Raw genomic sequence first — 62,131 nt, forward strand, 5'->3', positions numbered from 1 at the left:
AGAGATAAGACTGTTTTGTTCTTGCATATTGGAAAAGAAGGAAAGACTGGAAAAGCCATATAAAAGAATTTAAAACGTTAATCAGTCTGATTTTTGCAATTGAAAATTATTTGTTTGAATGCAACACCAGATTCTCTGCCCTGGATCTTAATTAGAAATACTACAGAGATTAACACTTTATTTCTATTGTAAGGGCAGCAACTCTGGATAAAAATCACACCTGGCACGAACATATTCCTAGTGATGTTTTTACCTGAGCAACATACAAAAGCTCCTGAATTCACTCCAGGGCAAATCTAAAAGTCAGGCCAATTTGCTGGTATTGCTTAAGCATTAAAATAGCCTTAGCATGCAACTGCAGGGTTGAAAGGAAAATAGTAATATCCAGCTGTTGCAGCTTCTTCATGCTAGCACTGCCCAAAAGCCAATTCAGCTGCTGAGTGTAGAGTTTCTTTAAGAAGTCTATAAATGGTGATGAGTTAATAACAGGGAACAGGTGGGAACTTCTGACAATTCCAATACCTGGAACTGTGAATTCGTCCAGGTAAAACTGCCTGAATACATGTTACCTCGATCAGAAGTGATCAGGCACACTTGGAACACAGTGGAAGAATATTCCTTTCTGTTTGTGAAGTTTGATAGATAAATCAGAGAACAGCAGAAACAAAGGAATATTGGATCCCTCCAGTCAGGAAATGCTGTGGGTGTAAATCTCCAAGAGAATTCCTGAGGACCAGCAATAATAATACAAACCAACACTGACTCTTTAGTGGTGGCGACCTCTGTTTTATATTTCCATGTATCACTTTTCCTATGCAGAAATCGTATGCAACTGTGCCCTGGTAAGTAAGTAGGGTTTTCCCTACTTTTGTGGTAGCTCTGTATCTCTGAGAACAGGCTGCATAAAGGTATGGTGGACACTGTCCGTTTACTTTCTGGAGTTCCTCAGTTACTGCTAACCTTGCAATGTTTACACTATCCAGTGTTTCTTCAGGACTCAGACAGACCCTATATGTAGTTAAGTTATTTGAAAGGAAATAACCTCTAGTGGGAGGTGTCCCTGCCTATGGCAGGGGATTGGAACTGGATCATCTTTAAGGTGCCTTCCAACCCAGACCATTCTGTGATTCTATGAAAGGCACTGAAAGAGAGTCTCATCATGGCATCTTTACCCTGAGCATACCAGAGGTTATTCCACTTGACCAATGAGTCATCTGCAAAGTCACTTTCCAAAGCCATCAGTGAGGTAAACATTCTGTCTCAACATGAGAAACCCCCACAACTTAGGTTGTGCAGGAAGATATCCCAATATATGCTTTTCTAGCTCCTGTTTAGAGTGAATGTTCCCAGAAGAACAGCACACCTAACAACTGGAGGAATTTTAGGCAGAGCTCAGGATTATGGCTAGAAGTGATGGACAAGAGGTCTGTCATAATGTGTTGAAACCAAGTAGAACAAACTATTCAATATTTTTGGTAAAAGTTAGAAAGATGGAGGAACTGTGTTTAAGTACTATTGTTAACTACCACCAGCTAATAGCAAATCTGACTTAGGCTGCAGCAGACTTTACAGGCTTACTTTCAGAAGTCTCTATCTCTCTTTCCTTGGAATGTTCTTCCATTTGCTTCCCAGAGATGAATAATAAAATGGGCCTGACACATGCAGACTTGCTCATCTCTTCTGCTCCTCAGAACATGACTGCCTTCAGTATGAACACTTCAGACCCTGCTGCAGAGTTCTGATCAGTACCTTCCATTCTGGCTTTCAGTCCCCTTCTGCTTTGGGGTTGTGTTGGAGATACCTTGAAGAACTGACAGATATAGTGTAGTTACTTACTTCAGGAAGTGTATTGCTGTCCTGGCAGGTAGGATTCCCATGTTTTGAGCAGGTGTTACTCCAGTGAACCTTCTCTGTGGTCTCTCAGCCTTCTTTCTGTTAACTCTTTAACTGCCAAACAGCCACATTAATCAATAACTTGGGTATTATCTGGGAGTCTGTGTCTATCCAATTGGTATTACTTTGGGTATGCTGTTCTAGGCTCTCTGTAGGGTGACAATTAGTGCAAATTAACAAGAGATTTTTTTACCTGCTCACCCCTGGGAACCAAATGATGAATCCTCTGTAACTTCTACAACATTATGTCAGATTTCTTTCTGCAAGTCTCTTCAATACCCTCACCCATTAGAAATATTTGGAGAAAGATACTGAGTGCTCTCAGAGCTGAATGTGGTGGCAGAAGTTTAGACCTTTTGCTCTGCCAATTCCAGTGAAAATATGTGAAGGCATCAACTTAGTGTGTGGTTTTATTGATCTTCAGAGACTATTGAAAGAGCAATTGAGATGTTTTGGCAACTCCTCAGGAAAATGTAGCTGTTTGGGCAAATCTGTTATAGTTTTCTTCTTTGTGGTTCCATGGAGTTAAGGTACAATAGGCCAAGCTGATTTTGATAATAGTCATTACCTTAATGCAGAGCTGTTAGAGTTCTGGGCAGACTGAGGGCAATGTGGTTTCCTCTTGGGGTTACAGAGAAGATAGATTTATGCAGGAGCATTCAGAAGTTAGAGATTCATAGGTTAGACTTTTGACAACAGCCACCCTACCTTGCTGCCCAAACATGGGATAGAATTTGCCCCCAGAGATAATTTAAAGTAGTCACTAGTAAGATCAGGTATTTTGTAAATTTTCTTGTATATATTCACACCCTTCTTGAAATGAAGAGAGTAGAACTGGAGTTAGCATTTTAATAGTGGTCCTACTATGCTGCCAGCCTTAGCATTCTCTACAGAATTTATCAGTAACAGTTTCATACCCTTGCTTCTACTATCTACTTTTTGTGCCTATGTCTGAAGTAATAGCACAGGCATAATGAGGCAAATAAAAGTTATCCTTGTGTTCTTCACTTGATATGTTGTTTGCTACTGCTACTATTGAACGCTGTAATTGCTGCAGCCAGAAATATGTGTTTGTATGAGGAGACAGATTCTTCAATATCTGTACAAAAAATCACCAAAATACTTCCATCTGTTGCTGTCTCCACTACTGAGCAGCATCTAGAGAAAATTTTTCCCCCTTTCCATAAGATAACAGTAAGTTTTAATAAAAACAGCAGCGGCAAAACTCTACTGCAGCAACTTTGGAGAATGACATTTCCTCCCTAAACATATGTAGTGCCCATCACTCATTTCTCACACTCTCTGACATCCCATTCAATATAACACTTGTGCTTATGCCCATTATTTCCACTCCACTTATCTTCAGCTGCCTTCTATAGATTGTTTTGTCTGCCAGCTCTGCAAAAGGCAAATTATCCAAAGGCTGCAAGAACATCAGATATGATGGGTAACTGTTAAGGTCTCCTACTTTGACCTGAGTAGGGGGCTCACCCCTTAGCAAACAGCCAACACTCCATATGTCAAACATCCAAAAAGCTCAGAGAGGACAGAGAAAGTTAAGTCAAGCATAGATAAAGTCAGTGTAAGTTGCACTTCCTCTGCAAAAGGCAAATTATCCAAAGGCTGCAAGAACATCAGATATGATGGGTAACTGTTAAGGTCTCCTACTTTGACCTGAGTAGGGGGCTCACCCCTTAGCAAACAGCCAACACTCCATATGTCAAACATCCAAAAAGCTCAGAGAGGACAGAGAAAGTTAAGTCAAGCATAGATAAAGTCAGTGTAAGTTGCACTTCCTTAAACACCTCCAGAGAGGACAGAGAAAGTTAAGTAAAGCATGGATAAAGTCAGTGTAAGTTGCACTTCCTTAAACACCTGGAAATCCACTGACAAGATACAAAAGCATAAGAAAACTAGGTTTTTTTCTAATTCTGCTGCTCATGAGTTGGTGTTTATTTGAGAGTACTGTAGCTAAAAGTATGTCTGTACTGTATGTTCTGATCAGTTTACAGCCTGCATGAAACATGCTTAAACTGATAAATGCTTAAAAGCACTTAAAATTATATTCTCCTTCAGCTGAATACTGTATCAAATTAAAGTAATTGTAAATAAAAAATTATCTCAATGTTATTGTTGTGTTATGTCATATTGTTCCATTTTGCACATGATGACATGCATAGATATACCTGGATGCCAAAAGAGAGCCTTGTTTGTTAAAATGATATTGCCCAACTCAGTTTCCTACATTTGCCCCATTATCATCCTGGGGTAAAATTGTATGGTCTTCCTGTATGACTGACCAATAAAACCCCACAAAGAGAGAAGGCTCAGAGGAGATGGGCAAGGGTGATGTGCCCAAGAGGCTCAGGGAGTAATGGAGGACATGGCTGGTCACAAGCTGTTGTAAAGAAAGTCATTGTATCTCAACACAAAGGGGATTGGAGGGCGGTCTTAGTTTTAGACAAGCGACTATCAACAAGTACGTGCATCCACAGACTACATCAATGGTTGGCCATGTAAATATTTCTCATTGAAAGGGAATGAATGGCTCCTTGAGTTAAGGAGAATAGCACTGAGGGCTATATACATGACACAGCCCAACAGAGTATGAAAACTGAACTAACCAAAGAATTTCAGTGAGGGTGATGGACTTGAGCTACTTCAACCCATGTACTTCTTCCCAGTGACTGAAGACATCCAGCATCATGATGGAGATCATATTATAGGAAGGGCAATGAAGCTCACACGAGTATTTGAACCCTATATTGCAATTGCTGTTTTTTGCTAAGTGTGACCCTATATTTGTATTGTGATATGTTGTCAATGAGTGTTTTAAGTTGCTCAAGAGTCCCCAGAAAAGTATTGGCAAAAGCAGGTTTAATACAAAACTGACAGCGTGACAAAGTGCTTTGGCAAAGTTCGTTCTACTACTTATAGACGGTTAAAGCATGCGGAGAAAAATCAGACTAAAATCTAAAATCAGTCTATAAATAAAATCAGTCTAAAATGATCTGTGTGGAGGTTAGGGATGGAGAAAGGGTAAGGCTGGGAAAGCATAAGGATAAAAAGAATAAGGGAGACATTCTCATTGAGTCACAGGTTTCAGAGTGGACCATCTTGCCAAACTTAGCCACAGACTTGGCCAAGAGTTTAGGCCTAAAGGTTTTAACAGCACCTTAAACAGCACTTAATTAATAGCCTGATTTAAACAATTTATCAAAAGATTCTATAGAATGTACTCTAAGCACAACAGTAACTCAGAGGCCTAACTTGCTTATGAATCTAACATACGTAAGAGTCTAAGGGATTAACTTGCTTATAAATCTAACATACGTAAGAGTCTAAGGGAGCAACTTTCATAGTACATTTGTTATAACATATTCACACACACACACGGAGACAAAGAATATATGCAAGGTATATGCAACATATTCACACTCACACACAGAGACAAAGAATATATGCAAGGTATATGCAATGTACCTGTGAAAAATTCCCCATGAGTGCAGGGAAGTACTCATGTCAGATGCCTTTGCATCTTCTCAACAGGCAAAGGGCTGAGCCTAGAGGAGTGGGAGTACCATAGGCTCCATCGTCCTATGAGTATAGCAAACCTGAGAGTTCATGAGCTGAGAGCTGTCCCACTCAGAGAGAGATGCTGGTTGCAGCCTACTGTGGTCCAGAAGAGCTCCAAGGGTCTCACTTGGAACCACTGTTTACATGGCCACAAGAGAGTTGGCTTTAGTCATAATAATTTTCTATCCTGGACACAATTTGTGTTGGTAACCTTCTTTGAAAGTTCAATAATAAAAATGCTGTTCCACTTGGGTTGTTATTCAGACAAGAAGAATAAGTTTCTAAGGCTGTTTCTTAAAAAACAGGAGCTCATTAGACAGCATAAGTTCCTGGGATCAGACAGTGTTTGTGATAGGCTCAATAGGAGCTTAGCCCAGGAGCTGTTCATCAAGGCTGAGGCCTAATGAACATTTCTGAGATCACAGTGCAGCCCGAGGGAGCAGCGCAGGGGCAGTTGTACCACCACAGATTTCAGCCAATTATGTATCATTCTGCTAAATCAAAAATCCCATGTAAAATCAAATCTATTCAAAGAAATAAATTTGATGTTAAACATCACATGCTCTGTGCATGGAGTATCTAAAAGAATCTGGTCAGATTATTGGACTCTGCAAACCAGGCATGGCTGCTCCTCTTTGTGAAATTGTCCAGGGTCAAGGATATAAATGAGGAAACATTTAGAGAAAGACTTTTCTATTTGATAAAGATGGGGCAATGGTAAAAGAACAAAATATTATTTTAGAACCTATTCACTCATCTTAATGATTATAGAGACAGTGACACCAGCCATCTTCATTTAAGGTTTTAAATTTTGCATGTTTATGTATACAGAAACAGGTATTTTAATTGCAGCACAATTAAATTAACTTCATAACGTTTCATAGCATGCCATGAATAATATATAAGGAGTAAAGTGAAGTCTATCTCCATATTTCCAGGTTTGATGATGCAGATTAGTGGATTTGAATACTACACTCAGCTGTAGTAAAGGGAAAACAATGGGCTTGGTTGGCAGAAGCTTTCATTTCCAAGTGCCACCTCCTTACCCTACTCATGCTACGGCAGTGCACACCGTCCAGTGAGCCATTTCTTACTGGAAAATGCACTGGTTCAAATCTAGTCTTGTGGCCACTGCTTACACAGTGCCCATCTTTCACAGATTTAAAGAGGATCACTGTAAATGTCTGTAGAGCCATTTTCTCATGAGAAACTTCCAGGCTTTCTGCAGGCAGATTGAGTAAATCTGCCTCTCTGCATAACCAAATGTCATTCCATCCTTCTTGCAAGGCTTTTGTCTCATTCCATCTTTCTATGGTGTGGAAGAACATGGCAGCATTAGTGGGTTTGTAATGCTGCTGGCTTTTTACTGGTGCCAGTTCTACTAAATTCAAAGTTGAATTCCCAAATACTTTACCACAGTAGAGAGAAAAGGCTTTGACTGGCCTCAGACTCCAGGAAGGTAAGCAAATCCCCAGAAATCTTTTAAAATCTGCCCTTACCACACACTTAAGAATTGCATGATATATGGAGATGTACCCCAAAAAATAAACAAAACCAGTCCTACAGTTGCCCAGTGCTGTAAGAGAAAAGGCTGAGCATGCTTGCATGTTCCCATAAATACCAGTAATTTTAAGACTTTGGGATGTAATCAAACCCAGCTTTTAACACTATTCCTTTAGCTTTTGCTTGAATTTTAAGCCAAAGAGTGTTTGTGGGTCAAACACCTCACAAATAAAAGTTTTTAGCTTACTGGCATTGCTATAAGGGTTCCCATAAAGCACTTCTGTGTGTGAGTGTGTGTGTGTGTGTGTGTGAGTGTGTGAGTGTGTGAGTGTGTGTGTGTGTGAGTGTGTGTGTGTGTATAAAAAATGTCAGACTTTGCTACCTTTCTCTACCTGATGCACCAGTTCCAGTTCCAGTAAAACTGGGTAAGCTCAGTAACTGAGTAGCATGTTTTATAAAACTTGTGGATAAATACAACCACTTCGTTCCCTTTCTATCTCACTTTTCTCCATCTTTTTTCCTTTTCAACTTTAATTTATATTTTATGTGTTGCAAGAAACTGTGTGCTAAAAACCTTATGGATATAATATTAAACCAGCCTCTAAAAATCTTTTGTTTTGTGTGTTTCATGTCTGGTACCTAGAAAATGTTTGTATCCTTGGAAGTATATAAGAATGAAAATGCTTATAACATAAAAGTGTAGCCCAACTACATGACTTTTGATTTACTTGGGAAAAAAAAACCACCAAATTTTTGCATTTCTATTTGTAAATATGGTTGTGTCTTCATGGTATGTTACACCTGGTGCCAGCTACAGGAGGCAGATTGGTTGAACTTTCTCTTTTGAAGGGTAATAAGCTCACGCGTTGCAAGAAATATTAGGATGACTAACACAGATGAGACACTGATGTTATTTCAGATGACTACTTCCTCTGGCTTTTATATTATTTTGACACAAGAAATACTTGTGGCTGACAAACTGCAGATGCTTAGAACATTACACATTTCGATAGCAGAAGAGGATCCCTTTGACCTTCCAATCATGTGTTCTTCTTGCCACAGATTCAAAGCTCTAGTTTTAACTTCAAAAGACAAAAGGGGAAGATGAGTGATAAAACAAATCCTAGGGTTTTTTCCGTCCTGTTTGTTGAATTAGATAGACTTTTAAGGCCTGGCTTCTGAGAGGCAATTTCAGACACTTCCCTTAGCATCGTCCAATTATGCATTGGCTGCAGCTCACTGTATCTATCAAAGTGTCACAGATGCTTTCATGTAGGCAATATATTGCTTTTTCAGACCCAAGGGGGGAAAATCAGGCACCCCAGTGTCTTCTTCTTAAGTAGGTGTTGAGCAAATTAGCCCCATTAAAATCCAGCATGCATTAGTCCATTAAAGAGCTGGAGGAAGATTCCTTTGTGTAAATGACCGAATGGTTTCGCTGTATATTTGTATTAGTCATTTCCTGATGTTGTTGAACGAAAGTTCTTGATAACTGATATTTAAAAGGTCTTAATATCCACATGAATATAAATTATAAAAAAAAAAAGAAAACATTCTCATATATTTAAAAAGGTAATTCATTCTTTTTTAGTATAATCAAATTAAAATGCTTTTTTGGCTCCAAGGACACAACGATTTCTCAATTTGCAAATACCCATACATTTATCCTATGATTAATGCAGCTTATGCACAAAGCTTTTCTTCCTTCCCCAAATCATTTATGCTGCTGTTCCCAGTTTTAAGGGTAGACCATGCAAAAGAGCAGGTATCTGTCCTCATTTAGAGGACTTAATGTCTCACCTGGAATGAACCTGCTCAATTCAAATCAGTAGGATTGGGACTATTCAGATGTCTTGAGATACTGGATTGGAAAGCCTTGTGGTAATGAACTGATGCCTTGGCCATGAAGTTGGCCTCTCTTCACACTCCTGTTGCACAAGAAGTTTAAAGAACAAATGAAAATGTACAAAAATTAGAAAAAAGTGCTATAATGAATTATTATTTGCTCTTCTAGTAGTGGCAGTACTCTTCTACCACAGACTACAGGAGCCAGTGAGGTCATCATCGGACAGGAAACCACAAAATTAGAGCTGGAGATGCTGAAGAAAGACCTCACAGAAATCTGCCAGAATTACCTTATCAAGATTGCAAAGGAAAAAGTGAAAATTCCTGCAGAAGATTGTGGAAGACAGCAGGCAGTGAGGAGCTCCTCTGTTCCAGATAAGGTGGAAAGAATAAAGGATGTAGTTCATCATCTGGCACACCAAGCTGTTGGGAATTGTTCAGTTTAGGTCTTCTTTTACAACTGTTTTGTGGCTGGAAAACAGGACCTGATTTTCTAAACAGTATCTGACACTCATTTTTTTATCAGTTATTCCAGTCTGATAAATAATACAGTCTCAAAATCACCACACTCTGCCAAAGAGATGCTTTAGTCAGTCATCTTATTATGTATTAAATAGCACATCCACTGTACTCTGCGCACTGGTCTTTAAAATCAGCTGCTCCTGAAGCCTGTGTTTTATTCTGACCCATCTGGACCTTCATTCCAGGGTGTGATATCTTCAACAAACTAAAGCTGCCTTTGACTTATATCAGATAATCAGATTTTTGTGTTTTGCTTCTTCATAAAAATAAAGATATAATGGATAAAAAATGTTTCTCAGAGTGTAAATATCCAGTGACTGAAACAGGGAGGGAAATATCTAGATATACTTAATGCTCTTTGATGAAATAATATCCGGAATATTAATTTTCTAACTTGATTTCCTTCACTACTTTAATTCTCTTAGTATCATTTTGATAGGCCACTAAGGAGAGAGAAAAGACCAATCCATATTTTTCCATTTGAGTGGATGATAAGCAAATTTTCCTGATTGAAATGTGCATTGGACCATTTAGAAAGCTGAAGATTACTGTATGTAACAGAATGATTTTAATGCATACTTACAAAGAAAGCAATTTCCTGTTATTCTGTAATACCAATTATCCATTCAAAACAGTCTGAATTTTACATCACCACGATTTTTTTAAAAAATATAATTTCATTCTCTGATAAAAGGAAATGAGATTCCTTTATACTAGGTCTTTATTTTGACAAAAATGCCAATTAACTACTTTATACCATTTAAGACTTCGCTATTATGTGGATCAGCAAATGGCTGCAGCTATTCTTTCAAAATAAAGCAGCAATGTAATATATTATAAAAGCTATTCTAATCTCTGTGCAGTAAAAGGCCTTCATAAATCACTGGAAACTCTCCTCAGCATCATTCCCTCAGTTTCAGACTGGCTACAAATCCCACATATGTTAATACTCATCCCATAATCAGCGATTTATGAGGGTTTCCCCTCTTGACCAGAAGGTCTCAGTTTCCTTTGTGCTATAAAAGTGTTATTTTAAAAAAAAAAAACAAAACCAAAAGGCTGAAAAGCTTCTAGTTTTGTAAGGTCATAGGAATATTGCACACATGAACATAACTCCTGACCTGACAAACAGCATTTGGGAGGTTATTTTCCATACCATAATTTCATTGACCAAATAAAATCAACAATACATCTCCAAAGAATGGAAATTTTATGATATAAATCTCATCTTGGTGATTTCTTTTGGGGAAAGAGGAAGCATAAGATGTGTGATATGGTCTTTAACTTATCTGTTCAAAAGTGTGTCAGCTAAGTAATACTAAATTCACTATAATTTTTATACTGAAATATTAAATGCACTAAAATTGCAAAATTAATTTGTGCTGGTTGGCATTAGAAATCACAAAACTCCCAGTTGAAAAGCCATCATTTATTATTTCAGTTATAGGTGTGCTGCTCAGAGTATGTAAGGTTTCTTTCGATTAATGATTGTATTATTCTGCATTGCATGTCTGAAATCTGTCATAGAATTTGAACATGAAATATGGTTGGCAACAGTGAAGAAAAGATATCACAACCCTGACATTTTTCCTTTCCCAGATGAAGAATTCAGATCTATTTTACACACAAGACATTAACACTTCTTATTTGGTTTTCATCTCCTTTCTCCCACATTGTGCAGCTGAAATGGTTCTGATTGATGCATCTTTATGAAATGAAAAATGAGGAACAGTTACCAAATGAAACCCCACACTGTGTCCTTGAAAGATGATCGGGAAATGAGAAAGGAATTTACAGTTAAGATTTCCAAATCGTATCTAACTTCTCAGAAAAAGACCAGAAATTATTCTTTGCTAAACCTGGTGATGTTGTGAGAGTCCAGAAATATATTAAAAAAAATATTGCACTCATGCAGCTCATCTCAGGATCAGAAATTGGTCTTTGCTAAACCTGGTGATGTTGTGAGAGTCCAGAAATATATTAAAAAAAATATTGCACTCATGCAGCTCATCTGCTTTCTCCCAATTAAAGCTGCCATTATACTAACTATTGTGTCCCTGTTACTATAGTGATGAAAAGTATGTAAAAACCAGGGAGAGATACTGATTGCTGCACCTGATATGCAGATCAGAAATTGGTCTTTGCTAAACCTGGTGATGTTGTGAGAGTCCAGAAATATATTAAAAAAAATATTGCACTCATGCAGCTCATCTGCTTTCTCCCAATTAAAGCTGCCATTATACTAACTATTGTGTCCCTGTTACTATAGTGATGAAAAGTATGTAAAAACCAGGGAGAGATACTGATTGCTGCACCTGATATGCAATTTTTCACCATCTACCTTCCATTCGTTATTTCCTAAATGGTTATAAAATAGCATCTTTTCTCACAACAGATAGGTATGTGCACACGTACCAATTCCAGCTTTGTCAGGAATCACACGGAAAAAAGTTGGTGGTTATTTTTAAAAGAACTAAGGATGGAAATTATTTTATACAGGTTTTAAGTCACCATTCTCTGTCTCAAAGTTATTGCTACACTGTGGAGGGTAAAAAACTGAAGGGCAATTTGAATCTCAGAATCTATTGTAGATTAAACTACTTTATATTTAATGAATATTCTACTTTTCTAATAGCAAACATGCATCACATGAATGTTTCACTTGACTTTAAGTATTAATTTTTCTTAAGTTCAAATATCCATTCATATCAAATATTTGCCTACTTCCATTAAGCCATTTCTGTATAATTTGTGAGTGCAGATATTGCTCAGCTTCTTAAATACCAGTCTACATTTTCCCTCTAAGCACCTTGATTTTGATAGACTATTGCCATATGTTTTCTTTACAAATGGGGAATGCCTTTTGGAATTTCTTCTTCATTTGGACAGGTTTAGATTTTGTGATGGCAGTATTTACATCTCTACTTTTTAAAGTTTCTTTCAGCTTGAGGTTTATGTCCCTCCAGCTGCTCTCATTGACTTGAATTTGCTGAGGTTGGAGCTTCTTTACTTTTCCTACTGATGGAGTAGAGAGAACTCAAACAGCCTTGTGAGTACAGTGGGCAAAGAAGGATTTAATTTTGGACAGGGAGTGAAAAGTCAGTGCCAAAAGTGCCTCACCCTTCCTTGTCCCCTGCAGGGAATCTCTATTTTCTCCCTATACATTTAAAAGGAGGTGGAACACGTCTAAATTCTTGTTTATACTCAGGGGAGATTTCAGCAGCACAGTCAGGGGAGCCTAGCAAGCTGCTTCTCTCACCTTCACTTAAGCTTTCATTTTTTTGGCACTTACAATTCAGTGTTTCTGCATTTTTCATGTATTTGCTGCACAGGGAGCTGTGACCCAAAGTCACTTTGCATCACAGATGATGTGAGGCACCTGCTTTCTCAAGCAGTCATTGGGGCAAAACAGGCTGACTGCTGGAATGGGTTTAGTTATCTCTTTGCCATGAGTAGTCAGTGGGCTTGGATATCTCAGTGCACACAGGGAGACACCTTGAAAGGAACCTGTAAAAGAAAGTGCCCTTTGGAAACACCCTGGGATGTTTTTAATTACAGAGAGCTGAGCTTATCTCTGATTCAGTCTGTGCCAGAGCTGACAAGTAACTTGCCCATCTCAAGGTTAGCACAAGGACCTGGGGAAGTCAGAGATAAACATGAGATTCCATTCAAAAAAAAATAATTCCTCCTTGCCTCTAGAAACTGCAAGTTAACTCTCCCCCAAAGCAGAGGAGTATAACTAACAGGGAGGATGCCATGACAAGCTGCTGTTTCAAATCTGCTTTTCATCTCTAACTCTGGATGAAGTTAAGTAACTTTGGGTGAAATCTCTAACTTCGGGTGCAATGTAATTTGAAATTAGCACTGGAGATGGATAGCAAAGCTGCCTGTGTAGCTGATGCTAGAGACACTTTATAGTGGCATTCTAAAAGTGTTTAGAATCTTAAGTCACATTGATTGCAATGTCATTCAAACACTGACAATCCTATTTGGCATCCATATATTTCTTTGGGGGACATAAATACATTTTAAAATCTTACCTTATTATCAGTCTGTTCCTTTCATATGAATGCAAGTTGCAGGTATTTGTACAAAGGAGGTGAACTTACCCATCTTCATGGATAACTAGGATTCAAACAGCTCAAACTTCATAAAATTAATGTCAGATGGTTTAAAAGCTACCAAACCTATGACAGATAGATAGCTTGAAGGGAGAGTGAGATAATATGAAATGAATTTATGTCCTCAAGCCTGAGATTAATGTGTCTGATCTGAACATGCTACTTTCTGTATGTGGTGCTACTTTAAATTGTGATAGTAGTGACAATTCTGAAGTCAGAAGGGTTAATAAATCTTTTATCTGTTTAACCTGCCATGAGATTTCCTAATTTCATTTGTGGATAATCCTCCTGATCATTACAGAAGTGCTTCTTCCAATGAAATCAAACTGTGCAGTGTCCTATACAAAGCATCCAAGTCATAGTTTAACTTCTACAGGAACAGTCATTAAGTTTACAGCCTAATGACCCAAAATTTTTGCTAAAAGTTTTCAGTGTTCCACCAACACATCAAAGGTGTGTTCCATCACCTGGTGTTCCATCATGACTTCTTTCCCCTGTTTCTCACAGTCCTACATGTTTTGAAGGAAGGTAGCTTTAAAGTTAGGAGGAGACTGGCAACCAACCCAGATTCTACAGAAAATAAAAGCATATTTATCAGAATATTGCAGGACTACTTTGCTTGAAAGCTTCTCTTCTACCTTGGCCTCTACCTCAAAGCTGCCAAGGACCACATGCAGATGGGTTAAAACATTGCTTTACTGATCTTGTTTGTATTTAGTATAGGGAAGGATCTGACACCCAGATCTTATGGATCAAAACAGTGCACACACTTTTAAGGAATTCTGTTCCTGGCTCATATGTCAGCATCTCATATTCCACACAGGAGTCAGTTAGCCATCCTTCCTTTGATTCATCCCATTTTAACTAGTGTAGTATTAGGTGTCCTGAAAGTGAAGTATTATCTGAAATTACTGTATCAGCCTTAACTTCTCTCTTTAGTGTCTGAAAATTCTTTATTTTCTTGTACAGCCAATGCTTAATGAAAAGAAAACATCTTCCTTCTGCCTTAAGAAGTTCAGTAGCCAGGGTAATTGTGAAATACTACACTCAGAGTCCTTTGGAATAGACTAATTATAGGCGAGATCACACTCTGCCCTTAAGCAAAGCCACACAGAGAAATGAGTACACGCAGGAAGAGAAATCCTAGTTCTCTTGCATGAGAAACAGGATCCTCTAAAATTGCAGAAGTCCCTCTTTTGAGAGGACAGCTCCTGTTTTATCCCTCTGTTTTTGAAGGATAAGAAAATTTAGTTTTAAAGACTGAAGTTTACTGTGCTATTTAGCTTTAGGGTCAGAAAATGAGCCCTGCCTCATTTTTCTAGAAGTGCAGACAAGGCTGCAAAGATAAAGTCTCTCTGCCATCCTACCCAACAGTGGCTTCAGTCAGGAAGGAGTTGCAGGACTCAGGAGTGAATTAACTATTCAAGGTTTCTCACCTGCTCCTTGCCTATATCATTCTCTATATAGAATAAATATGTACCACAGAATCCTAGAATGGTTCAGGTTACAAGGAACTTTCAAGATCATCTATTTCCAAGCTCCCTGTCATGGACAGGGACACCTTTCACTAGGACACATTGCTCCAAGGACCATCCAACCTGGCTTTGAACACTTCCAGGGATGGGGCATCCACAGCTTCTCTGGACAACCTGTTCCAGTGCCTCATTACCTCATAGGAAAGAATTTCTTCCTAATATCTAATCCAACCCTGCCCTCTTTCAGTTTAAATCCATTATCCCTCACACTATCATTTCATGCCCTTGTCCAAAGTTCTTTTCCAGCCTTCTTGTAGCCCCTTTAGGTACTGGAAGGCTGGAGCCTTCTCTTCTCCACACTAAACAACCCTGGAACAACCACATATATATCTTGAACAACCCATATATATGAATCACATATATACACTGGCATGCTATTTATATGTATGAGCAGATCATAGAATCATAGGATTCTAGGGGTTGGAATGGACCTCATAGATCATCTAGTCCCAACCCCCTGCCCTGGGCAGGGACACCTCCCCTCTAGACCAGGTTGCTCTAGGCCTCATCCAACTTGGCTTTGACACCACCAGGTTGGGGCATATACATGTACACACACACATATACTTATTTACACACACAGGTCCAGAGAGGTAACAGCCACCAGTTTTCCAGTCTTCTACCCAGCTTCAGTCATAGTCTTTCAGTTTAATGTATAGATTCATCCTCATACGTTTTCAGACTGTACTAAAGCAGAGAACTGAAAGTGAAATATTCAAATACAATATGAAGGCCAATGCCTTTTATAAACTCTCTGTTATAGTGCAGACAGCTTTCACTGTGAGTCTGACAAACATTTCCCTCTGTTTCCCATCTACTTTGTTCTGCTTCACTCCTGATTTTCTGTGAAAGACACTCAAAAATCCAGGGATGAAATAAGATCGTAAAGAAATGCTCAGCTTGGAGCTTCCCCAGCTTTGCTTACTGAGGTTTCTGCCTTTCCCAGGAGACCTTGGGTAATCACATCAGTTACTTCGATGCCTTAAATAGACACCTCCCTCAACACCTCCATGTTCAAATTGCACAGTTCCTGAAGGAAGAGTATCTCCAGAGTGGTGAGGGATTCCTGGAAGGGGAGATAGAAATGATGAAGGCAGTGAGGAGGTTTCTCCAACTATTCCTTAGGAGATAACTGGGCTGAGATATATTTCTCTTGCACAGAAAGAAGTGACTCCTTGAACCTTCACTTAGAGGGATGGAAAATAATGTAAGTCCTGTGGTTTCCTCAACTTTCTCTTCCTTGAAAAAATGTGGTTTGTGGTAGAGTCTTCTATAGGATTCAATGACCTTTTTTTTTTTTTGACTAATGAATATTAAAAAACCTGAGTAGTAATTTTTTTCCCCTAAGTGAGTGGTATGTAAAATATGGAAGTGGGGAGGAGTGATTATTTATTTCTTCCAGTGCAGTATGTTTGTACAGGAGCTTCCCCAATGGTTTTGACTTGTTATTTTGCTGAAATAAGTTAACTAGGGTCAAAAATAGAATCTTAGAAAAGTGAATAGGTATATAAAGAAGTTTTTCTTCTGTCCATAAAAACTGCATAGATATGTATTTTTATATACCAAGTTCATATTTTTTGGTTATAATATTTGTTTCAAAGGAAAGACAGAAAAATTTCAATAACCTTAAGTTTTATAATATTACTCCCTCTTACATAGGTTTATGCTTAGTAACTGGTTCTAATGCAGACTAACACTTGTTTTTTGAGACTTCTGAATGGGTCTTATTTGAAATAGATTTTTTTTTTAATAAGGCTTAATTCAATCTGGTTTATTTGTGGAATATGCTGGACTTTGGTGAATGCTTTTATCATGATAAACTGTGGGGCAGAGTGAACTGATAAATGAATATTGATGGGGAGTAAATTAACAAATGAGGAGAATATAAATTTGGCTGTGAGGTGGTGAACTGGCAATAGAAAAGACAACAGCCTCTGAAACTCACTCTGAAACTTTGATGAAGCTGAAGAGATTAAACATTTCAGGTTTGCATTTGATGCAGCTGCAATAGATTTTTGTCTGCTAGGAGTGACTTATGTGTGTTCAGCTCACCACAGAGACAACAGGTAAAGGAGAAATGATTTTAAGTGGAATAGAGCTGGTGTTTAAGCTGTTTTAAGTGAAATATGGAGGTGTCTTATTAGGCTGATAAACTGTGGAGGTACCCAGTACAGAGACCTAAGAGAACCTGGTGCTCTGCAGGTTCTTCCCATGATGCTGGTGCAGTTCCTTTTCCATGTCTCATAGGATTTAATTTTTTGTTGTACTACATTTTGGGTTTCTTTGTAATTATTTGGCTTGATCTGAGATTATTTTCCATACCCATGGAGAAAAGTTATTTGAAATTTGAATTTCTTTCTCTAGGATGAAAAGGGCAAATGGTGAAGTTAATCATGAAAAGTGAGGAATCTAATAATGACATTAGGTATGTCATTATTAAATGACACTATTAAATTATATACCTGATGCAAATGGTTTGGTTAGATACATTGTAATTTAGTTACAAAAATGTTTCTGTGTAGAAAACTGTGCCAGACAAAAGACCATGTAATTTGAAAATCTCATAATCTCAACTTCTAAATTTCTGGCAATCAAAGTTAAAATTTCGAAGGTACATTCAAGATAAGTTTGGGTTGGATTTTTTTTAATAGTTGCAGTTAAGATTTTTTTCACTGTGTTTTTTTAACAGGTGAGGACTTTTCTTTCAGATTTTATTTCATGGACCACTTGACTTTTGTTATGGTCTTGGGAAAAATGTTTCTCTTGTGTTTCATCCCAAATTTTGTCTTCCATATATTCAGCTGTTAAAAGACCTTTCTGTATCAAAATGAATGTGATGAAACTAATCTTCAGAATAACAAAATGGCAAGTCTGTGACACTTTTAGGGCATTTAGTATTTTCTGTTAATGGTAACAGTTCAAAATCCAAAACATGTATTTCACTGAGTTTCTATAGCTTTTGTTTGTTGTAATCAAGTCATGCTAATATGAGCTAAAAATTTATGGAACCATTAATCACATTAATTGCATTTGAAACACTGCTTACATGTGGTAAAACAAAAAAAAATCTGACATATTGTCAGATTAAAGCCCTTAATCTCAAATGCAAAAAAAACCCCAGGTTAACAACTGCAGCAACTCTTACATGGATGTTCTTAGCCTCTTGCATAGTGGTAGTGAGAGCATAGTTCTCATTCCTTAATGGTGAAGACAATTAAGATTCCCCCTTAAATTTCCCATAAAATCCACAGATGGCTCAGTACAGCACTACAAAAAATTATATGGTTACAAATCACAACTTGTTCCTCTCCTGGCAGCCAAGTGCAACCTGCAGCAGACGTTCCTTCTTTACACTGTTGTCCCTTTGGCAAGACCCAGCCTGCCAAGCTTGGTGAAATGAATGAATTAATTTCCCTTTCTCCTTCTCCTTTTCCTCCTCCTTGTCCTCACTTCATGGTGCTGAAAATGGAGCAATTCATACTGTCTGGCCACACTTCTTATATCTGCCCCCAGACCAGCTGATATTTCTTGCTATGGCACTTCTAAATCAAAATATATTCCATGTCATATTCAAATTAGGAGAGGGCTGAGTCCTGAGTTGTCTCTTGGTTTTGTAATACTCCATACTTAAGGTTTATTGTCCTGTCATCTGTCCAATATCTGGTCAGTCTTCCTGTTAACAGCATAGGAAAGGGTCTCAGGTTTCTGTGCAACTGTCACTGTATAAGACCATAGTGTGGAGGATCAGTGGACTTGGGTACCAACACACTTTAGACATAGATAAATGCCATTTTGTGTTACAGGACTTTCCTGTACTGCGCCTCCAGCCAAGAGATGCATAGTCCTAGGGTTCCTGGGGTCTTCTCCACTCTCTGCATTCCTCAGAGGTTGGAGAGATGGTCCTGAATCCTGGTGTTGGATCATGGAGTTTCCCATCCATCTTTCTTTGTCTTCTGGTTGTGCCCACTACCCTTAGGGACAGGGATGGGTAGGGAACACCTTGGTTGATGATTACTCAATTCAAACCATATTTCCTGTTGGCATCCACAATCTTGTTCTGGTTACTTTTGAAGACTTTTATGCTTCTTGATGACCAACAGGTTGTTACTACGCATTGGCTATTTCCTTGGGTACACCAAAGCTACCAGTGAAAGTTCAAGGGCTCATGTTAATGACTTGGTGATTATATCTAACTCATCCTAACTCCAGCACCAATGGACTAGTCCATGGACATTAAATGCTTATCAGCTCTATTCTCTCAGATTCATTCCGGTGCTGCCCCAGAGTTTCTCAACTTCCTCAGTGCTTACAACTGGCCACTTGACAATTTGTCAATTGACTGCTCAAGCACTTACAGAAAGTGATCTCTGTACAGATTTAAATTATTTATGATAGCAAAGTAGCTGAAAATTAGTGCTCCCTTACCAGGCAAAAGAAAATGTGACTTTACACTTCACTAATTGCTAAGAAGGCTTGTGCTGTAAGTAGTCATTAAGAAACAATGTAATATAAGGCAATCCTAAAATTTTTATGTGTTCACAGTCTACTGGTGACTAATGATGTTTGCCCAGTCCTGTCACTGACTGTGGAATTACCAATCTTTGGAACTTTAGCAGTTGTCCATTAGTTGAGGCAGTGATAATAGTAGGTGTAATAGATGCAAAGATCTCATCTCACTTGAGACATCTCAGGTCATTAATTGTAGTAAACTGGCATTCCATCCTGAAACAAATGTGAAAAGGGGTCTCAGCAGACAGCTGGAGAGCTTGTGGAGATGTAGCTGTCTAACTCCAAGATGTCTGCAGTGAGGTGAGATGAATTCCACCCAAAGGGCTTTCTGCATGAATGTTAACTGACTTAATCAGGCCTTTGTAACTTCTTTTGTGAATCTCCACACTGTTTGCTATCTTCATTCTCCAGTGCTGGGTACTATAAACTGTAAATCCCAGTCTGAAGAGTGGGATTTATCTCACTTTTATAGGCAATTAGGAGAATCAGTTGCATTTTTCAGCACTCTTCATGTCTCATAATCTCTGTGTTTACTCATCATTAGCTGCTCTGTGTCCACAGTTTTGTTGATTGCGAAGGAGGTGTAGGGTGTCTCTCCTACTGGCTGGTGTTAATCAGACCTGTGAGATGTTTCTTGCAGGCTGCTATAGATAGGTAGACTAAATGGGCTGAAGAAAGTATAATATGTGTTTTCCTTATATACAGGCAATGGGGCAGAGGGGGTTGCCTTTTACTTTTCAAATTAATGACAGGTTGAGAGAGCTGGGATTGTTTAGTCTGGAGAAGAGAAGGTCCCAGGGAAACCTTATAGCAGCTTCCAGTACCTAAGTTAGGGAGTCTACAGGAAGGCTGGAGAGGGACTTTTTGCAAGGGAATGGAGTGATAGGACAGGGGGAAATGACTTTAAACTGATAGAGGGTAGATTTAGTTTGGCTATTAGGAAGAAATTTTTTTCTGTGAGAATGGTGAGACAGTGGAACAGTTTGCCCAGAGAAGCTGTGGTTGTCCCATCCCTGGAAGTGCTCAAGGCCACGTTAAACGGGGCCTGGAGCAACCTGGTCTAGTGGCAGTGTCCCTGCCTGTGGCAGTGGGATTGAAATGAGATAATCATTAAGGTCCCTTCCAACACAAACCATTCTATGATTCTATGAATGCAATATTTTCCTTCTTTTATTTTCTAATTACAGTGGTGCATAGTGGGAAGACAAGAGGCAAGGGGCATAAATTAAAGCCACAAAGAAGCCAAATGGATTGGGAGAGTCAAGTGTTGAAACAGATTGTTCAAAGAGTTTGTGCAGTCTCTGTCCTTAGTGACTGGCTTGTATAAAGCCCTGACCTCTTGACTGACCCATTTTGAGGAGATGACTAAACTAGAGACCCCTGACTCCCCTTTTAACCCAAGTTATTCTAATATTAAAAAGTTCATGTATTAATATACAGAAGGTATTTTAATACATGTCTTCAAGGTCATTAAGACAAGGTCAGTTTTGTTTGGTTAAATCATCTGCCTCTAAATATAGAAATGTTTTTGAAGAAAGAACAGTTCTACAGATGTTTGAACTACTGTTAACTAAATCTTTGTGCATTCAGATCTAGAAAGATTTGTCTTGTGTTCTGGAAATTCAGATATAGAAAGATGCAATGGAGTCCAAGTGTACCATAGTAACTTTGAGTGGTGCAGTTGGTGGAGATTTCCAAGGTCCATGTTGATGTTCTTGGCTCTGGAAATAAGTACTAGAGATACAAACCACTGGATCAGTCTAGAGTCTCTAGCTTTGCTCCTCCAGGCATTATCACTGAATAAGATGAAAAAGTGTACAAAAATCACCTACACCAAAGACAATAACAATTCAGTTGGTTTTTTAGGATAAGGATTTTCACATTCTGTATTCAAACAGTTTTTATTCCAGTTGCTTAGGAGATAATTTCTCTATTATGAAAACCTTTTAAATCAAAAAGAGACAGTTTTAACAGACAAGACTTGCAATCTTCCAAGCTAAAGAAACAAAAGAAAAGAATAAGGTAATCCTGGCCATTCTGATCATACTAATTACATTGGTCATGCTGAACACAGTAACAGTCAACATTTTTCACTTCTTTTTATAACAGATCATGAAGCCAGAAAATCAGATAATTGAGAACAACTTTTATTCATTAACTGGGATTGAATTGCAATTATTGTAATAGCAAGAAAAGGAGTGAAAACATATTTGACAATTACCTTGTTTCCCAGATGGTTTGCAATGAGTATTTTTAAAGAGGAAAATGCATTCAGAAGAAAGCAGCCTTACTTTGGAAATTTATCTAGCTACACATATTGGTATTTGAGAAATAATACATAGAAAATACATTTACAGGTGAAAGAATAAATCATAAATGCTTTTTTGGGTTTTTATGTGGTTCCTTGTTTATGTTATTGCTCTTCAATCATGGTGATTTCATTCATCATTGTCTGGTCTTCAGGCAGGCAAGGGATAAGAAAATTTTTATTTTAAAGAGATACTTAGTATCACACTATTTTATAGGTATTTCAAGTCTTCAGAAAAGGCCAGAATGGTATTTTGTTGCTTCTGTGACATCAAGGGCAAAAATGGTTTTACATTAACATTTTCTATTTCTTTTGGTCAAATTGCTGAATCTAGACCTGGTCACTTAAAAATACACTAAATACATCACAACTGTACTTTGTATGCTATCCTCCCTGAGACTGTGAGTAACAGGAATGATTTTGGGGGTACTTCTAAAGATGACTGGATGTATCAGGAACAATTTTTTTCTGGATTGCTCCATTTTTAATAATGGTTAGACTTTTATTCAACATTAGGCTGAGTACCTCAGAATTGCCCATGAATAAAAAATGTAGTTTAGCCTTTTCCTCCAGGGCTTGCAGCTGCTCTCAATGAAAATTTTGCTGCTGACATGTGAGGCAGCAAGCTCAAGACTTGATTTCCTTTCCTTAATGTTTGTTCACCTGTGGAGCAAAAGATTTCCCTGCTTTCCCCACTGCAGCTCTGGTCAAGGACCTGCAGGCTGTATGTGCCCTCATGCTTCCTTCTACATCCTCATCTGTGGCTTTAGCCAGCAACCAGTTGTCTTCCTAGATTTTCCTCTGCCTTCTAATAGTCTTGAGGGAGAATGGTGTGACAATCCAAGTTTCTTTTCTATGATTTGAAAGATGGTTTCATGGAAGGAACGAGAGAAAACTGCAAAGAAATCTGCAACAAACACAGAATTTTAATGGTGAACTTTGGAGATCAGGTAAACTTTATGGAAGTGGAGGGATGGATATGTTCAGATGATCTGGCACAAAGCAGAATAAAGTAATTATTGTATTCCCTCCGTGCATTGCACAGAAATTGCATCATTTCGTGCATCATTGACAGCTCTCATTACTGATACCACAACATCTAAATTACTATGAGCATCAACAAAACAAACACCACTTTGTCTAGATGAAGACTTGAAAACTTGCAAGTGGATGTTACAGTTTTCATTTTTGCTCAAATACTGTGCACAGCTTCCAGACTGTTAACCTGATCTTTAGAAGTGTAAAATAATGACTATTCTTGCCTGAATGTCCTATTTCTCTTCCTGAAATGATGTTAATTTGTGCTGGAAGCAAGCATTACATTTCATATTCATAATTTTGTGTGCTGCTTTAATGGGAGAGGCAAGCAGACTGCAAAAATGAGGTGATTTCACTGCAGTTAGTTTGTCACTGGCCTCCAGCTGTTGTTCTCACAGCAATGGTTTCCTACAGCTCAGCAATGTGAGGTCAACTGAAATGTTGTATCTGGGGAGAAATGAAGAGGCATTGCATGGCAGGGGAAGATACAGGCAGTCAGCACACAGGCAGTCAAATTATTTTTAGTAAAACAAAACCTCTTGATTCAGATTACGTTTTCCTGAGCTGTTGCATGTAGTCTTTCTAGAAAGGAAAGGTGGAAGAACAGGTTATGTGGCAGGAGGACAGCTTAAGCTTTACAAGATTAAGATCTGACTGATAGTTATGGAGTCAGCTTTGAGGGACACTTGAAGTGGTGGTGGCAGATTCTGAATGGAAAAACCCAACTGTGTGCCTCTAATGTGATCTTCTGTGCAGACTCAGCAGTGATTCATCCCAGGCAGAGTCCTTGACCAGGTGGGATCATTGCACAGTCTGCAGATGGGACTGCACTGGCTCAGGAGCTCCATGACTCCGTACTGAATAAATAATGTCTTCCCAGAGGTCATGATCAAAGAAAGTATCTCAGAGGAATCTCCTTATGGAGATGTTGAGTGCATTTAGCACAAGGATGCAAGTTTGGATCACCTTACTCTGTATAGTGTTTTCAGTTTTTCCCACTGTTAATCCATGTGCACTTCATGAGCTTGTTTTGGAGCTTTTCACCGTGTTAAGGTAGAAGGTTGGAGTCACTCTACTGCCAAAGCATGGACCCAGGTAAGGTTTAGTGGATGGATTCTGTCCCAAAACTGATCAAATTTCCTTTATTAAAAATGCAAGTATTTTTCTAGTATAATTTCACTTTTTTTGTTCTGACAAGCAGACATAAAATACTAATTTTGCAAGATCAAGAATTTCTGTCCACCGTGTCAGTCAGTGCTGATTCTATGGGTCATGAGTTAAATCTTCTGATGCTTGGACACTGCTTGTTTCTGTGTTGACTCCACCAAGATGGATTTTCCATCTGAGTATTTCTGTCTGCACTAGTTAATTTAACACTTGGTCTTCCTGTTGATGTCAGCTTTCACATATTGATGCGTATACAGTTTGATGGTTTTTACTGTCCCATTTCCAAATACTGGGCTAAACCAATACCTCAGGGTTTTTCTGAACAACAGCTCAAGAGTGTTTACTATAATAGGTATCTTAAATGAGACACTCTAAATACACTTCTAAGTTTATAGAGGTCTACTCACATCCTGTCAGATACATATAATTACAGAAAATACACTGAACAAACATCTCACCTTAGAAACCTGATGACATCTCATCAATACCTTAGGAAAAGATATTGATAATATTTTTTTTTTCTTTTTTAGAAGTTGATGGCTCAGAAAGTTGATTTTATTAGCCATGCATGGGCAGCCAGTTGTTTAATTTTGATAACTTGAAAGTTTTGGAGTTATTTCCTTGCTACTTTTTTCTATTATTTGGACAGAATTAGTGACAGAAAGAGAAGAACGAAAAATGGCTGAATTCTTACTACCTGGTACCAACAACTTCCGTAAGTTCACTCAGGAATCCTTGGCTGCTATCAAAAAGAGCATTGCTGCTAAGAAGGATTGTCGAAGAAATACTATAGAGCAGAAACCTGAGGAAAAACCACGTCCTCAACTTGACCTAAAAGCTTTCCAGAAGTTACCAGCTCTCTATGGAAACCCTCCTCCAGAGCTCATTGGGGAACCACTGGAGGATCTCGATCCATACTACAAAGATCATAAGGTTAGAGCCAACAAAAATGCTTGGATTTTAATTTAATTGAATTTAACTTAATTTATTGCACTGCCAAGAGAAGTTTCTGTGAATGATCAAAGAGTTTTGTTTACATCCCTTTAGAAGAATGATCATGCCTTTCTAGATAAAATAATGTGTGCAGTTGACACAATTGAGTGACAGTCTGAATTTTTAATTATAGGAAGTCAATAATGTGAAATTGATTAACATATGAATTGGAATAGGAGCAGAAAAAATGAAATTTATCAAGGAAACAAAGGGGGGTTTGAATAAGATCTGCAAGAAATTATAGTAATTTTGTGTATTTTCTTAATTTCTGTACTTTTAAACGTGTTCCACTTTATCTCAATCCTCATGTTTTACTTACATATACAATAAAAGCTAGCTAAGTATGAAAATTATTTTAAACCACTTGCTGATGAATCCTTAAAAACTACTTATTCAAGCTCTATGTTCTAGTTGTGACATATTGAAGACTGATTTTCGTTAATGAATGGAGGAATGGGAACTAATCAATCGGAAATTATGCTTATTACCTGAGAAATGGTTAAAACTTTGAACCATTTGCTACAGTCTAAGAGCTATGTCAAATAATGAAAAAGGCTGCAGTTCTTTCCACCTCTGTATATCTTGACTCAATTAGAGATTAAGAGAATGGTCATAAACAAGATTAGTTCTGTGCACAGCTCTTTGCAAATACTAAGGTTTAAAAAAGAAGTTCATGCTAAGGAAGTTTTTGTGGCCTGAGAGTTAATGGGTATTACCTTTTTCATCAGTTTCTGGTGAAAGGATAGCAAAGTCATTCAGAGTCTTTCCAGTTAACCAAACAGATTAAAGTGAAATTCAACTTTTTGCCTATGACTGACACAACACGATATAGCACAAAAATATGTTCTCTGTTCAACGCCTGAAAAATTCTTGTTTGTTTATTTTTTAAAAGATTTTCATAGTGCTAAACAAGCAGAAAACAATCTTCAGATTTACTGCCACACGTGCCCTGTGGATCCTCAGTCCTTTCCATCTAATACGAAGAACAGCAATTAAAATTTTAATACATTCATATCCTTTTGTTGGCTTTATTTGCTCTTTTTGATTATAAACCCCTACATAATTCTGTGCTTTTGTATTTTAGAGCATATAATGAGTCTGGTCTTTTCCTCACTACAGATTGTCTCTAATTATGAATCACCTTAGATATTATTAGTGTTTTGGTGCTATTGTGCCACTTAGAAAAAAATAGTTTTGTGAGTATTTGGCTTATTTAACCTGATTCTCTACAGATTGATGCTTTGAGAATGAACTCTAATATTGATTCCTTGATGTCTCATAATCAAGTACCTCATGCTAGAGTCTTTCCCAGCAAGAAGATTAATAAGATCTGTATCTTCTTTCTCATCTTCTATTTACCCAAATGTAGGGCTTAAATTCAACTCACATGTCAAAGCTGATCAACCATTGCCCATTTTTAAGTGAAAAGGCTGAGATAGGCAGGCACACGTAGGAAAACTCATAGGAAGAAAAATTGTGCAAGCTTGGATTCTTTAGGAAATAAGATTCAAAAAAATACACCTATGGTACATAAATGCAAATATTTCCAGGGCTCCTCTTGCAGGGAACGCTTTTGGAATATAAAGTTAAATATAGATTCCACCTCATACTTCAAATTTAAGGGATGAAAATCACTAGTGTATTGCTCCAGTTTGGCACTGGGGAATGAGATCTGAGCAGCAATAATGCTGTTGCTCAGGGCTGAATCAGACCCAGAGTCTGTGGTGTCCCAGTGTGGATTTCAGATTACCAGCCATCTCCTGGCTCTTCGGTGGTGAGGTATCTCCAATGAGTCCAACATTGCCATTATAGTACCATACAGACTTCCCTGGAAGAGTGGTGCCTCTCATCTGAGGTTTTCCCTGGGCAGAAGTTGGCTACTCTTGACATTTTGAAGGTCCACATCCTTGTGACAGCTTGACCATGCCTAGAGCTAAAGCCTTTTTTTTTTGTGGGGATGGAGAGGATGGATAATGGAAAAGCTAGATGTCTTTTCCATGCACTCCTACCTTCTGGTTTGCCAAAACTTGTGGTATGACACAAGGCATGAGATTCAGTTCCAGAGCCAGGTGCTTGAGCTTAGATGCCTACACAAGAGGCAGCTGCCCAAGTTCCCATACATACCCGATAGCCAGCAGGTCTCAGAGAGCAGCTGGACAGCCCCAAGGATTGACTAAACATGGTCTTCTAGAGTCTTTTGAGAATCTAAAAGTATCCTGGCAGACTTCATGCTGTCCCTTCAGAAGAGAACAGCTTTGCCAGTTTAGAGTCAGGTTTGGGCTCCACCTGTGTGACCTTGGGCAAGTTTTTAACTTTCATGCTATACTATGAAATTAAAATTGCATCTCCCCTCTCCCACTCATATAGTGGTTGAAGGCCCTTTTATGAGGCTTACAATGCACAGAGCAGCAGATCTCTAGTCCATGCAGAAATCCATGAATAACAACAGTAGTGTGTTGTTGTCTAACATGACTCAAAATCGGTGAATATCTGTGCATGCTCTTCTTACATGTACTTTGAGCTCAAATCCAGATACTACTACTGTGACTGATAGGAAATCTACTTACATTTCTGAGTCAGTGTTGTAATATTTGCCTTCACTCCCATGATTTACATTATTCACTTGGTTTATCATGTGCACCATTATAACTAATTGTGTATTCATGGCTCGGACTGAGTCCTCGAAGCCTTCTTCATCTCCTTCATGGAACAAGTATGTTGAGTAAGTATCTGTGGGTATGTATATTTTTTAATTCTGTAGTTATATTGAATTACTGAGACTTTATTTGCCACCTTCACTCAAGATAGTTTGTGGGAGATTTAAAAGGAAAGTTGCTGCTTTTTTTTTTTTGTTTTGTTTTTTTTTTTTTTTTGTTTTTTGTTTTTTGTTTTTTTGTTTTACTTAATCATTTTTTTTATGTGAGGGTGTATTTTTGTTCACTAAAGCTAGGTCATGTTTGACCCACCTGATTGCTTTCCATGATGAAAACTCCCTGGATGGATGAAGGGAGAGCAGCAGGCATTGTCTACCTTAACTTCAGCAAGGCTTTTGACACTGTGTCCCACAGCATCCTCATTGGAAAACTTAAGAAGTGTGGGTTGGATGAGCAGACAGTAAAGTGCATTGGGACCTGGCTGAGTGGCAAATCCCAGACAGTTGTGATCAGTGGCAGAGTCTAGTTGGAGGCCTGTTAGTAGTGGTGTCCCCCAGGGTTCCATACTGGGCCCAGTTTTGTTGAACTTACTCATCAGTGACTTGGACGAGGGGACAGAGTTGCCTTCTCAGCAAGTTTGCTGATGATACAAAACTGGGAGGAGTGACTGATACCTCAGAGGGCTGTGCTGCCCTTCAGAGGGACCTTGACAGGTTGGAGATATGAACAAAGTCGAACCAACTGAAATTCAACAAAGGCAAGTGCAGGGTCCTACACCTGAGGAGGAATAACCCCAAGCAGCAGTACAGGATGGGCACTGACCTGCTGGAGAGCAGCTCTGTGAAGGACCTGGGTATCCTAGCAGACAACAGGCTGTCTATGAACCAACAGTGTGCCCTTGTGGCTAAGAAGGCCAATGGAATCCTGGGATGCATTAAGAAGAGCATTTCCAGCAGATAGAGGGAGGTCATCCTGCCTCTCTATTCAGCCCCTGTGAGGCCACACCTGGAGTATTGTGTCCAGTTCTGGACTCCTCAGTACAAGAGGGACATGGAGCCCCCAGAGAGACATGCCCTTCAGTAGAGGGCAACGAAGATGCTGAAGGGACTGGAGTACTTATGAGGAAAAGCTGAGGGAGCCACGCCTGTTCATTCTCAGGAAGAGATGACTGAGACGGGACCTCATTAATATATTCAAGTACATGAACAGGAAGTGCCAAGATGAAGGAGCCAGACTCTTCTCACTTGTGGAAACCAATAAAACAAGTGGTAATGGGCAAAAACTAATGCACAGGAAGTTCCACCTGAATATGAGGAAGAACTTCATTACTGTGAGTCACTGAGCACTGGAACAGGTTGCCCAGAGAGGTCATGGATTCTCCATCACTGGAGGTATTCAAGAACTGTCTGGACACAATTCTGAGCCATGTGCTCTAGGATGGCCCAGCTCAAGTAGGGAGGCTATGGTCCCTTCCAACCTAACTGATTCTGTGATTCTGTAATATCCATATCTCCCAGAAGATGCTGGGATACTTCTCTACCTGTGAGACCATTAAAGGTTAGATCAGAGTTGCATGTGCTGTTGGCATCAACTACTGTTCAAATGTATTTCAAGAATAATTTCAGAATACTTCTTTCCAAATGAAAAGGGAAGCACTACATCCGTAGAGTTTCTTAGTGCATTTGCTGACTACCAGATGAATGCCTTTTGAATTCTCTAGGGAGATTGCTGCCTTATTGAAATGATAAGTGCACTCAGTTAAGTCCAGAAGAGCTTTTACTGATAATTTTCCATTAATAAGAATAATTGCCATCTTAAATTGAAAATCCTCTACTCTTGTATTCCTCTAAGTGTTTTAAATATTCTGCGCAGAAATGGATGCTGTGTGCCCAAAGTAAATAATACAGAGAATATCATATGTTCACTCAGCCACTGGAAACCAGAGGAAGGTACAAATGTTGATCCTTCTTTTAGCTAGTAGCTAGGAATTTTGTGTTTCTGAGATTTTGGCTACTCACATAAAAAGACTTTGAAAACAAAATTGTTGAATGCCAATAAAGCATGTAACAGGTTGCACATTAATAACCATGTCTGGGTTGCAGTCAGCTACTGTCTCCAATTCCATATGAGACAGATACTGATGCAATACACTGAAATCAACAGCAGTCTGTGTTACTTCTGTCCAGCATTGGACCAGTTTGCTGGCCTAGACTTTAAATAGTCTGACCATATCTCTTCCGTTAAGTGCTAATATTGCTCTTTTCCTTTGGCACTTTTCTCCTTTCTTTAGATATACTTTCACTGGCATTTACACTTTTGAATCGTTGATAAAAATATTGGCAAGAGGATTCTGTCTAAACGAATTCACTTTCCTTCGTGATCCCTGGAACTGGTTGGATTTCACCGTTATCATTATGGCGTAAGTGGGAACATATAAAATATGGATTACCTGCCCTGGTGCTCTGTGTTGGAAGCTCTCACTGCTGTGGTGCAAAAGGCTGTCTGCAGCACAAAAACCAACCCATGGGGCACCAATTGCACCTGAAACTGTCAAGAACATTGACTTTTCCACTTGTTTATCAGTCACTATATTGCAACAACAGTTTAGTCTTTCAAGAAGGGAATAGAGGTGTGCACAGCAAGATAGACCCAATGGTGAGTGTATGTGAATGGATGGGTTCAGACCAGTGAAATGCAATGACTGGGTTGATAAATACAGACAGAATGATGCTATGAATGCAAGCATAACTTTGCAATTAGGGTGATGAGTATAGATGCTAGGACAGTGGATTAACTTTGGGCTCTGTCTCCAAAAATCCTAGATTGAATTTCATATTCAGGTAATTAACAAGCTTTTATACTGGTTAAATGCAGATATAGAAGGGAGATCAAACCAGCTCAGCCAGCATTTCTGCCTGAAATTAATAACTTTTAATGTTGTCTTTGGAGATATTTTAAATGAATGACATTTTAAGATGCTGACACAAAAGCAGCTGTGCACAAACCAAGAGCCGCCTCAGACGGAAACACTAATAATCAAGAAATGGCTTTCAATTTTATAAGTCTTCAGGTGAATCCTTGGTATATAATTATCTTAATACTTATAATACTCTTAGAGGGATTGGCATCCAACAATGACCGCTGTAAAATAATTGCCCTGTCTACTCTGTTCAACCACTTGACATAACATTCCTGACATTCTAGGTACGTGGGAGCATTTAGTGACTTGGGCAGCGTGTCAGTCCTTCGGACTTTCAGGGTTTTGAGAGCTTTAAAAACCATTTCAGTAGTCCCAGGTAAGAAATCCTATTTGCTGAGTATATTCTGCTACTTACAACTCGTCCTTTGCTTCATTCAAAATGTTGGCTTTTTCCTTTTTTAGAAAATTATTTTCTGTATCTTTCATGGCTTGCAGACACAGCTGAATTTGTGGACACAAAGAGTTTCTCAATTCACCCGTCCCAGACAGAATAAATCAAGTGTTAGGAACAATTTGCATGTAGTTTATTTTCATTGTGCTTTTTAAAGATACTGTTAACACTTTTTGTCAGTACAGCTGGTCTGTGTGTTCAACAGAAACAACTCCGGTGATTGAAGGGACTTACTACTAATCATCTTACATCATCAACTTGTGCCAGGGAAGGTCTAGATTGGATATCAGGAAAAGTTTCTTCACTGATAGGGTGGAACAGACTGTCCAGGGAAGTGGTGGAATCACCATCCCTGGAAGCATTCAAAAAACATGTGGATGTGGCATTTGGGGACATGGTTCAGTGGTGAACATGGCAGAGTGAGTTTAATGATTGGACTCAATGATCTTAAAGGTCTTTTCCAACCTTAATGATTCCGTGATTGTATCCCAGGGAAAACAATTTCCCTTGCACTTTCCCCTTAGTTATAAAGCTAGTGGATTCTTTCTCACCATTAAATACAAATTAAGAGCCAGTGAGTTGTCTCTATCTTTGCTTTCTAGGCTTTGTTGGAAGTTTCGTTTGAATTATGCATATTACTTTTTGTGGATATAGGAAACTTGACTAGCTCTGGTTCCTCATCCTTGCCCAAATACCTTGCAGGGATTAAAGGAACACAGAAAAATTGTAGTCAATGAAATGAGGAAAAAAAGATGTTTCCTGTATTAGTCACACTCATCTAAACTACACTTTTATTGCAAATATATTTGCCATATACTATCCAGTAGATTTTGTACTTTGTTTTTTATACACTGTTATAACTCTAATTAAGTATGACATCTGTATCTCAGGTTTTCATCTTGTTTTTCCATTTTATATTGTCTTTCTAGGACTCAAGATCATTGTAGGGGCACTTATCCAGTCTGTTAAGAAACTTGCTGATGTGATGATCCTGACTGTTTTCTGCCTGAGTGTCTTTGCCCTCATAGGCCTCCAGCTTTTTAAGGGCAATCTCAGACAAAAGTGTATGAGGAACAATACAGATTTGGGTAATAGAACATGGGAAACTTACGAAATGTTTCTTAATGATTCAGGTAATTTTTCTCCTTCATTCATTTTTAGATGACAATATAGACACCTATGCATGCATGTAGAACCACTGCTGTGAATTATGTTGATGTTTTGATTGCTATTTTGATGATAATGGCCTTCAGTTTGCCAGAGCAGCTCACAGGCGTCCAGGAATGCACTCCTTCCCTTCATTATAGGAAAAAGCACTCCCAGTTTTTCCAGTAACATCCAGCTCTGTTTCCCAGAATGATATGACAATAACTGAAATACGCATTAGCTCATTCTCTGTTGTAATTCCCTCAAGTTCACCTTTTACTACATGCTGAAGAGTTGGTGCCCAGTGAGAACTACCTTTCAGCTTGAAACAGAGAAATTTGTTTAAAAGTCAAATTAGTTTCTTCTTGTCAGCATATGTATGTCTTATATATGATATATACAATATACAGCTTTCATGTATACACCTTGACTGAGGCTGCTGATGGAACCATAAAGGAAAGATCTGAAAATACATCAAAGCATCCTCAGAGGAACAACTGCAAGATGCAATTCAGAAAGGAAAAACCTTGTGCTAAAGGAGAAGCCTCAATATACGTGAAAAAAATAGACTCAAAATAATCAATGTCTATGCCAGAAATACAAAGAAAGTTTCATCACTGAAGAAAATCTCCCCTGGCGAGTTCAGCCAGAGCAGCAGTTATACAGGGAGACAAGCATTCTCCCAGGGGGACAATTGAAATACATGAAAAGCCACCCAGGATTGCTGTTTGTACACCCTCTGTGGGATATTTGTTCAGACAGGATTTCTTCAATAACTTCATAGTCCAGGGGAAGAAAGTGTTTGTAGAAAAGATTTTTGAGGAAAACCTTTTTTATTCTTCCTACCAAAAGACCACACAGGAGAAGAAAGTAATTTACGTGTACAGAATGTTCTAAAAATCATAGCTGAAAGCAAATTTGCAAAGAAACCAGACCCCACATGAGACCATGGATGTGACAAAGTTTGGCTCAAGATGATCATTTTCTGTGCTGAAGAAACAGGAAACAAAAACACCTACACTTCATTATTTATTTAATGCAGAATATTGCAGCTGTATAAAGGGCAGTGGTTTGGAGAAAGTAGAGCTCAAGTAATCAAAATTCTGCATTGCTTCACAATCTTTGTCTGGTTCAAATCCTATACCAAAAGGAATAAGAGGGCCCAAACAAGTTTCATGCAGAGTAGATGGCTTTCCTACAGCATTCAGCACATACAGGACTGTATGCCCAGCTTTCTATCAGATTATTTTCATACGATTTTTATGGGTTGCTTTAGTCCTGATTTTGTGGTTAAGTTCCATCTCCAACACAGAGAACTGCATGTTGTTATGGTTCTCTGAAGTTTAATCACTGAAACATCTTAGAAAAATCTTTTTGTCGGTTGGCAGGAGTTGAGCTGAACAAAATTTCATTGTAAAGTAGTCCAGATAGGGACTCATTCCTTTATGGAGCATTTACATGGTATGGTACAGCTGATACCAAAGATTCCTATTGGCTCTGAATCCTGCTGACTTGCCTGATGAGCACAGCTGAGGTTTGAGAAGCACCAGGAAGACATGAGACCTCTCTTATATCTGGGATAATAAACCCACATCTTAATGGAGATAATTAGCTATTAGCACTAGAGCTTTTACCATGACTCTGCTGCTCGCTCAGGCATCGGAGTAACTAATGCTAAGAGAAATAGGGGAAGAGTTCAAAAAGGGCACAGCTCCAGCATGCTAACAGATAAATCTGCATTTCTCAGCTAAGCAGGGTTAAGACCTGCTGTTTGGCTCAGCTATGGTGGATAGCCACACAGCCAAATACTCTTTCTTTCACCTCGAAATAGGGGTTTTGTTTTTTTACTGCTCATGGGAAAAAGAACTGGCCTGTGCTTCTCCTAGTGGTGTTAGCACACTGTCCTGGAGAGGAATAATTTCTACAGGCCAGAACTGTGCCAGAGGTTGTGCTAATGCTTACCAAACCATGGATTGGTTTAACATTTAGATTAGATGTTAGGAAGAAATTATTTATTCAGAGAGTGTTAAGGCACTGGCACACATTGCCCAGTGAAGTTGTGGATGCCCCATCCCTGAAAATGTACAAGGCCAGGCTGGATGGGGCTTGGAGCAACCAGGTCTAGTGGAAGGTGTCCCTGCCCATGGCAGAGGGTTGGAACTAGATGGGCTTTTTCCAGTCTCTTTCAACCCAAACCACTCCATGATAGGCTTGAGCCTATGCCCTCCAATTCTTCATTTCCTTATGCAGATGTAGCCAAAGTGATAATATTTTTAAAAAGCCTTTATTAAGGACTGTCTTCAGTCTGGAATTTGTGCATACACATATGCATGTTTATAAATGAGGCCAGGACATCCTGCAATCTGGTGCAGTTACTGTAAGCATGGGAAACCTGTCTATGCATGTGCACACACACTTACAGGTCACTGATTAATCATCACTACTCACATTCAAGGACAGAGGATTCAGGCTAGAAAGTGCTTTGGGTTTAATTTTTTCCCCCCTCTTTTTTTTTACAGCTGACTTTGCTAGGAAAAATGGCACCTCAGATATTTTGCTCTGTGGTTCTGGTGCTGGGTAAGTGCACTTATGAGTATTTCTTCTTTGGAAGTTTTCTCTGCCTCAGTGCTTCTATATTTGCTCAGTCATGTGAGACAAAAACAAAAATTCCAAGCTTTCATTGAATGCAGAAACAGAAACACAGAAAACAAAATATAGTAAACAGATAATTTAATACTTGTAGGGAATGAAGTATGATCCTGCAGCTGGTTTACTCAAGTCTAAATTCCTCTGAGCCTTTCCAGAAGTGCTGTCTTTCTCTTCCCCATGGATGTATGAGAGAACATGAAAGATCTGGAGTATAGCACAGGACAGACTTGCTTCTCTCTGTGCAGGCTCATGAGTATTAAATTGGAAAAACAAAATGAGTTTTGGAGGGCAGGTTTGGGCAAGGAGGGAGATGTGGCTGCTGTGCAGTGAGGGGAGGGGATAAGAACTGGTGATGAGGGAGCTGTCCTGGAATGGTGGTCTGCTCCAGCCTGTCTTCCTCCTTTGTTGCTAGGGTGTGAGTGCTGCTTTTTCCATCCCATCTTTCCAGCCAATATTACCAGGAGTAGAAGATTGGTTTACAATGTAATGAAATGCAGAGCTAAATCACAATCAGAACACTTACATAAGTAGAAGTTTTTCTTGCAATCTGCATGACTATGAGTTCCATTTTTTATTATTACTTCTAGGACATGTCCTCCAGGCTATACATGCCGAAAGGTTGGGCCAAATCCTGATTATGGTTTCACTAGTTTTGATACATTTGGCTGGGCTTTTCTTTCCTTATTCCGCCTGATGACCCAGGACTACTGGGAGCGTCTGTACCAACAGGTACCAGCTTTGTGCATAATTCAGAACTGGTCTTCAATAGTTGAAGCAGAAAATGCATAGAGAGGACAACAAACCTCAATTAGAAGCTATAGCTGCAAGTTATCTGACCCACATCTTCCCTTCTCCCTTCCCAGAAGCTGTGACTCCTAGAAAAGTGATGCTGAAGTGCTTCTCAGCCCTATCACCCTGCTGGCTTAGGGACTTAAAAAAAAGCACTAAAATGATTCTGTACTGTCCTTCAAAAATATCAAAATGCCTCCTCAGTTGTTCTCATGGGGTGTATGGTCAGTGATTCACAGGTGAGGGCATAGGAAGAGGGGGAAGAAGGGCCAAGGAAGGTATATTTTCATTTAAGCTTCTTAAAGCATTGTGTCTAGGAAACTCAGTGCTTCTAAAGTATTTCAGAGACACATTGAAAGCCTGTTTGGTACTTTTTATGATAATGTTTATCTCTGGGGTGTGTTGCTTACAGACCCTCAGAGCTTCTGGGAAGGTATATGTAATCTTCTTCATGATGGTCATCTTTCTGGGCTCGTTTTATCTAGTCAACTTGATTCTGGCTGTAGTAACAATGGCATACGAAGACCAGAACAAGGCCACCATTGCTGAAACAGAGGCAAAGGAAAGGAAATTTCGGGAAGCCATGGAATTATTACAGAAGGAGCAAGAGGTACGTAAATTATTCTCTTGCAAGCATTAGTCTCAGTGTTCTGTTACCAGTCACATAGGATCACAGATTGGTTTGGGTTAGAAGGGACCTTAAAGATCATCTAGTTCCAGCCTCTTTGCCATGGGCAGGGACACCTTCCACTAGACCAGGTTGCTCAGAGCCCTATCCAAACATAAGAAAAAACATCACTCCCTGTGTATAGCTGTATACAGTAGTCACTCATGGAAAGAGGAGCAAGTGACAGCTTAGTTGAAGTAGTGATTTCTAGAATTGCAGAACAATTCCTTGTTCAGCCGGATATTTTTCCTGTGAAACAGTTACTTTTGTGATAGAGAAAAAGAATTAAAGCCTGAAGTTACTATAAGATAAACAGTATTTTAAAATCTGGAGAATGTAAAATTCCACCAACCAGCAGCTTTCAGAAGAAAATGCAATTGCTTTCCATTTTTTTTCTTCTATATTGTCATTGCGGGCTGCTGAGCAGAGAAATACATAGTAATTCTGCCAATCAATTGTGTTAACATCTGAGCCAAAATCTGTTGTAGTCGAATGAAAAGTCTCTTGGTGTTTTAAATGGCTTAGATGCTTCTGGAGCAAGATATTCCTGTGTTTCGAAAACATTGGCCTAAATTCAGTGAGGGAAGGAAAGTCAACCACAATGTGAATAAAGTCCAGAGGATACTCAATGAAAAGACAGAATTTTAATACTGTTTGAGCATTTATTTTAGGGAAAGTATATATTCTACAACATTGTTTTCAAGCTAAGTATTTTTTATTGTAAGCAAATCTGCCATATGGAGGAATAGAAGCTATAATGGGATTATTTCACCTCTGGCAGGCCCAATGCATGCAATCGTGTAACATACTGCAAACAGCACATTGTTCAGTGCTCCATATGTTCAGGGAATTCTCCTCTCTTTCTTTTATTATTATCACATATTGGAAGACTTTCAATGAGTTTTGTGGAACAGAAATTGTTAATGGAAAATAATAATATAGTGCAAAGAACTGGGGTTTTTTTTGACTTTTGTTCAAAGTATTCAGCAAAAATATCATCCCTGTTCTTGTTTTAATTTCAGTCATTAGCTATTCAAGGAATTGATATCCTGTCACTTAGCTCCTTCGAAGCCGCTTCTCTGTCTACCAAAGAAATCAAAGAAAGAAGCAATAGAAAAATGAGAAATAAGTCCTTGGGGATAGAAGATAATGAAGAAGAAGAAGAATTCCCCAAGCCACAGTTTACAGACAGTCAACGAAAGTTGGTAATCTATTGTCTGAATTTGAGTTTCTTACAGCTTTTCCAATTTTAATACTAAAATTAATTGCTTGAAAGCAATTAAAGAGGGTCAGTCTTTAAAGCAAACAACCTGTTGGGATAAAGAAGAATTAGATGTAAACATTGATTTGAAAAGGAAATATAAATGAAGGATGGAAGGAAAGTTATAATAGTTAAATTGCAATTTCTGTAACACTGAGAAATAAAAAAAAAGTTCATGACTATCAGAAGTTAGTTTTTATACCATCATTCTGTTAAAATTTATTGCTTAAAATAGAAATACATAGCTTATCACAAAAATAGCTACTAGAGCTTCTAGGATTCTTTTATCTGCCTTTTGAAATCTAAGCATCATCCTTTCTGTAAAATCTAAATCAGAGTTTTGGACATACAATGGTTAATAGGAAATGTTAAGACACTCTAAACATTTATTCCTTCCCCAAAAATTCTCTGTGATATTATGCTGTTCTCTCTCTATTGCTGTCCCTGGGCTTTTAGTCTCTCCTTAGCCTGGTGTATGGTCCCAAGGCAAATCAGACGAAACGCAGACCCAGCCATGGGAGTGTATTCAATTTCCAAATACCTTCTATAGAAGTTGATTCCAGAATGGATTTTGGTGATGAGGAAACCCACAATTCTGGGCAACACAAAATTCGGTGTCGATCCCTGTCGGGGATGCAGATGGGAAGACGCTCCAGCTTGCAAAGTCAAATGAGCCACAGCCCCCACCCTGCTACCCCGAACTGTGTGCAGAGCAGCAAGTGGGCTAACGTGGACACCTCCCATGGTGTGGTTTCAGGGGTGGGAGGAGGAAGCAGCAGGGTGCACAGTCAAGAGCCAGTGTCTTCGGAAGGAATAATGCTTCCACCAGTAATGGAAGACTTGGGAAAGGGGGATCTGGTAAGGAAAAAGTATTTAAAATATTTACTTCCTATTATGGTTTCTCTGTTTGTGGCAGGGTGATTGTTTTTCTTTTAAGAGTTTCATTGTAATGGCAAAGAGTGATGTGGACTGAAGTATATTGATGTGGGGAGTTTATAAGTTGTCAGTAGAAACTGGTTTTTAATACTGTGATGAGTTCCTGAAAACTAGACTTCAGCATTCATGTTACAAATCTGATGTTTCTGCTATTACTGAGTTCCTGAAAACTAGACTTCAGCGTTCCTGTTACAAATCTGATGTTTCTGCTATTCACTATTTGTACTAACATAGTTTTAAAGGTTCCTAGTGCTGATATTACAAGTCAACAAAGAGTCTTTTTATCCCAAACCCTGTCCCAGGGGGTCATTTTTTGCAGTACCTGTGATTTTTTTCTCATTCATAGCATCTTTAGCATCATGCAGAAGCTTTGCCTGTAAGTTCCCCAAGTGGACAGAGATGATTTTCTACCATTTATGCCTCATCTCTCTCCTATTCCATTAGTCCCTTGAATATTTCCTAGGCCTATTTCTCTTCATACACTTATTTTTAAGGTCTGTGCTTGCCCAGTTGCTATTACATGCTTGCAGGATCAATTTACCACAGCACTATTACTGAAGAGTAGGACCTTCATCCTCAACATCTATAACGTCTTCTAAAAAGGTGCATTTATTTGGCTGTGTGTCATTGTTCCTATTAACTTTCATAGTTACCCATCATCACATCCTGCTTAATTTCATTCCTGTGGTATCTCCCTAATCATGTTTACTTCTTTGAGCAGCCAGCTCTAAATGATGAGAGCAGCATGATGCATTTACCTCCTCATCGGTCAGTGGAGTACTTTAATGAGGCTCTTCAGAGACAAAGGGCAGCAAGTGTAGTCAGCATAATTACCAGTGTCTTGGAGGGTAAGTGGTTCTTCATTGTGTTTGTTTCAATAATAACATAATGCTGCCATGAAAGACCCAAATATATTTCTCAAAGTTTAACAGAGATTTGTAGGTGTGTAGTTAGGAGTTTCATTGTTAATTTGGCTCTTTTAAAGAAAAAAATGCTTTATCACATAGTCTTTATATACTGGAACACATCCTTTGCCTATTGTAAAAGCTCATTTTGTACTCCTTTTAGAAAAAAAATGCTTTATCACGTAGTCTTTATATACTGGAGCACATTCTTTGCCTATTGTAAAAGCTCATTTTGTAGGACAGACAGTGATGGAGGTTGGGGTGAGAATGGGTGGAAGAGGTTTCTTTAGCATCTGAGCTGCAGGACTGTTTCCTCCTCCTGATCCTGTGACTTCTGCTATGTCACTGTCATACAGAGTTATGCAAGTAAAATTAGTTGTGGAAATTCCCAGGTTTTGAATACTTAATGTCACAATTTTATTCCTTTACCTTACCTTTCCATATGAATTTTGGGTGGGGGTTAATCAATGACTTTTTTTTGATGTCTGATAGTTTTGTTGCAGATCTTTCTGAAAAATTTCAGCCCAAGTTGTTCAGGATGATGAAGTTTTGGGTTGTTTTGTCCCTGTTGAGGAGCTCTACCTCCAGTACTTGGACTACAAGTATGGGATTTAGCAGGGGGTACCATTGTGGCAGAGAGGTCCCTCTTCTTAATTTAATTAATTTTTTTCCTTGGGAGAGTCACAGTTGCAACACTTCCAGTGGAGCTTTGCTTTGCAGTGTAATTTGTCAGAGATCTGGGTTTTGTTGGCCAGTTTCAGCTGTGAACTGGGATGGAACAGGACTTGTACTTCTAAGTGGCTGTAGATTAACCTGAGAACAGGCATCAGAAAGGGGCTTTGCTGGGACCTGAACACCAGTTCTGCTGGATCCACGCTGTATTCATAAAGCCAATTGTTCTAGAAGTATGGAAGATGAGCTAGACCATCACACTGGAATGGATCTGGGACTTGAGCCTGGAGGAGAAGAAATGAAAACTAAACAGAGGGAAGAAATAAGGACAAGTCCAACTAAGAAAAGGATAGGAGTCAGATCCAGTTCATCTGACCTCTAAAAAGTCTTCAGGTCCCTGAAAACAAATTACTAATTGCTACTGTGTTTGTATTTAGCTTAAAGTTAGCTGCAGTTGGTCAATGAATTTGCACAGGACTTAAGCTGGGTCAAAAGCACTTTGAAGGACTGACTAATATTGATGGAGAAGAAAGAAAGGCTATGAGATTTATAGTTGATCAAAAGGATGCAAATGACAGAGAACAGCTTCTATCCCATGATTTACTTATGGAAAATGGAGAGGTGTGGAGCTTGCATGAGCTGTGAAATGATAGGTATGATCTTTCCTGTAGAAGTAAAACTTCAGGCACTGTAGTTTGGATTTGCCTCTTCTACAGTCAGAATTCATGTCTGCCATTGACTCTCTAGACTCCCTTGAGAATCAAAGGAGAAAAAATGTTTTTGGGTGTGATACAGCCAGTGCCCTAGACATCTACACATGCACAAGCTGGGAAGTGCTATAGCTGCTCTACTGACCTACAAGTGCATAAGAAGATGTGGTGTAGCCTCTGCATCACAAATATCTGCACTTAGTCAGATGATTGTAGCACTAGTGAGTTTAAAACAAATAAAACCCATTTCAAAGGTTTTTGAAGAAAGTGCTCATCAATGTATTTGGAATCCATTGTCTCTGAATTTTTATCTTCACATTTATTAGCTGATGCAGGGACTACACAAATGGTAGAAAGTGCAGGGAAGCTTTGGGCTCTCTGAGAGAAGTTTCATTTTTCTTCTCTGATCTTTTGAATGCTTGAAGTCGTTATTTCACCACCCTTGCACAGTGATAGCTATTTAATGATTGTGGCCTTTTCTTTTGCATTTAGAGCACGAAGAAGCTCAGCAGAGATGCCCACCATGCCTGAAAAATCTTGCTTTAAAGTATCTAATTTGGGACTGCTGTCCACTTTGGTTGAGAATCAAGACTAAAGTGGCTGCTTTCATAAAGGATCCTTTCATTGATCTCACCATCACCGTTTGCATTGTGATGAACACTTTGTTCATGGCACTGGAGCACAACAATATGTCACCTAATTTTAAATTCATGCTTAATGTAGGCAACTTGGTAAGCAAATTCTCAACTATTGACATTTTATACCAAGGATTAATTCATTGATTGGTGGATGTTTTCACTTGAGACATAAAGAGGAACAGTAAAAATTAAAGACTAGCAAGCTCTGCATTTATAAACTCTGAATGTCTATCAGAGAGAATTCCCAGATTATATTTTTATACACTTTGACATGCTCCTGAGAAGGCAGAAAAAAATCCTCCCATTTTAATTTTTGCATTTGGACTTCACAAAAATGGGTTTTATTTAACTTGTCCATGAATGTTATTTGTGGGAACATGATGTAAAGATACAACAAATTCATGGCTGTTTTTAGGCTGATGACACTGTTACTTTGTCACAGGTTTTTACAGGAATCTTCACTGCAGAAATGATCTTAAAAATCATTGCTCTGGATCCCTATTATTATTTTCAGCAGCCTTGGAATATTTTTGACAGTATAATTGTCACATTGAGTTTAATTGAACTGAGTTTCCCCAAACACAAAAACAAGAAAGAAAGGAGAAAAGGAGGAACCTTGTCAGTTTTACGATCCTTCAGACTGGTAATGCTTCATGCTTGCTTAGTTGTATGAAACTTCATGTTGTGAATTTAGTAGAAAATATTTCTGTTGTCCTCAGTTAGGAAGCACGAAATGCTCTTTTGTGTAAAATTGTTTTTCCTCCTTTTGACACTATGAGTAAGAAACACAATCTTGAACTCCTTGTGATGTTAGATTTAGAGTTTATTAACATATATTTTTTTTCTTTTGAATACACTAAGAAATATTCAAAGGAAAAAGTATTCCAGAGTGGACATGTTATAAAACCGGTGTAAAAAATTAGGAATTAGCACAGGAAATTAGGAAAAATGTGTCAGAGTACAACCAGAACAAAACAATACTTAAAGATAGAGGTGAAATGATGTTAAGGTATTCATATCATATAGTGTGGACTGATTTATGTTGCTTTGCTGGAGATATACTCTTTCATAGTGCTACAGCAACTGGTCCCCCAACTTCTGATCCTTTGTATTATGTGTAAGTTAGGTACCATAACCTACGTCAAGAGTATTGTATGCATGTCTGCCTGTGTGGGCCAAACACTTACCAAGGTCTCAAGTTAGCCTGGTCCCTTATGATGTAATTAATTTCTATTTTCAAAGTTGCCCAGACAAAAATATAAAAATCTATAAATACTTTAGAAAAAATATTTATGTCATAGTGCCACCAATATTACATTGCTGGAAAAATTCAGAATATCTGTAATTTGGTTATTGCAGGATTTGCATGGTGCAAGGATGGGTACCTCTACCAATGTCTAACACTATGTTTTATGTTGCTACACAGCTGAGGGTCTTCAAACTGGCAAAGTCCTGGCCAACTTTAAACACTCTAATTAAAATAATTGGTAACTCCCTGGGAGCACTGAGTAATCTGACCCTCGTCCTGGCAATCATCATTTTCATTTTTGCTATAGTAGGGATGCAACTTTTTGGGAGAAGTTATTTGCAAAACTGCACTAAAATAAGCAAAGATTGCAAGCCACGCTGGCACATGATGGACTTTTTCCATTCATTCCTCGTCGTTTTCCGAATTCTGTGTGGAGAATGGATTGAGACCATGTGGGATTGCATGGTGGTTGCTGAACCATCACTGTGTCTTCTTGTTTTTCTGCTGGTCATGGTGATAGGAAATTTAGTGGTAAGTTTTTCAGTATTTTATTCTCTTCATCCTGTCTATGGTAGAATCTACACATAATTGCTCTTTTGTCAACAAAAGGCAGCTTCTCTAAACACAGGTGGAAAAGTTACCTATGTGTTTATAGCTTGCAAAAGCCTCTTTTGCCTTTCACCTTTGAGCCGTTGTCTGTATTTTCCCATTTTGTGTGCTTTGCACCCAGCATCACTTGACCTTTTCATGTGGCAATGTGACAAGGAATATCTTCGTAGTAAATATAAGACAGGCAACTGTGTTTCTTCACGTCTTGGGGTTTGGATGTAAATAATCACAGAGGCTTATGGCTTACCTGCTTGAATTAATTAAGACAAGTGCTTAAGTCCCTCTGTAAATCAATTTTACTTTATTCTTTTTAAGATCTCATGCTAGTCTTGAATTCTTTATCAGCAAATGGCAGAAACTACACTCCTACCACTGAAATCAGGAATTTCTTTAGTCATCTCTAAGTACATTTATGCCCCAGAACTATATCATGTTATGGCATACCCTACACAGCCTTGCACACTGTGCTTGGGCATGAGAGGCAACCTGCCTTTCTGGTCCTGTTCTGTCACTTCTTAATGGCCAAATCATAAATATCCTCTTTTAGTAGCTTTGTTTCTCATGTCCTTCTTGGTATCATTCATATACCAAAATTGTTTTAGTTGGAAAAAAAATGCTGAAAAGAATTCCATTTAGGCGGTCCTTTATGGGAAATACCTGTTCTGTGACTGAATCACAAACACAAATATTGGTGTTTAATGTTCTGCCTGTCCTACACTGCAAGGATTGATTTCAATGATGAAATGCTATGAGTGATATTCTTATCACATAATGTTAACCATCAAACAATGAAGTGTTTATCATGTGCTCTTTGTCTAGTCTTTCTTATTTTCCAAGGAAAGTGAGAGGTATCTGAGAGTGAGATTTATTCCAGCCTAAGGTCAATAACTAAGACAGATGGGATGAATTGGACTCTGGAGGGCTAACATTCTCTACTGCCTGTGGTCCTTGGATGGCTCAGGGGTGCTATCTGCCCAGTTCTGACATGATAAAAATGAAGATACATAGATCCCATTCCAAACAGAAATATTGGGAAAAAAATGAAATCCTCTCATTCTATAAAACCAACCAACAAACAAACAAATAAACAAACTGAAATTTATAAATTCTTCCATTTAAATGTACTAAAAATGGCAAGGAAACCTCAATTCAAACTTCACTTGATTTTGCTGTTTGCGATAATGTGGTAGATTTTATGGAATTGCTGGGCCTGAATCTGCTCTGTCATAATTTTGGAAGTAACTCCAGAGTCCTGATATAATTCTAATTTGAAGACACAGTTGTTAAACTGACAAGCTGTGACCACAGTCTTTGTTGCTATTTTAACCTTTGAAAATTTGCTTTGGCCATAAAATGCATCTGCATGCACAGATCTCTTTTCTCTTGTATATCAAATGGCTTTTCTGGGACGAAGAGAGACCTGGGAACACTGAAATTTCTAAGAGAGAAGAGGATTTCATCAACCACAATGTAATCAGTCATTGTCATTTCCTTATTGCCTTATTATGGTCTGCTCAGTAAAACAGAACTTTGGTAGTATCTCTGTTCTTCTAAGTTAGAATTCAGGTTTCTGAATGCTACTCTCCAGGCTTTCTTTTTTTTTTTTTTTTTCAATGACTTTCAGGTTCTCAATCTTTTCATTGCACTGCTGCTGAATTCCTTCAGTGCTGACAGTCTCCAGACAGCAGAGGATGACGGAGAGATGAACAATCTTCGCATTGCCTTTGCTCGGATCCACAAGGGATTTCACTCTGTCAAGAGAGTGACATGGGATGCCTGTTGTGGAAAGCTCAGGCATATAAAGAAAGTGCACAAGAACAAAATCAAATTGACTGCACAGAACTCACTTGGGTTCAAGTGTGAAGAAACAAAAAATCGTAAAGAGAATTATAGTAATGAATGGATTGAGAAAAATGGGGGGAAATGCTCAGGTCCTGAAGATTTTGTCAACAATCCCAATGTATTTGTTTGTGTCCCTATTGCTGAGGAAGAGAACACAAGTGAGTGTTTTGAAGATGATGATAAACTGAGCACGTTTACAGACACAGAATACAGCAAACAGGTAATGAGTGTCTTTATTTTTGTTGGAACAGGAGAGAGAGAGAGAGTGAAAGATGGATGCATGTGTGGTGCAAGATTGTCTCCAGCAGCACAGGGTGGGGTATGTTGATCCATTTCTAGAGAGTTACAAAGTTTTGAACTAGAACCAAAAGTACAAATGTTTGGAGCGAGTGGAAATCATCACTCAGAGCCTTTTAAAAGATTTGAAAAGATTTTTTCACGTTCTTAAAAGAAAGGACCATAAATTGTTGAGTGTGCTGCTGGAATTCCTAGCTGAGTTGTTGTGATACACACAGGTAATTACATAGTCCTCAGGTAAATATGGAATCCTTGGTGAACTTGGATTTTTTTAGTAAAAATTTATGTGAATAATGTCAACTGTTTTAGTATTATTTACATGACAGAGAAAAAATACATGTTCTGCATAAAGAACATGATCATGGACTCATAATATGAATTTATAGCTCTGGTCCTTATTTCATATTTGCTCTTGCTGTGTGTAGTATGTACTAATTATTAGAAGAAATGAGTAGGATTAAGTATGGAGTGGCTCTACTAAGGTCGTGATTCTGATAGGATGCCATATATTATCCTATTTCTTTGTGCTCTATGCATTTTTCAGTTATATTTTAACCATAATTGCCATTCTGGTCTCAAGATTTTCCACCTTACATTTCTGTCTTAATTCCTATGCAAAAATTCTCACTTAACTTTCAAATCGATCACTAAACTTCCTTAATTTGCTGCATGTCTGTTGGGAAAAATTTCTCTATCCTGTGGTAAAGTTAGGGACTCAAAATGATCCTATCTTATAAATTTTGTTTGGACATTCCCTCTGTAAATGAACTGTATATTTTATTGGGTTTTTCCCCCTCTGACTTTTCCACCCTCTAAAAAGGCAAAAGAAAGCCCCTCTAATCCACAGATTATTTTCAGGATGAAAATCACCTGAGGCAAAGGGGAGAAAGAGTAAAAAGTTCAGGCAGCTGGAGTAAAGGATCAGAATTTTCCTCTGAAGAATTCAGTGTGCTTTATCTAGAAAAGGACAGGAAAGGTGACTCATCATCACCAGAACAGAAGGAGGTAACATTTTTTTTGAAACAACGTTGACTTTCCAGTACTAGTCAAACACAGGTGTGTTCCTGTTCAAGGATTACCCCTCTTCTCTGGATCTATAAGGATCCCCCTCTACTCTGCCCTCGTGAGACTCCACCTGGAATAGTGCACACAGTTCTGGTGCCCTCAATGTAAGAAGGACATGGAACTGTTGGAGCAAGTCCAGAGGAGGCCATGAAGCTGATAAGAGGACTGGAGCATCTCCCCTTTGAACATAGACTGAGGAAGTTGGGGCTGTTCTGCCTGGAGAAGAGAAGGGTGTGTGGAGACCTCATAACAAACTTCCAGTATCTGAAGGGGCTCCAGGGAAGCTGCAGAGGGACTCTTTGTTAGGAGCTGCAGTGACAAGACAAGGAGCAATGGGTACAAATTGAAAGAGGGGAAATTTAGGTTAGATATTAGGAAAAGGTTTTTCCTGTGAGGGTGGTGAGACACTGGCACAGGTTGCCCAGGGAGGTAGTGGATGCCCCAACCCTGGCAGTGTTCAAAGCCAGGTTGGATAAAGCCTTGAGCAACCTGCTCTGGTGGGAGGTGTCCCTGCCCAGGGCAGGGGGGGTTGAACTAGATGATCTGTAAGGTCCATTTGCTGCTATGACTAGGGGAATGGAGCTTGGCAGCTCTGAGCTTGCAGTAGCTGGTCTGTCTGGATCAGAGCCAATGGTGGAGCTTGAATTCTGTGAATTAAATCAAAGCTGTGCTAGTTTCTAGGTATGGATTTTTAAGAAAAATATAAGTATAGGAAAGAGAGTGTATAGAAGTGGAAAAACTGCAGTCATTTTTGTAGTAATTCTAAATAATTTATAAAATTCTTTTTGCTACTTTCCATTTATTAACTTCTGAGTCCAAAAAAATAAAAATGAAGAGGAAGATTAAAAACAAACAAGATATTAAAGGAGAGATAAGCTTCCAAGTGGGAAATTCCATCGAGTCTGCCTGTGTCCTAAGTATCTTGGTTTCAAGAAACTTAATGCTTGAAATGAGTTTCTATGTCATTTTAGATGCTATTTATTAATTTACAATAGTTTTAGAATGATTTTGAAAACAGAATACATTCAAAGAATTAAAAACCAGCATTATGAAAAAAATGAAAGTACAAAAGCATAGAGTAAATCATTTGTAACAGACTGCTGACTCATCAAACACTGTAGATGGTGTAATGGGACAACGAAAAGCTTTGTAACTCAAGAATATATGGTATGTCTTGTGTGCTCATTTCCTGACACAATAATAGATATATTTATCAGGTTCTCCTGTTTAAATACATCTTTCTATGATTTCCTGGTTTTAACTCAAGTAGTTTATCCTGCTTTGAGGAGTACATACACTAATATGCAATTTAAGAGCTCTTCAATTTACCAGCTCATTAGGCAGTTACATCTGGTTCATGTAGACAGATACTGTAATTATAAAGCTTTGGCCTCTATTTGGATGCAGCTATTGGTACTTTGACTAAGCTCATAAGCTTTTAAAATTACAGCATTTATTCCATTACCAACAGTATTTGTAATATTAGTACATAGCCAAGTTTAAATTTTGAGGGTTTTTTTTCATGGATGAATTTATTAATTTGGAGCTGAATGTAGAAAGAATCAGTACCTGATATTACTTTGCTTGGTAGTTTGACAGTGTCAGCCCTTCTGAAGGCAGCACAGTGGATCTGACAAATCCTGAAAATGTTTTGAGGCAGATTCCAGAATTTTATGAAGACTTCAAGACTCCAGAAAAATGTTTTCCAGAAGGTAGGACTCTCATGGTTTCACTACTGGGAAGTGAGAGGAATCAAAACCCAACATGTTTCTCTAGTGATGCTGAGCCAATAGGGCCAGATTATTTTCAATTAATTTTAGTTACCTGGAAATTGTCTAAATAGTCCAAATCATTGTTCCTTTCTAGTCAACAGAGATTGTGAGACCTCAAAAATAAGCCTCCTTCCCCTTAAAGCTAATTGCTTCCAGCTGGGACTTGGGCAATGGCATAGACCCCATTTTAAAAAAGGGATTATTATAGTCAAGTGGGATAAATTTCACTCTCCTGGACAACATCCAAGTGACTTTGGGGGTTTAACATAAGAGAAGTGTATGTGATCAGGTTTCACCTGGCAGTGGCCAGTGGGACAAGGCTTCCCAGAGAGGCTATGGACTCCCCATTCCTGAAGGTGTTCAAGAACAGGCTTGCTGGGGATCTGTGTAACCTGGTCTAGAGAAATGTGTCCCTGCTCATGGAAAGGGAGGTTGGTACTATATAATCTTTAAAGTGTCTTCCAACTCAAACAATTCTATGATTCTATAATATGTAAAGAAATAGCTCTTGAGACTTTTTTCAAATAAGCATCACTACTGAAGGCCAGAGGTAATCATCGCACTCTCAGTATTACTTGTGAGATAATAAACTATATCAAGTCAGTTTATAGGCTCATTTCTTCTAACTGTGTTACATTAAATGAATTATAACTGGCAAAATTCTTCCTGGTGCTCCAACTTGCTCTTTGGGTACTTACTTAGCCTGGCTGACCACCACCATTTCCACCCATGGCTTTTCCCCTCATTTCCCCCCACCTTCCATCCATTTTCTTCAATTCTGTTCTTTTCTGCTTATTCAAGCTTCACCAAACCACAAAATGATTAGCAGGAACTTTTCCAGCCTTTCACAGGTGGAGTCCAACAGCAGGTCCCACATCACTCTGAGCTTGCTCCCAAAGGCAGACCCTTTCTCCCATCACCACCATCCCATTCAGCCACCACGTCCTGGATATTTCACCTGATGAGAACACAGATAAAGCAAATCTGGCTGCATTTACTCCCATCCCCTCCTTGCCATGTTCTGCAGAGCTGGCCTTTTTCTTTTTTCCTGTGCCTATTGTGGGGTCAATGAAACTTCTAATCATCAGCTCTAGGGCTGAATCAATAACAGTGAAGCATGTAGACATTATTTGAAGCTAGGGAGATGTTATATCTGAATGGAATGTGCAGTAATATTATATATGTTTTTACTGTTATGTTATAAACTATAAATCCTGAGAGGAATCCACCTTATATACATTGTAGTTTGATTTCTTCAGGGAAAAAAACCAAAACCAACCACAAATATTGTATTAATAATAGACAAGTCAGATTTCTGACTGACAGAGTTTCTTCTAAAATTACTTTATTGATGGTTTGTTTTGGTTGTTTTTTGTTTGGGATTTTTTGCCAGTACAGTTGTTAGACCAAAAGAAATACAGATTATTTTTATTTCTTTTCTTTCCCTGCTCCAGAGAAGCAATGTGAAATGTCTTGTTTTGTCCTCTGTAGTCCCAAGCTGGAATGCGCCTACTGTGGCCAAACCACTAGAGAAGTCAACCAAAGGTGCAGCAAGCATCTACCTAACATAGAATTTGCATCCCCCCTCCCCAAAGTCCTTAACTTGGGCAAATACCATTCCCTGTCTCATCTCACATTCCAGATCCACATTACTGGACATTATTGAAGTTTAAAAAAATCAGAATATGTGTATAAGATTTTATATATCTACATGACACACACATATATATATATATGTACTACTTTTTCCATGACTGGAAATGACAGAAGCCTCTTGGCTGAGATTGTTTGCCATAGTGAAAACATGAATTAACACAGAGAATACAGAAAGGAAAAGGTTAGCCAAGGTGAGTTAATTCTTGGAAAAATTAATAAGTAAACAAACCAAGGATTTTGTAAAGGAGTGACCAGGAAACATTAGGTGTCCCTGGCATCATTGTCTGCTGTGAGAAGGAATCTGGTGAGCTGGAAAGGAGATGTTTCCTTTTACAGAGCCAATGTATCAGCTAGAACATGACATATTCTTGCAGGTTATATGATATAAAATCAGCCAGTCCATACATTTAGAAGCAAATAAATAAATGGATTTGCAAAGCATGATGTAATGCTGCAATATTGAAGACAATTGTTTACCTCCTCTGCCTCCAAGCATTTTTCTTCTGGGACATCTTATCTCTGCTTACCTAACAGCATGCAGAAACTGAGAAGGGTTTTTGTTACATCAAGAATCTTCCCATAGCCTTGAACTTTTGTGTGCCCAAACAGCAGGTCAGTGAGAGCCTGTCCAGTGTCTCAGAAATAGCCTGAAACAGTGAAAATTCCTGCAAAGAGGCTCCACCTAATTTTTTATGTATATAAATAGGAGCTACAAGGCAAATTAAATGAGATGTTTCCTAGTTTTTTTCTCATGGCAAAACAACCAACCACGATGCAAGCCTTCACATCCATGTACATTCCTTCCACACATTCATTGCTGTCTCTCCCTTTCAGGTTGTGTTCGATACTTTCGTTGTTGCGTGGGTAGTGCTGTAAAGTTTGGAGGAGAAACGTGGTGGAATCTGAGAAAAACCTGCTACCAGATTGTTGAACATTCTTGGTTTGAATCCTTTATTGTATTCATGATTCTTCTGAGCAGTGGAGCCCTGGTTAGTGTATTGCAGTTTCATGTATTTAGAAGGATTTTGGCTTTAATTTGCACCCAGATAAGTTTTTTAGCAGAAAACAGAGTGACTATTTTTGAACTCATCAGGAAAAAAAGAAGAGGCTTCAAATAGCAGACACTTATTCACTGTTTTAATTATTGCAAATCTATTATTCATATTATTTAAAATTATAAGAGAGCATGAGGAAAGCTTAAAATATATAAATCTCAGAAGCTGTTTCTATTCTGACTGCATTACTGGATTTTTCTTGGGAAGTTATTTCACAATTGTGAAATATTAAGGAGTTTTAAAACCATTAAAATTAATACATGACTCTTAATACTTTGGAAAAAAGTACTTAGTTTTTTTCAGTATGTAAACTTCTTGAAATAAATTTCTAAAACTACATACTGTCCTAGGATTTCATTTTGCATGATGTGTGCATCCACAGGAGTCTACTATATAGAGAAAAAGAAAGAGAAGGGACAAGGAGAATCATACTTTATTGGCTGGCATACATTTGAATAACAGATGGTGTTTAGATCTGTGTTAAAACAAATTAAATGACAAAGGGGTCTTAATTTTGTTGGATTTTATAAGGCTTATTTCTGACTTTTGCCATTTATCTATATATTATGGCTTCAGGCATTTGAGGACATCCATATAAATGAGAGAAAACATATTAAAATGATACTGGCATTTCTTGACAAAATGTTCACTTTCATCTTTATTCTGGAGATGCTCCTGAAATGGGTGGCTTATGGCTTCAAGAAGTATTTCACCAATGCCTGGTGCTGGCTGGACTTTCTTATCGTAGATGTAAGTTCTGCCTTTGGTGCTTCTACACATGATGTAGTAGTAGAATCCTTGATTATTCTCTAGATGCAAATTTCAGACAGTACTTTTCTCTTCTGTAGCAATTGTTTCAGGATGTTGCACTCCTGAAACGCTGAAACTGTGGGACATAAACTATGGGGAGATTTGGTTTTGTTTGTTTGTTGGTTTTGGTTGGTTTTTTAAAAAAAAAAAAAAAGAAACAAAGGAAATAGATGACAGGACATTGCTAATAGTTTCTTTTTGTTTCTGATTCAGGTCTCCTTGATAAACCTCTTGGACACTACACTTGGCCCCATGAAATCTCTTAGGACTCTCCGAGCTCTGAGACCCTTAAGGGCATTGTCACGGTTTGAGGGAATGAGGGTAAGACTGATTACAAACGAGAGCTTGTCTGTACTGATAAGCACATACCAGGTTTGTAACTCATAGATGTGCCTTTATGAAGTTCACCTGTCTACCCTAAATTCTGTTTAGGACCTATAAAATGAATTTTTAAAGGGTGCCTTTGCTGTGCTCCTCTGTACTTGGCTGGTCCTTATATTCTTTTCTGGAGTGATTGATCCTAAGTGATGCTGAAACTAAAAGTAGCCTAGGTGAAACTTTGTACCATTGCTGTTCAGTCATTCTTGTGTTCCTGTCTTCCTGACATGGGCAGAAATAAAACAGAGCATAAGAACTGTGAGCACAGTTCTCATTTTTGAAGCCTAACTAACTCAGAGGAGTCACTTCCCTCCCTTCTGCGAGTTTTTAATGGATTTATTTACAAACACCTTAGACTATTAAAAAGTACTTTTGCTTGAATTATTGCAGGAGCACCTGAAACAATATGAAGTGACTGGACATTAATTACATTTAATTACAAATCTACCATTATGCAAGTGCAGAGAGAGATTCCCTTAGCCATATGATAAAACACATATTTACACTGCAATGTGAAACAGTAAGATAACCACAGTGATATTTGGGCAAAATTCTGGTCTATGACATCTACTATGGCATGTGAAAACAGATGACAGAAATACATAGGGCATCACTCACACACACTATATGTGGGAAACAGTTTTAAACTGAAAGAGAGCGAATTAGATTGGATATGAGGAAGAAATTCTTTACCATGAGGGTGGAAAGACACTGGCACAGGTTGTCCAGAGGGGCTGTGGATGCCCCATCCCTGGAAGTGTTCAAGGCCAGGCTGGATGAGGCTTTGAGCAGCCTAGTCTTGTGGAAGGTGTCCCTGCCCATGTCAGTGGGGTTGGAACTAGATGATCTTTAAGGTCCTTTCCAAACAATTCTATGATTTTATCTGTGTGGACTCTGTGCAGCTGAGACATAGATTGGTTTTGGGTTTTTTCTGAAAGTGAGACTGAAAGCTCTCTGATTGCAATGTTGTCACAGTGAAGGCAGAGAGAAATGACATTAAATTAATTAACAGTATGTATCAAAACTGCCATGTTTGGAGTAGATTTTGAGACAAGTGCCATCATACTTTCTGTCTTGCTATGCAGAATGTGTGTGACATGGTCTCCAAAAAACCTTTACAAAGCTTTTTCACTTTTCTGCTGGGCCATCAGGTTGTTCTTTGATACCTGACAGCTGAGTTCAAGTTCTTTTTTCAAATGTATCTTGCCTCTCCCATTTCATCTAAGGTGGTTGTCAATGCACTCCTGGGAGCCATCCCTTCCATCATGAATGTTCTGCTCGTCTGCCTCATCTTCTGGCTCATCTTCAGCATCATGGGAGTGAACCTCTTTGCTGGGAAGTTTGGGAAATGTGTCAATCTGACAGAAGAAGATTCCAAATTAAATAACTCAATCAATGACAGAACAGACTGTGAGATGTATAACAACACGGGAAAAATATTCTGGGTCAATGTTAAAGTCAATTTTGATAATGTTGGCTCTGGCTACTTGGCTCTTCTTCAGGTGGTAAGTGCTGCTTGCCCTCATTAGCCAGTACACTGTCAGATGAGCTTAACCTTCTGTCAACTTCTAAATCATCTCTGTGGGTGATGCATGATGCAAAGAGTGGTATCATACAGCTTGCTCTTCTGTTGTAGCTGGCTGTTCATGCACACTAATGGGAAAAGGGAGATAAATGACACCCTGCTGTGATTTTCCATGTGATAAAGTAAGCATCTGGTGGGCCAGTGCTGTTTCAGCCTCCAGCAGGTTCATGATCCTGAGAGCTAGAGACAGTCTTGGAAAAAATCTGGGGCAAATACTGACCTGTTCTGTCAAAAAAAAAATAAAATATTTGTTGAGCCATGAGGATTGCAAGGCCTTTAGTAGACCAAACTAATGAAGGTTTGCTCTGTCAGCATGTTCCATCCCACCTTAGTAAACTTTCATATCCTAATGAGGCTGAGAATACCCCCCACACAGCAGCAGCTTTGTGCTTTGTGTGTGTGACCATACCAAAAGCTCTTTCTCCAGTCTGTGTCATTCAGATAATGCAAATTATGTGAAGACTTTTACTGTGAAAGTTCAGCACATTTTCCATAATCTCTCATTCTAGGCAACATTTAAAGGCTGGATGGAAATCATGTATGCAGCAGTAGATTCACGAGAGGTCAGTCCCTATATTCAAACCATATCTTTTTAATGCTACTGCTTTCTGCAAATGCATTATTCGTTTTGCACTTCTACATCTGCTGTTTGTCTCTGCTAAATCTTTCCAGTAATTATTTGTTATTAGCTGAGGTGAACATTTAATCTGCAAATGACACATACTGTCCTAAAGCTCATCTGTTGTAATGGGGAGAGGGTTTCTGTTCCAGACCCACACACCTAATCGCAGTGACTCTAGGGTAAGGTCTCCAGGTGAGTTCACCTCCAAGTACCCTCTATGGTAAATACAGATCTAGTTGCTATGCTCAGAGTGACTTAGGGAGCATTTCAGCTCACCCTGGATGTCTATGTTGTTCAGGTGAGCACCTCTTTATACTACATTGACTCTTCTAATAACTGGATGTCTATCACCTGGAGGGGAGCTGAGAGTTGACACTCAGGTGAAGACACCTACCTTCACACATATTCTTTTATGAAACTCAAGCTTGGAGTAAACCTGAATGTTTTACAGCAACATTGTTTAAAGTCCACTTCAAAACATAAGTGCAAACTTGATCAAGAATTAAGCTATTGTGGCTAAGCAAACATTTAAAACACATTCTCAGGCATCACTAGTACTATTTTGCCTCCTTTTTATACTGCCAGACACTTTTGTTGTCTTATCAGAAGCATCATCCAATCTTGTACAGAACAAAGTGGTAGGCAAAGAACTTAAAATGAAGAGCCTGTCTTAGTTTCATCATGAGTTCAAAGAATTTTAAAAGTAATCATATATGAAAATATTTTGGGATGTGTGTATTTCAATGCAGGGGTTTTTGTGCTTCAATTTGTAAAGCTGTTTTTCTTCTTCTAGTTTTGTTTTTACTCGTAATAACCATTGAAGAAGTTTTTTTTACTAGGAAGAAAAAGAGCAACAACATATGTTGGCCAAGATTCTTAATGGCAAGAGGTTGGAATTAGACTTTTAAATAGTTTGCTTGATTTTTCAAGTACTGAGCAATTTACAGCTCCTGTTCTTATTGGAAGAAGTTGAACTGATGCTTTTGATTGTGAAAATCGTGTCAAGAATGTGTATTCAGTAGCTCTTTCTAATGATTTTAGTTGAGCCTAACTCAATTGCAGGTTTGAAAATTAAAAAAACAACAATAAGAAGTTTTTTTGTGGTAAAAAACCCTCCCCAAACTAAATAAAACTCATTCACCATTAGTCAAAGACTAATTTATGCTCTACAATTTTTTTTGTGTACAAATATATTCAATATCAGTATGAATGAAATTTTCCTGTTCTGCAAGGAATTATCCACAAACTACATAAACAAACATTGTAAAAAAAATAATTTGACAATATTTCATAGCATAAACACCTTGTAGTACTATTATTTTGAGCTTTATTTTCTGGTTAGTTATCTTTCAGGGGATGTGCTTACTGCATGATTTTGTAAGGTTCATGTTTAATTCAAAAGAATTCCAAACTATCTAGTAGTCCTAGTAGGATTGTTATTTTCTTCCACCATTTCATTTCATTCCCCTTCCAAAATTGTCATATACAAATAAAATTTGGTGTTATGTGCTATTGGTAGTTTTAAACTCTACCAATTTTATCAGAATTAGCAGTAAGGCTGTAAATCTTAGTTCCTCCTGGAATCAATTTGTGAAAGGATCTGCAATATGAAGATTATTCTGAATTGGGCCCATGATATTATTGGTTCTTTTTCAAGTTGCATCTCATTCTTGCAGAAAAATGAGCAACCCCAAATGGAGCACAGTCTGTATATGTATCTCTACTTCGTGAACTTCATCATCTTTGGATCTTTCTTTACCTTGAATCTCTTTGTTGGTGTTATTATTGACAACTTCAACCAACAAAAGAAAAAGATAAGTATATTGGTTGTCTTTGATCTTGAGCAACACTATCTTTAGAGCACAAGGTCCTATACATAGAATCTAAAACTTCTATTGGCATTTACCAAAACATCAGTAATTAAGTTAACAGTAATAACATTCATGATGAGTTTCTTCCTTCTTTATTTTCCCCTATAACCTGAACACCTCTTCCTCAAACATTTCTAAGCCTCTTAAAATTTTGCTCCTTTTTGGGAACTCAGCATGACTGGAGGTTCATTACTAGAAAGTGGTCTGGTACAGATGCTTTGATGAGTATTTTGGATATTCAACAAGTCCAGGATGTGGGAAGTCATGGAAAGATTTGTTCCTGTCCAGATTTTTCAGTAGGTCCTCTGTTTTTGTGCTTTTTGACTGAGCTGAGTTTCACCTCAGGACTTCTGCTCTGTGAATGTCTGGTTTGTGCCACTGATTCTTTGGGCACAGTTACAGATTATGAAAAGGGCCACTACCAGCAAGATGTGAAAAAGGAAGAATGGCAATTTTAATTAAAATAGTGTTGATTTCTTACCTTATAACAGTGACATTTCTTTATATACTTAGGTGGGGAAGATATCTTTATGACCGAAGAACAGAGAAAATACCATAATGCAATGAAAAAGCTGGGATCCAAGAAACCTCAAAAACCTATTCCAAGACCACTAGTAAGGACTGAATTCTTAAAAATAAAATGTATTGCAAAAGTGCAATTTAGTTCATATGTTTATATGTTGCATATAAATTATTTATACTGTCTTTATATTGATACACAGTGCTCTAAAGTCAGTTCCATGCCAAAAAGTTGACTGAATTATTTTACAGGTTAAATATTTAGTAAGTTCTCTGCATAAATATTGTTAGGTTTTACACTCACCTTGGAACTGAATAATCTTCAGAATGAGAAGGGATTTTTAATATAAATTGTATGTTTTGCCTTTCTCAAATTTCTGACTTCACTGTAGTTGAGTGACTGTGCAACATAGAAATTGGAGCTGTTGGAAACATGTACTGCCTACTTTTATAACTGATGTCAGATGTATTTTTTTTTTCATCTAGAACAGGTACCAAGGGTTCCTTTTTGACATTGTAACATGTCAAACTTTTGATGTTGTCGTCATGGTTCTCATCTGCCTTAACATGATCACGATGATGGTGGAAACCTATGACCAAAGTACTACGAAGACTGTTGTCCTTAACAAAATCAATATACTCTTCGTTGCCATCTTTACTGCAGAATGTGTACTGAAACTGGTGGCTCTGAGGCAGTACTATTTCTCAAATGCCTGGAACATATTTGATTTAGTTGTTGTTATCATGTCATTTGTTGGTAAGTGAAATTGGTTTGGCAAATTCTTTACTAAATCAATTATTATTCATTTTCAGAAAAAAAAGATTAGTCAAAATTTAGCAATTGCAAATGGACATTGAAATGTGAGTCATAATATTGTAAAGTCTTAAGGAAAAAAACTAAGAACCCCACTATGGTTATATTAAAATAATATTAAAGGAGATTTAAAAAAATTCTTTTAGCTTTATAGGGTCCACATTTGAAGTCAAATGCAGAAGGCAAGTACATAACCTGCATCTGCTAAAGTATTTGTGCAACCAGTGTCAAAGAAAACCATCAGTCATTAAGTGTCAACTGATAAGGATTGTGCCTAGAAAGGTTCTTGCCATCCTTAGTGCAATAGGTACTGTCTTCTGATGGTTGAAGAATGTCACTCGGAATTGCTAATTTCTACATCTATTTTTTCAATTCATCTTCTGTTGAAGGTTGCTCTGGTAGGGTCTTAGCACACACACATCAGATATTTTTCAACTGTGCAGGTATTATCATTTAACGCTACTTGCTAGTTAAGCAGAAATGTGATATTCTAACCAGTTGTTATCCTCTCCATTTTAGCCTTACTGCTTTCCAGCATCGGCACAGCATTTGAACATTTCTTACCACCTACGCTCTTCAGGGTCATTCGCTTGGCTCGGATCGGACGAATACTGAGACTCATCCGGGGAGCCAAAGGAATTCGAACTCTGCTTTTTGCATTAATGATGTCCCTACCTGCTCTATTCAACATTGGCCTCTTGCTTTTTCTGGTCATGTTCATTTATGCCATTTTTGGCATGGCTAACTTTGCCTATGTGAAGATGGAAGATGGCATTGATGACATGTTCAACTTCCAAACCTTTGCTAACAGCATGCTCTGTCTCTTTGAAATCACCACATCAGCTGGCTGGGATGGTCTTCTTAGTCCTATTTTAAACACTGGGCCACCATACTGTGATCCAAACGTAAGTGGTACTATAGGTGAATGTGGTAAACCTGCCATAGGTATTATTTATTTTGTAAGCTACATCATTGTATCATTTCTCATTGTTGTAAACATGTATATAGCTGTTATTCTGGAGAACTTCAATGCTGCTACTGAGGAAAGTACAGAGCCTTTAGGGGAAGATGACTTTGACATCTTTTATGAAATCTGGGAGAAATTTGATCCTGAGGCAACTCAGTTTATAACTTTCTCTGAGCTTTCAGACTTTGCAGATGCTCTGGCTGAACCTTTACGTGTACCAAAACCAAACAAAGTTGAACTCACAGCAATGGACTTGCCTGTGGTCAGTGGGGACAAGATACACTGCTTGGATATCTTGTTTGCTTTTACCAAAAGAGTATTAGGAGATTCTGGGGAGCTGGATACTCTAAAAGTACAAATGGAAGAGAAATTCATGGCTGCCAATCCATCAAAACAATCCTATGAGCCAATATCTACTACACTCAGACACAGACAAGAAGAAGCATGTGCCACTGTCATACAACGTGCCTACAGGAGTCACTTGCTCCTGCGCTCCATAAAACAGGCTTCTTACCTGTACCACCACAGAACTTGCAGTGCTGACAGTCCGGGAGATGCTGCTCCAGAAAATGAAGGACTTATTGCTTCTATGATGGATGCAAACTATGGTAGGAGTCCTAACAAGTCTGAAACTTTGTCCTCAGTATCCATTCCTCCATCATATGACAGTGCCACAAGAGAGAGTAGTGGCAATCTTATGGCTGAGAATGGAGAAATAACAGGTAATGAACAACCTCCAGACATTAAATAGTTCATTGATGATAAAGTTGTTAATATTTTTAAATGTTCACAGAAGATGATATAAATATATGTCAGCTGAGGCAGCCTCCCAATAAAACAAAGTCTCTTGATGGTGATTTTTTAACAATGGTAGCTGGTGAGTCACGGCCTTTGGCTCTGTTGTGTTTGGTTTTCTTCAGTTTTTACATATTCAGAGTAAGGTTTTGGATCTGTTTGATCAAGGGCATCCCACTGCAAGGTAGGTCCCACAGTACCTGAGTGCTGGAGAGTGTTCACAGCAGTGATAGGCAACCTCTGCTGACATTTCCCCAGTGCAGGAAGCAGAGAAAAGGCCAAGCACCAACGGATCTACTGGAGAACAGAAAATTAATGTCAATATTAGGATAAATTGAGGAAGGGAAAGGAGCTAAAATTAACTCTTTTTCCATTCCTGATTGATACTAACATTATAAACCTGTTTAGCAAATGGCTGCTGATTTTTTAAAATCTATTTTGTTGTTGTTGTTTTTGTATGTTTGGGGACTGATGTGCCACAAACATAGCCCCTGCATGATCCACAGATGTGTCACAGTGTAGTGGACATCTTTCCATATGATCAATTTACAGAATAAGTCATGGCATGTATGTTATTGTAGCTGTATTACTGAAGTTTAATGAAATAATAAATACAACTCTTAGTATTGCATAAGTTGTACTGAGCAGAGCAAACCCTTGCTTTATATTTTGTCCGTGGGGTTTATTTTTATAATCTGGTTTCCTCTGCCAGTGATGTGAAGGGATGAAGGCAGCTGTGCTGTGTGTCTGTCAGTCACCCCATAACAAATAGTGTTTATTGCATACTTACCTCAGACTTCACCTAATGATTAAGTTTTGTGTTCAAGTTAATTCCTGACAATGTGGTAGAGAAGAGAGACATAAATAAGCATTTCCACTGTCTGGAAATTGGTAGCATCACTTTAGCCACTCCCTTAGACACCAGTCTGGGGAGCATCATGTGGGAGCCATCAGAATTGTCCTTGGTCGTGGTGGTGAGAATGGAATGAGGCCTTGACTTAAGGCAGATGTGTCCCACTAGAGGTAGGAGGTAGGAGCCTATCCCCCTTCTGCCTGTGCTTCTCTGATGGTAGAACTAGATTTCTCTCTCCTGAAAATATTAGAAGAAACAAAATTATTAGTAATGTGGGCAATTATGAAATCTGGGTTGAAGCATTTGTGTCTGGGATTAACATAAAACTAAGGATGTCATCATAAATTCTACTTCTCATGGAAATATGTGTGCAGATGGCATCTCATTCCTCATGATCTCTCACCTCACCACATTTTCCTTATGATGTCCTTTACCTTTCTTCATGTCCTACAGCTTGGGTTTATAAGAAAAACGCATGCCCAAACAGTACTCAGTCTTTTGTCCTTTGTACGTGTAATTTGGAGATACTTCCAGCTGATGCATTTTGCTGTATAAGGACTGTGGTGCTTTTCTTTGTCATGCACTAGGCATACTCATAAATTGCCTCTAACATTTTAATTTCATACTTAAACTTCAAACACATTAGTGTAAGATGCTTTTTCATTTTCTTAGTCACAAGATTGTAGCTGGGTGGTCACTGTTGGGTTTGGCAGGTTTGGGTAAGGCTCAGATGAACTTTTCTCTCCACCCTGATTTCAGACAGAAAGGGATCCAGGTTTTGTGACTGAGTAGGACCTGCTGGGCACTTTGCTTGCAACCTGCAGCAAATTGTCTTCTCTCTTCAACACCCCTTGTCTTATGCCGTAGTTCTGTGCCCTGTGTTGTGTTGCTTTCTTCTTCTGTCTTTTTCACCTCTTCAGATTGTGAGCTTTTTGGACAGAAATTCTCTTTTACTATGAATGGTAAATTACACCTAATAATGAGACTGTTTTCCGTTAATATTGTCTGAAGACTGATGCAAATAAATAATATTTATAGTATCTTTTAATTTCCTCTGTGATATTCTATTGACTTCTCCCATCATTCCTGGCATCATAGCATCTTTAATTATTTTTGACTAATACTCTCTCAAATTTTAATGTAGGTCAACATCTCTGTGCCTTTGGAACCCAGGGACTCTATTTCTTCAAATAAAAAAATAAAACTAATGATCACAAAAGAAATAATAAAATTAAATGGGTTTAGTTGTCTTAAATAATTTCTTGAACCACTTTCCCAGTTTGTGACCCACCACAGCTGAAGAGTTAACTAAATGACACTTGTGACATGGTTTTTACCAGCTCCAACCTGTTCAATGTCAGCCTCCCAAGATGTGCAGGATCCATGGAGAAGCAGTAATGAGCCACATGCATCGTTCTCATTGATTTGGGGGTGCACTGTACAGTCCTGACATTGCATCCTCACAGTAGATTGTGTATTTAAACACATCCATACTTAAATGTGATGCAACCCATCTTTGATATTTTGTGTGCCTTTGATATTTTGTGTGCCAAAAGACCTGAAACAAAAAAGGGTATTTTTGATTGTAAGAATTCTTTATTCTCTGTCACCTACATACAAGCGACACTGATGTCCATCTGTCTGGGAAGGCCACCCTGAAACAGAGCCAGGGCTCCACCAATGAAGACAAGATGCGAGAGATGACTTGGTATCCTAAGTGAATTGTTGGTGCAAGAAATGACAAGTACCTCCTGGGGTGAATTTTATCTTCTGCAGAAACTCTTCTGAATAAAGGTGATACTGTACTAGGGAAGACAGCTCACTTGCCACGTTCTTAAATCACAGGATCACAGAATGGTTTGGATGGGAAAGGACCTTATAGATCATCCTATTCCACTCCCTGCCGTGGGCAGGGACACATCCACCAGCCAAGGTGGCTCCAAGCGCCATACAAACAGGCCGGG

At 38.4% G+C, this 62,131-nt stretch overlaps 1 protein-coding gene across 1 annotated transcript; it reads left to right on the forward strand.

Moving 5' to 3' along the window:
* Window positions 1–24,695: 24,695 nt before the first annotated feature.
* Window positions 24,696–59,241, forward strand: LOC103798157 (sodium channel protein type 5 subunit alpha-like; the record flags this gene model as incomplete). The annotated part of the gene is made up of 26 exons (XM_009070404.1): window positions 24,696–24,950; window positions 25,903–26,021; window positions 27,625–27,732; window positions 29,955–30,083; window positions 30,869–30,960; window positions 31,965–32,168; window positions 34,701–34,758; window positions 35,418–35,559; window positions 36,032–36,229; window positions 37,309–37,491; window positions 39,205–39,331; window positions 41,263–41,501; window positions 41,851–42,051; window positions 42,835–43,188; window positions 44,891–45,328; window positions 46,264–46,410; window positions 48,062–48,182; window positions 50,733–50,887; window positions 51,530–51,703; window positions 51,977–52,084; window positions 53,368–53,646; window positions 54,236–54,289; window positions 56,025–56,166; window positions 56,733–56,833; window positions 57,225–57,495; window positions 58,072–59,241. Coding segments are annotated over exons 1-26 (5,569 nt in total), but the record flags the coding sequence as incomplete, so codon positions are not given.
* Between the last annotated feature and the right edge of the window lie 2,890 nt (window positions 59,242–62,131).

This window comes from Acanthisitta chloris, unplaced genomic scaffold (genome assembly GCF_000695815.1).
Source record: "Acanthisitta chloris isolate BGI_N310 unplaced genomic scaffold, ASM69581v1 scaffold2022, whole genome shotgun sequence".
NCBI classification, from domain to species: Eukaryota; Metazoa; Chordata; class Aves; order Passeriformes; family Acanthisittidae; genus Acanthisitta; species Acanthisitta chloris.